This window comes from Petromyzon marinus, chromosome 73 (genome assembly GCF_048934315.1).
Source record: "Petromyzon marinus isolate PM22_M1 ecotype Great Lakes invasive population chromosome 73, UKy_Petmar_22M1.pri1.0, whole genome shotgun sequence".
Classification (NCBI taxonomy): Eukaryota; Metazoa; Chordata; class Hyperoartia; order Petromyzontiformes; family Petromyzontidae; genus Petromyzon; species Petromyzon marinus.
The window spans coordinates 2,913,172-2,974,119 of NC_133739.1; the positions used below are offsets into that span (position 1 = coordinate 2,913,172).

Here is a 60,948-nt window from a genome sequence, read left to right on the forward strand (position 1 = left end):
GGTGTGTGTAGATACTTGTGGTGTGTGTGTAGATACGTGTGATGTGTGTATAGATACGTGTGGTGTGTGTGTAGATACGTGTGGTGTGTGTGTAGATACGTGTGGTGTGTGTGTAGATACGTGTGGTATGTGTGTGTAGATACGTGTGGTGTGTGTGTAGATACGTATGGTGTGTGTGTAGATACGTGTGTATGTGTGTAGATACGTGTGGTGTATGTAGATACGTGTGGTGTGTGTGTAGATACGTGTGGTGTGTGTGTAGATACGTGTGGTTTGTGTATGTAGATACGTGTGGTGTGTGTGTGTAGATACGTGTGGTGTGTGTGTGTGTAGATACGTGTGGTGTGTGTGTGTAGATACGTGTGGTGTGTGTGTGTAGATACGTGTGGTGTGTGTGTGTAGATACGTGTGGTGTGTGTGTAGATACGTGTGGTGTGGGTAGATACGTGTGGTGTGTGTAGATACGTGTGGTGTGTGTGTAGATACGTGTGGTGTGTAAATACGTGTGGTGTGTGTGTGTAGATACGTGTGGTGTGTGTGTAGATACGTGTGGTGTGTGTGTGTACACACGTGTGTGTGTGTAGACACGTGTGGTGTGTGTGTAGATACGTGTGGTGTGTAAATACGCGTGGTGTGTGTGTGTAGATACGTGTGGTGTGTGTGTGTGTAGATACGTGTGGTTTGTGTGTGTAGACACGTGTGGTGTGTGTGTAGATACGTGTGGTGTGTGTAGATACGTGTGGTGTGTGTGTGTAGATACGTGTGGTGTGTGTGTGTAGATATGTGTGGTGTGTGTGTGTAGATACGTGTGTGTGTATGTAGATACGTGTGGTGTGTGTATAGATACGGGTGGTGTGTGTGTGTAGATACGTGTGGTGTGTGTAGATACGTGTGGTGTGTGTAGATACGTGTGGTGTGTGTAGATACGTGTGGTGTGTGTGTAGATACGTGTGGTGTGTGTGTAGATACGTGTGGTGTGTGTGTGTAGATACGTGTGGTGTGTGTGTAGATACGTGTGGTATGTGTGTAGATACGTGTGTGTGTGTAGACACGTGTGGTGTGTGTGTATAGATACGTGTGGTGTGTGTAGATACTTGTGGTGTGTGTAGATACTTGTGGTGTGTGTGTAGATACGTGTGGTGTGTATAGATACGTGTGTGTGTGTAGACACGTGTGGTGTGTTTGTGTATAGATACGTGTGGTGTGTGTAGATACTTGTGGTGTGTAGATACTTGTGGTGTGTGTGTAGATACGTGTGGTGTGTATAGATACGTGTGTGTAGATGCGTGTGGTGTGTGTGTGTAGATACGTGTGGTGTGTGTAGATACGTGTGGTGTGTGTGTAGATACGTGTGGTGTGTGTGTAGATACGTGTGGTGTGTGTGTAGATACGTGTGGTGTGTGTGTGTAAATACGTGTGGTGTGTGTGTAGATACGTGTGGTGTGTGTAGATACGTGTGGTGTGTGTGTGTAAATACGTGTGGTGTGTGTGTAGACACGTGTGGTGTGTGTGTAGATACGTGTGGTGTGTGTGTAGATACGTGTGGTGTGTGTAGATACGTGTGGTGTGTGTGTGTAAATACGTGTGGTGTGTGTGTAGACACGTGTGGTGTGTGTGTAGATACGTGTGGTGTGTGTGTAGATACGTGTGGTGTGTGTAGATCGAGCAGTGTGCGAGCGAGTGGCGTGTGACCCCCCTAGGTAGACTCGGGCGAAACAACACGAGTGTCACCACACGTTGAGGGTGGGCATCAGCGGGAAAGCGCAGAGGGAGACAAAGGCGGTCAGGCAAGGGTGGTGGAGGTGGGCTGAGCCAGCTAGAGGCAGTGAACAAGCTTCAGTGACCTACAGAGCACTTACAACCCCTTATCATTGTCTACCTCATTCACACCTGTCAACCCCTTATCAGTGTGTACCTCATTCACACCTGTCAACCCCTTATCAGTGACTACCTCATTCACACCTGTCAACCCCTTATCAGTGACTACCTCAGTCACACCTGTCAACCCCTTATCAGTGACTACCTCATTCACACCTGTCAACCCCTTATCAGTGACTACCTCAGTCACACCTGTCAACCCCTTTTCAGTGACTACCTCATTCACACCTGTCAACTCCTTATCAGTGACTACCTCATTCACACCTGTCAACCCCTTATCAGTGACTACCTCAGTCACACCTGTCAACCCCTTTTCAGTGACTACCTCATTCACACCTGTCAACCCCTTATCAGTGACTACCTCAGTCACACCTGTCAACCCCTTTTCAGTGACTACCTCATTCACACCTGTCAACCCCTTTTCAGTGACTACCTCATTCACACCTGTCAACCCCTTATCAGTGACTACCTCAGTCACACCTGTCAACCCCTTTTCAGTGACTACCTCATTCACACCTGTCAACTCCTTATCAGTGACTTCCTCATTCACACCTGTCAACTCCTTATCAGTGACTACCTCATTCACACCTGTCAACCCCTTATCAGTGACTACCTCATTCACACCTGTCAACTCCTTATCAGTGTCTACCTCATTCACACCTGTCAACCCCTTATCAGTGTCTACCTCATTCACAACTGTCAACTCCTTATCAGTGTCTACCTCATTCACACCTGTCAACCCCTTATCGGTGTCTACCTCATTCACACCTGTCAACCCCTTATCAGTGTCTACCTCATTCACACCTGTCAACCACTTATCAGTGTCTACCTCATTCACACCTGTCAACCCCTTATCAATGTTTACCTCATTCACACCTGTCAACCACTTATCAGTGTCTACCTCATTCACACCTGTCAACCCCTTATCAGTGTCTACCTCATTCACACCTGTCAACTCCTTATCAGTGACTACCTCATTCACACCTGTCAACCCCTTATCAGTGTCTACCTCATTCACACCTGTCAACTCCTTATCAGTGACTACCTCATTCACACCTGTCAACTCCTTATCAGTGTCTACCTCATTCACACCTGTCAACTCCTTATCAGTGACTACCTCATTCACACCTGTCAACTCCTTATCAGTGACTACCTCAGTCACACCTGTCAACCCCTTATCAGTGACTACCTCATTCACACCTGTCAACCCCTTATCAGTGACTACCTCAGTCACACCTGTCAACCCCTTATCAGTGACTACCTCATTCACACCTGTCAACCCCTTATCAGTGACTACCTCATTCACACCTGTCAACCCCTTATCAGTGTCTACCTCATTCACACCTGTCAACTCCTTATCAGTGACTTCCTCATTCACACCTGTCAACTCCTTATCAGTGACTTCCTCATTCACACCTGTCAACTCCTTATCAGTGACTTCCTCATTCACACCTGTCAACTCCTTATCAGTGACTACCTCATTCACACCTGTCAACCCCTTATCAGTGACTACCTCATTCACACCTGTCAACTCCTTATCAGTGTCTACCTCATTCACACCTGTCAACCCCTTATCAGTGTCTACCTCATTCACACCTGTCAACTCCTTATCAGTGTCTACCTCATTCACACCTGTCAACCCCTTATCGGTGTCTACCTCATTCACACCTGTCAACCCCTTATCAGTGTCTACCTCATTCACACCTGTCAACCACTTATCAGTGTCTACCTCATTCACACCTGTCAACCCCTTATCAATGTTTACCTCATTCACACCTGTCAACCACTTATCAGTGTCTACCTCATTCACACCTGTCAACCCCTTATCAGTGTCTACCTCATTCACACCTGTCAACTCCTTATCAGTGACTACCTCATTCACACCTGTCAACCCCTTATCAGTGTCTACCTCATTCACACCTGTCAACTCCTTATCAGTGACTACCTCATTCACACCTGTCAACTCCTTATCAGTGTCTACCTCATTCACACCTGTCAACTCCTTATCAGTGACTACCTCATTCACACCTGTCAACTCCTTATCAGTGTCTACCTCATTCACACCTGTCAACTCCTTATTAGTGTCTACCTCATTCACACCTGTCAACCCCTTATCAGTGTCTACCTCATTCACACCTGTCAATTCCTTATCAGTGTCTACCTCATTCACACCTGTCAACTCCTTATCAGTGTCTACCTCATTCACACCTGTCAACTCCTTATCAGTGTCTACGTCATTCACACCTGTCAACTCCTTATCAGTGACTACCTCATTCACACCTGTCAACTCCTTATCAGTGACTACCTCATTCACACCTGTCAACTCCTTATCAGTGTCTACCTCATTCACACCTGTCAACTCCTTATCAGTGACTACCTCATTCACACCTGTCAACTCCTTATCAGTGTCTACCTCATTCACACCTGTCAACTCCTTATCAGTGACTACCTCATTCACACCTGTCAACTCCTTATCAGTGACTACCTCATTCACACCTGTCAACTCCTTATCAGTGACTACCTCATTCACACCTGTCAACTCCTTATCAGTGACTACCTCATTCACACCTGTCAACCCCTTATCAGTGACTACCTCATTCACACCTGTCAACTCCTTATCAGTGACTACCTCATTCACACCTGTCAACCCCTTATCAGTGACTACCTCATTCACACCTGTCAACCCCTTATCAGTGACTACCTCATTCACACCTGTCAACTCCTTATCAGTGACTACCTCATTCACACCTGTCAACCCCTTATCAGTGTCTACATCATTCACACCTGTCAACCCCTTATCAGTGTCTACCTCATTCACACCTGTCAACCCTTTATCAGTGTCTACCTCATTCACACCTGTCAACCCCTTATCAGTGTCTACCTCATTCACACCTGTCAACCCCTTATCAGTGTCTACCTCATTCACACCTGTCAACTGCTTATCAGTGTCTACCTCATTCACACCTGTCAACTGCTTATCAGTGTCTACCTCATTCACACCTGTCAACTCCTTATCAGTGTCTACCTCATTCACACCTGTCAACTCCTTATCAGTGTCTACCTCATTCACACCTGTCAACTCCTTATCAGTGTCTACCTCATTCACACCTGTCAACTCCTTATCAGTGTCTACCTCATTCACACCTGTCAACTCCTTATCAGTGTCTACCTCATTCACACCTGTCAACTCCTTATCAGTGTCTACCTCATTCACACCTGTCAACCCCTTATCAGTGTCTACCTCATTCACACCTGTCAACTCCTTATCAGTGACTACCTCATTCACACCTGTCAACTCCATATCAGTGTCTACCTCATTCACACCTGTCAACTCCATATCAGTGTCTACCTCATTCACACCTGTCAACTCCTTATCAGTGACTACCTCCTTCACACCTGTCAACTCCTTATCAGTGTCTACCTCATTCACACCTGTCAACTCCTTATCAGTGTCTATCTCATTCACACCTGTCAACTCCTTATCAGTGTCTACCTCATTCACACCTGTCAACTCCTTATCAGTGACTACGTCATTCACACCTGTCAACCCCTTATCAATGTCTACCTCATTCACACCTGTCAACTCCTTATCAGTGTCTACGTCATTCACACCTGTCAACTCCTCATCAGTGTCTACGTTATTCACACCTGTCAACTCCTTATCAGTGTCTACGTCATTCACACCTGTCAACTCCTTATCAGTGTCTACGTTATTCACACCTGTCAACCCCTTATCAGTGACTACCTCATTCACACCTGTCAACTCCTTATCAGTGTCTACCTCATTCACACCTGTCAACTCCTTATCAGTGACTACCTCATTCACACCTGTCAACTCCTTATCAGTGTCTACCTCATTCACACCTGTCAACTCCTTATCAGTGACTACCTCATTCACACCTGTCAACTCCTTATCAGTGACTACCTCATTCACACCTGTCAACTCCTTATCAGTGACTACCTCATTCACACCTGTCAACTCCTTATCAGTGACTACCTCATTCACACCTGTCAACCCCTTATCAGTGACTACCTCATTCACACCTGTCAACCCCTTATCAGTGACTACCTCATTCACACCTGTCAACTCCTTATCAGTGACTACCTCATTCACACCTGTCAACCCCTTATCAGTGACTACCTCATTCACACCTGTCAACCCCTTATCAGTGACTACCTCATTCACACCTGTCAACCCCTTATCAGTGACTACCTCATTCACACCTGTCAACCCCTTATCAGTGACTACCTCATTCACACCTGTCAACCCCTTATCAGTGACTACCTCATTCACACCTGTCAACTCCTTATCAGTGACTACCTCATTCACACCTGTCAACCCCTTATCAGTGACTACCTCATTCACACCTGTCAACCCCTTATCAGTGTCTACCTCATTCACACCTGTCAACCCCTTATCAGTGACTACCTCATTCACACCTGTCAACTCCTTATCAGTGACTACCTCATTCACACCTGTCAACCCCTTATCAGTGTCTACCTCATTCACACCTGTCAACCCCTTATCAGTGTCTACCTCATTCACACCTGTCAACCCCTTATCAGTGTCTACCTCATTCACACCTGTCAACCCCTTATCAGTGTCTACCTCATTCACACCTGTCAACCCCTTATCAGTGTCTACCTCATTCACACCTGTCAACTGCTTATCAGTGTCTACCTCATTCACACCTGTCAACTGCTTATCAATGTCTACCTCATTCACACCTGTCAACTCCTTATCAGTGTCTACCTCATTCACACCTGTCAACTCCTTATCAGTGTCTACCTCATTCACACCTGTCAACTCCTTATCAGTGTCTACCTCATTCACACCTGTCAACTCCTTATCAGTGTCTACCTCATTCACACCTGTCAACTCCTTATCAGTGTCTACCTCATTCACACCTGTCAACTCCTTATCAGTGTCTACCTCATTCACACCTGTCAACCCCTTATCAGTGTCTACCTCATTCACACCTGTCAATTCCTTATCAGTGTCTACCTCATTCACACCTGTCAACTCCTTATCAGTGTCTACCTCATTTACACCTGTCAACCCCTTATCAGTGACTACCTCATTCACACCTGTCAACTCCTTATCAGTGACTACCTCATTCACACCTGTCAACTCCTTATCAGTGACTACCTCATTCACACCTGTCAACCCTTATCAGTGACTACCTCATTCACACCTGTCAACCCCTTATCAGTGACTACCTCATTCACACCTGTCAACTCCTTATCAGTGTCTACCTCATTCACACCTGTCAACCCTTATCAGTGACTACCTCATTCACACCTGTCAACTTCTTATCAGTGTCTACCTCATTCACACCTGTCAACTCCTTATCAGTGACTACCTCATTCACACCTGTCAACCCTTATCAGTGACTACCTCATTCACACCTGTCAACCCCTTATTAGTGACTACCTCATTCACACCTGTCAACTCCTTATAAGTGTCTACCTCATTCACACCTGTCAACCCTTATCAGTGACTACCTCATTCACACCTGTCAACCCCTTATCAGTGACTACCTCATTCACACCTGCCAACTGCTTTTCAGTGTCTGCCTCATTCACACCTGTCAACCCCTTATCAGTGACTACCTCATTGACACCTGTCAACTCCTTATCAGTGTCTACCTCATTCACACCTGTCAACCCTTATCAGTAACTACCTCATTCACACCTGTCAACCCCTTATCAATGTCTACCTCATTCACACCTGTCAACCCCTTATCAGTGTCTACCTCATTCACACCTGTCAACCCCTTATCAGTGTCTACCTCATTCACACCTGTCAACCCCTTATCAGTGTCTACCTCATTCACACCTGTCAACCCCTTATCAGTGTCTACCTCATTCACACCTGTCAACCCCTTATCAGTGTCTACCTCATTCACACCTGTCAACTGCTTATCAGTGTCTACCTCATTCACACCTGTCAACTGCTTATCAGTGTCTACCTCATTCACACCTGTCAACCCCTTATCAGTGACTACCTCATTCACACCTGTCAACTTCTTATCAGTGTCTGCCTCATTCACACCTGTCAACTCCTTATCAGTGTCTACCTCATTCACACCTGTCAACTGCTTATCAGTGTCTACCTCATTCACACCTGTCAACCCCTTATCAGTGACTACCTCATTCACACCTGTCAACTCCTTATCAGTGTCTACCTCATTCACACCTGTCAACCCTTATCAGTGACTACCTCATTCACACCTGTCAACCCCTTATCAATGTCTACCTCATTCACACCTGTCAACCCCTTATCAGTGTCTACCTCATTCACACCTGTCAACCCCTTATCAGTGTCTACCTCATTCACACCTGTCAACCCCTTATCAGTGTCTACCTCATTCACACCTGTCAACCCCTTATCAGTGTCTACCTCATTCACACCTGTCAACTGCTTATCAGTGTCTACCTCATTCACACCTGTCAACTGCTTATCAGTGTATACCTCATTCACACCTGTCAACTCCTTATCAGTGTCTACCTCATTCACACCTGTCAACTCCTTATCAGTGTCTACCTCATTCACACCTGTCAACTCCTTATCAGTGTCTACCTCATTCACACCTGTCAACTCCTTATCAGTGTCTACCTCATTCACACCTGTCAACTCCTTATCAGTGTCTACTTCATTCACACCTGTCAACCCCTTATCAGTGTCTACCTCATTCACACCTGTCAATTCCTTATCAGTGTCTACCTCATTCACACCTGTCAACTCCTTATCAGTGTCTACCTCATTCACACCTGTCAACTCCTTATCAGTGTCTACCTCATTCACACCTGTCAACCCCTTATCAGTGTCTACCTCATTCACACCTGTCAATTCCTTATCAGTGTCTACCTCATTCACACCTGTCAACTCCTTATCAGTGTCTACCTCATTCACACCTGTCAACTCCTTATCAGTGTCTACCTCATTCACACCTGTCAACTCCTTATCAGTGTCTACCTCATTTACACCTGTCAACCCCTTATCAGTGACTACCTCATTCACACCTGTCAACTCCTTATCAGTGACTACCTCATTCACACCTGTCAACTCCTTATCAGTGACTACCTCATTCACACCTGTCAACTGCTTATCAGTGTCTACCTCATTCACACCTGTCAACTGCTTATCAGTGTCTACCTCATTCACACCTGTCAACTCCTTATCAGTGTCTACCTCATTCACACCTGTCAACTCCTTATCAGTGACTACCTCATTCACACCTGTCAACCCTTATCAGTGACTACCTCATTCACACCTGTCAACCCCTTATTAGTGACTACCTCATTCACACCTGTCAACTCCTTATCAGTGTCTACCTCATTCACACCTGTCAACCCTTATCAGTGACTACCTCATTCACACCTGTCAACCCCTTATCAGTGACTACCTCATTCACACCTGTCAACTTCTTATCAGTGTCTGCCTCATTCACACCTGTCAACCCCTTATCAGTGACTACCTCATTCACACCTGTCAACTCCTTATCAGTGTCTACCTCATTCACACCTGCCAACCCTTATCAGTAACTACCTCATTCACACCTGTCAACCCCTTATCAATGTCTACCTCATTCACACCTGTCAACCCCTTATCAGTGTCTACCTCATTCACACCTGTCAACCCCTTATCAGTGTCTACCTCATTCACACCTGTCAACCCCTTATCAGTGTCTACCTCATTCACACCTGTCAACCCCTTATCAGTGTCTACCTCATTCACACCTGTCAACTGCTTATCAGTGTCTACCTCATTCACACCTGTCAACTGCTTATCAGTGTCTACCTCATTCACACCTGTCAACCCCTTATCAGTGACTACCTCATTCACACCTGTCAACCCCTTATCAGTGTCTACCTCATTCACACCTGTCAACCCCTTATCAGTGTCTACCTCATTCACACCTGTCAACCCCTTATCAGTGTCTACCTCATTCACACCTGTCAACCCCTTATCAGTGTCTACCTCATTCACACCTGTCAACTGCTTATCAGTGTCTACCTCATTCACACCTGTCAACTGCTTATCAGTGTCTACCTCATTCACACCTGTCAACCCCTTATCAGTGACTACCTCATTCACACCTGTCAACTTCTTATCAGTGTCTGCCTCATTCACACCTGTCAACCCCTTATCAGTGACTACCTCATTCACACCTGTCAACTCCTTATCAGTGTCTACCTCATTCACACCTGTCAACCCTTATCAGTGACTACCTCATTCACACCTGTCAACCCCTTATCAGTGTCTACCTCATTCACACCTGTCAACCCTTATCAGTGACTACCTCATTCACACCTGTCAACCCCTTATCAGTGTCTACCTCATTCACACCTGTCAACCCCTTATCAGTGTCTACCTCATTCACACCTGTCAACCCCTTATCAGTGTCTACCTCATTCACACCTGTCAACCCCTTATCAGTGTCTACCTCATTCACACCTGTCAACTGCTTATCAGTGTCTACCTCATTCACACCTGTCAACTCCTTATCAGTGTCTACCTCATTCACACCTGTCAACTCCTTATCAGTGTCTACCTCATTCACACCTGTCAACCCCTTATCAGTGTCTACCTCATTCACACCTGTCAACCCCTTATCAGTGTCTACCTCATTCACACCTGTCAACCCCTTATCAGTGTCTACCTCATTCACACCTGTCAACCCCTTATCAGTGTCTACCTCATTCACACCTGTCAACTGCTTATCAGTGTCTACCTCATTCACACCTGTCAACTCCTTATCAGTGTCTACCTCATTCACACCTGTCAACTCCTTATCAGTGTCTACCTCATTCACACCTGTCAACTCCTTATCAGTGTCTACCTCATTCACACCTGTCAACCCCTTATCAGTGTCTACCTCATTCACACCTGTCAACTCCTTATCAGTGTCTACCTCATTCACACCTGTCAACTCCTTATCAGTGTCTACCTCATTCACACCTGTCAACTCCTTATCAGTGTCTACCTCATTTACACCTGTCAACCCCTTATCAGTGACTACCTCATTCACACCTGTCAACTCCTTATCAGTGACTACCTCATTCACACCTGTCAACTCCTTATCAGTGACTACCTCATTCACACCTGTCAACCCTTATCAGTGACTACCTCATTCACACCTGTCAACCCCTTATCAGTGACTACCTCATTCACACCTGTCAACTCCTTATCAGTGTCTACCTCATTCACACCTGTCAACTCCTTATCAGTGACTACCTCATTCACACCTGTCAACCCTTATCAGTGACTACCTCATTCACACCTGTCAACCCCTTATTAGTGACTACCTCATTCACACCTGTCAACTCCTTATCAGTGTCTACCTCATTCACACCTGTCAACCCCTTATCAGTGTCTACCTCATTCACACCTGTCAATTCCTTATCAGTGTCTACCTCATTCACACCTGTCAACTCCTTATCAGTGTCTACCTCATTCACACCTGTCAACTCCTTATCAGTGTCTACCTCATTCACACCTGTCAACTCCTTATCAGTGTCTACCTCATTTACACCTGTCAACCCCTTATCAGTGACTACCTCATTCACACCTGTCAACTCCTTATCAGTGACTACCTCATTCACACCTGTCAACTCCTTATCAGTGACTACCTCATTCACACCTGTCAACTGCTTATCAGTGTCTACCTCATTCACACCTGTCAACTGCTTATCAGTGTCTACCTCATTCACACCTGTCAACTCCTTATCAGTGTCTACCTCATTCACACCTGTCAACTCCTTATCAGTGTCTACCTCATTCACACCTGTCAACTCCTTATCAGTGACTACCTCATTCACACCTGTCAACCCTTATCAGTGACTACCTCATTCACACCTGTCAACCCCTTATTAGTGACTACCTCATTCACACCTGTCAACTCCTTATCAGTGTCTACCTCATTCACACCTGTCAACCCTTATCAGTGACTACCTCATTCACACCTGTCAACCCCTTATCAGTGACTACCTCATTCACACCTGTCAACTTCTTATCAGTGTCTGCCTCATTCACACCTGTCAACCCCTTATCAGTGACTACCTCATTCACACCTGTCAACTCCTTATCAGTGTCTACCTCATTCACACCTGCCAACCCTTATCAGTAACTACCTCATTCACACCTGTCAACCCCTTATCAATGTCTACCTCATTCACACCTGTCAACCCCTTATCAGTGTCTACCTCATTCACACCTGTCAACCCCTTATCAGTGTCTACCTCATTCACACCTGTCAACCCCTTATCAGTGTCTACCTCATTCACACCTGTCAACCCCTTATCAGTGTCTACCTCATTCACACCTGTCAACTGCTTATCAGTGTCTACCTCATTCACACCTGTCAACTGCTTATCAGTGTCTACCTCATTCACACCTGTCAACCCCTTATCAGTGACTACCTCATTCACACCTGTCAACCCCTTATCAGTGTCTACCTCATTCACACCTGTCAACCCCTTATCAGTGTCTACCTCATTCACACCTGTCAACCCCTTATCAGTGTCTACCTCATTCACACCTGTCAACCCCTTATCAGTGTCTACCTCATTCACACCTGTCAACTGCTTATCAGTGTCTACCTCATTCACACCTGTCAACTGCTTATCAGTGTCTACCTCATTCACACCTGTCAACCCCTTATCAGTGACTACCTCATTCACACCTGTCAACTTCTTATCAGTGTCTGCCTCATTCACACCTGTCAACCCCTTATCAGTGACTACCTCATTCACACCTGTCAACTCCTTATCAGTGTCTACCTCATTCACACCTGTCAACCCTTATCAGTGACTACCTCATTCACACCTGTCAACCCCTTATCAGTGTCTACCTCATTCACACCTGTCAACCCTTATCAGTGACTACCTCATTCACACCTGTCAACCCCTTATCAATGTCTACCTCATTCACACCTGTCAACCCCTTATCAGTGTCTACCTCATTCACACCTGTCAACCCCTTATCAGTGTCTACCTCATTCACACCTGTCAACCCCTTATCAGTGTCTACCTCATTCACACCTGTCAACCCCTTATCAGTGTCTACCTCATTCACACCTGTCAACCCCTTATCAGTGTCTACCTCATTCACACCTGTCAACTGCTTATCAGTGTCTACCTCATTCACACCTGTCAACTGCTTATCAGTGTCTACCTCATTCACACCTGTCAACTCCTTATCAGTGTCTACCTCATTCACACCTGTCAACTCCTTATCAGTGTCTACCTCATTCACACCTGTCAACTCCTTATCAGTGTCTACCTCATTCACACCTGTCAACTCCTTATCAGTGTCTACCTCATTCACACCTGTCAACTCCTTATCAGTGTCTACCTCATTCACACCTGTCAACTCCTTATCAGTGTCTACCTCATTCACACCTGTCAACCCCTTATCAGTGTCTATCTCATTCACACCTGTCAACTCCTTATCAGTGTCTACCTCATTCACACCTGTCAACTCCTTATCAGTGTCTACCTCATTCACACCTGTCAACTCCTTATCAGTGTCTACCTCATTTACACCTGTCAACCCCTTATCAGTGACTACCTCATTCACACCTGTCAACTCCTTATCAGTGACTACCTCATTCACACCTGTCAACTCCTTATCAGTGACTACCTCATTCACACCTGTCAACCCTTATCAGTGACTACCTCATTCACACCTGTCAACCCCTTATCAGTGACTACCTCATTCACACCTGTCAACTCCTTATCAGTGTCTACCTCATTCACACCTGTCAACTCCTTATCAGTGACTACCTCATTCACACCTGTCAACCCCTTATCAGTGACTACCTCATTCACACCTGTCAACCCCTTATCAGTGACTACCTCATTCACACCTGTCAACCCCTTATTAGTGACTACCTCATTCACACCTGTCAACTCCTTATCAGTGTCTACCTCATTCACACCTGTCAACCCTTATCAGTGACTACCTCATTCACACCTGTCAACCCCTTATCAGTGACTACCTCATTCACACCTGTCAACTTCTTATCAGTGTCTGCCTCATTCACACCTGTCAACCCCTTATCAGTGACTACCTCATTCACACCTGTCAACTCCTTATCAGTGTCTACCTCATTCACACCTGTCAACCCTTATCAGTAACTACCTCATTCACACCTGTCAACCCCTTATCAATGTCTACCTCATTCACACCTGTCAACCCCTTATCAGTGTCTACCTCATTCACACCTGTCAACCCCTTATCAGTGTCTACCTCATTCACACCTGTCAACCCCTTATCAGTGTCTACCTCATTCACACCTGTCAACCCCTTATCAGTGTCTACCTCATTCACACCTGTCAACCCCTTATCAGTGTCTACCTCATTCACACCTGTCAACTGCTTATCAGTGTCTACCTCATTCACACCTGTCAACTGCTTATCAGTGTCTACCTCATTCACACCTGTCAACCCCTTATCAGTGACTACCTCATTCACACCTGTCAACTTCTTATCAGTGTCTGCCTCATTCACACCTGTCAACCCCTTATCAGTGACTACCTCATTCACACCTGTCAACTCCTTATCAGTGTCTACCTCATTCACACCTGTCAACCCTTATCAGTGACTACCTCATTCACACCTGTCAACCCCTTATCAATGTCTACCTCATTCACACCTGTCAACCCCTTATCAGTGTCTACCTCATTCACACCTGTCAACCCCTTATCAGCGTCTACCTCATTCACACCTGTCAACCCCTTATCAGTGTCTACCTCATTCACACCTGTCAACCCCTTATCAGTGTCTACCTCATTCACACCTGTCAACCCCTTATCAGTGTCTACCTCATTCACACCTGTCAACTGCTTATCAGTGTCTACCTCATTCACACCTGTCAACTGCTTATCAGTGTCTACCTCATTCACACCTGTCAACTCCTTATCAGTGTCTACCTCATTCACACCTGTCAACTCCTTATCAGTGTCTACCTCATTCACACCTGTCAACTCCTTATCAGTGTCTACCTCATTCACACCTGTCAACTCCTTATCAGTGTCTACCTCATTCACACCTGTCAACTCCTTATCAGTGTCTACCTCATTCACACCTGTCAACCCCTTATCAGTGTCTACCTCATTCACACCTGTCAATTCCTTATCAGTGTCTACCTCATTCACACCTGTCAACTCCTTATCAGTGTCTACCTCATTCACACCTGTCAACTCCTTATCAGTGTCTACCTCATTCACACCTGTCAACCCCTTATCAGTGTCTACCTCATTCACACCTGTCAACCCCTTATCAGTGTCTACCTCATTCACACCTGTCAACCCCTTATCAGTGTCTACCTCATTCACACCTGTCAACTGCTTATCAGTGTCTACCTCATTCACACCTGTCAACTCCTTATCAGTGTCTACCTCATTCACACCTGTCAACTCCTTATCAGTGTCTACCTCATTCACACCTGTCAACTCCTTATCAGTGTCTACCTCATTCACACCTGTCAACTCCTTATCAGTGTCTACCTCATTCACACCTGTCAACTCCTTATCAGTGTCTACCTCATTCACACCTGTCAACTCCTTATCAGTGTCTACCTCATTCACACCTGTCAATTCCTTATCAGTGTCTACCTCATTCACACCTGTCAACTCCTTATCAGTGTCTACCTCATTCACACCTGTCAACCCCTTATCAGTGTCTACCTCATTCACACCTGTCAATTCCTTATCAGTGTCTACCTCATTCACACCTGTCAACCCCTTATCAGTGTCTACCTCATTCACACCTGTCAACCACTTATCAGTGTCTACCTCATTCACACCTGTCAACCCCTTATCAGTGTCTACCTCATTCACACCTGTCAACCCCTTATCAGTGTCTACCTCATTCACACCTGTCAACTCCTTATCAGTGTCTACCTCATTCACACCTGTCAACTCCTTATCAGTGACTACCTCATTCACACCTGTCAACTCCTTATCAGTGACTACCTCATTCACACCTGTCAACCCTTATCAGTGACTACCTCATTCACACCTGTCAACCCCTTATCAGTGACTACCTCATTCACACCTGTCAACTCCTTATCAGTGTCTACCTCATTCACACCTGTCAACTCCTTATCAGTGACTACCTCATTCACACCTGTCAACCCTTATCAGTGACTACCTCATTCACACCTGTCAACTCCTTATCAGTGTCTACCTCATTCACACCTGTCAACCCTTATCAGTGACTACCTCATTCACACCTGTCAACCCCTTATCAGTGACTACCTCATTCACACCTGTCAACTTCTTATCAGTGTCTGCCTCATTCACACCTGTCAACCCCTTATCAGTGACTACCTCATTCACACCTGTCAACTCCTTATCAGTGTCTACCTCATTCACACCTGTCAACCCTTATCAGTAACTACCTCATTCACACCTGTCAACCCCTTATCAATGTCTACCTCATTCACACCTGTCAACCCCTTATCAGTGTCTACCTCATTCACACCTGTCAACCCCTTATCAGTGTCTACCTCATTCACACCTGTCAACCCCTTATCAGTGTCTACCTCATTCACACCTGTCAACCCCTTATCAGTGTCTACCTCATTCACACCTGTCAACCCCTTATCAGTGTCTACCTCATTCACACCTGTCAACTGCTTATCAGTGTCTACCTCATTCACACCTGTCAACTGCTTATCAGTGTCTACCTCATTCACACCTGTCAACCCCTTATCAGTGACTACCTCATTCACACCTGTCAACCCCTTATCAGTGTCTACCTCATTCACACCTGTCAACCCCTTATCAGTGTCTACCTCATTCACACCTGTCAACCCCTTATCAGTGTCTACCTCATTCACACCTGTCAACCCCTTATCAGTGTCTACCTCATTCACACCTGTCAACTGCTTATCAGTGTCTACCTCATTCACACCTGTCAACCCCTTATCAGTGTCTGCCTCATTCACACCTGTCAACCCCTTATCAGTGACTACCTCATTCACACCTGTCAACTCCTTATCAGTGTCTACCTCATTCACACCTGTCAACCCTTATCAGTGACTACCTCATTCACACCTGTCAACCCCTTATCAATGTCTACCTCATTCACACCTGTCAACCCCTTATCAGTGTCTACCTCATTCACACCTGTCAACCCCTTATCAGCGTCTACCTCATTCACACCTGTCAACCCCTTATCAGTGTCTACCTCATTCACACCTGTCAACCCCTTATCAGTGTCTACCTCATTCACACCTGTCAACCCCTTATCAGTGTCTACCTCATTCACACCTGTCAACTGCTTATCAGTGTCTACCTCATTCACACCTGTCAACTGCTTATCAGTGTCTACCTCATTCACACCTGTCAACTCCTTATCAGTGTCTACCTCATTCACACCTGTCAACTCCTTATCAGTGTCTACCTCATTCACACCTGTCAACTCCTTATCAGTGTCTACCTCATTCACACCTGTCAACTCCTTATCAGTGTCTACCTCATTCACACCTGTCAACCCCTTATCAGTGTCTACCTCATTCACACCTGTCAACTGCTTATCAGTGTCTACCTCATTCACACCTGTCAACTGCTTATCAGTGTCTACCTCATTCACACCTGTCAACTCCTTATCAGTGTCTACCTCATTCACACCTGTCAACTCCTTATCAGTGTCTACCTCATTCACACCTGTCAACTCCTTATCAGTGTCTACCTCATTCACACCTGTCAACTCCTTATCAGTGTCTACCTCATTCACACCTGTCAACCCCTTATCAGTGTCTACCTCATTCACACCTGTCAACCCCTTATCAGTGTCTACCTCATTCACACCTGTCAACCCCTTATCAGTGTCTACCTCATTCACACCTGTCAACTGCTTATCAGTGTCTACCTCATTCACACCTGTCAACTGCTTATCAGTGTCTACCTCATTCACACCTGTCAACCCCTTATCAGTGACTACCTCATTCACACCTGTCAACCCCTTATCAGTGTCTACCTCATTCACACCTGTCAACCCCTTATCAGTGTCTACCTCATTCACACCTGTCAACCCCTTATCAGTGTCTACCTCATTCACACCTGTCAACCCCTTATCAGTGTCTACCTCATTCACACCTGTCAACTGCTTATCAGTGTCTACCTCATTCACACCTGTCAACCCCTTATCAGTGTCTGCCTCATTCACACCTGTCAACCCCTTATCAGTGACTACCTCATTCACACCTGTCAACTCCTTATCAGTGTCTACCTCATTCACACCTGTCAACCCTTATCAGTGACTACCTCATTCACACCTGTCAACCCCTTATCAATGTCTACCTCATTCACACCTGTCAACCCCTTATCAGTGTCTACCTCATTCACACCTGTCAACCCCTTATCAGCGTCTACCTCATTCACACCTGTCAACCCCTTATCAGTGTCTACCTCATTCACACCTGTCAACCCCTTATCAGTGTCTACCTCATTCACACCTGTCAACCCCTTATCAGTGTCTACCTCATTCACACCTGTCAACTGCTTATCAGTGTCTACCTCATTCACACCTGTCAACTGCTTATCAGTGTCTACCTCATTCACACCTGTCAACTCCTTATCAGTGTCTACCTCATTCACACCTGTCAACTCCTTATCAGTGTCTACCTCATTCACACCTGTCAACTCCTTATCAGTGTCTACCTCATTCACACCTGTCAACTCCTTATCAGTGTCTACCTCATTCACACCTGTCAACCCCTTATCAGTGTCTACCTCATTCACACCTGTCAATTCCTTATCAGTGTCTACCTCATTCACACCTGTCAACTCCTTATCAGTGTCTACCTCATTCACACCTGTCAACTCCTTATCAGTGTCTACCTCATTCACACCTGTCAACCCCTTATCAGTGTCTACCTCATTCACACCTGTCAACCCCTTATCAGTGACTACCTCATTCACACCTGTCAACCCCTTATCAGTGTCTACCTCATTCACACCTGTCAACCCCTTATCAGTGTCTACCTCATTCACACCTGTCAACTCCTTATCAGTGTCTACCTCATTCACACCTGTCAACTCCTTATCAGTGTCTACCTCATTTACACCTGTCAACCCCTTATCAGTGACTACCTCATTCACACCTGTCAACTCCTTATCAGTGACTACCTCATTCACACCTGTCAACTCCTTATCAGTGACTACCTCATTCACACCTGTCAACTGCTTATCAGTGTCTACCTCATTCACACCTGTCAACTGCTTATCAGTGTCTACCTCATTCACACCTGTCAACTCCTTATCAGTGTCTACCTCATTCACACCTGTCAACTCCTTATCAGTGTCTACCTCATTCACACCTGTCAACTCCTTATCAGTGTCTACCTCATTCACACCTGTCAACTCCTTATCAGTGTCTACCTCATTCACACCTGTCAACTCCTTATCAGTGTCTACCTCATTCACACCTGTCAACTCCTTATCAGTGTCTACCTCATTCACACCTGTCAACCCCTTATCAGTGTCTACCTCATTCACACCTGTCAATTCCTTATCAGTGTCTACCTCATTCACACCTGTCAACTCCTTATCAGTGTCTACCTCATTCACACCTGTCAACCACTTATCAGTGACTACCTCATTCACACCTGTCAACTCCTTATCAGTGACTACCTCATTCACACCTGTCATCTCCTTATCAGTGACTACCTCATTTACACCTGTCAACCCCTTATCAGTGACTACCTCATTCACACCTGTCAACTCCTTATCAGTGACTACCTCATTCACACCTGTCAACTCCTTATCAGTGACTACCTCATTCACACCTGTCAACCCTTATCAGTGACTACCTCATTCACACCTGTCAACTCCTTATCAGTGTCTACCTCATTCACACCTGTCAACTCCTTATCAGTGACTACCTCATTCACACCTGTCAACTCCTTATCAGTGTCTACCTCATTCACACCTGTCAACCCTTATCAGTGACTACCTCATTGACACCTGTCAACTTCTTATCAGTGTCTACCTCATTCACACCTGTCAACTCCTTATCAGTGACTACCTCATTCACACCTGTCAACCCTTATCAGTGTCTACCTCATTCACACCTGTCAACCCTTATCAGTGTCTACCTCATTCACACCTGTCAACCCCTTATTAGTGACTACCTCATTCACACCTGTCAACTCCTTATCAGTGTCTACCTCATTCACACCTGTCAACCCTTATCAGTGACTACCTCATTCACACCTGTCAACCCCTTATCAGTGACTACCTCATTCACACCTGTCAACTTCTTATCAGTGTCTACCTCATTCACACCTGTCAACCCCTTATCAGTGACTACCTCATTCACACCTGTCAACTCCTTATCAGTGTCTACCTCATTCACACCTGCCAACCCTTATCAGTAACTACCTCATTCACACCTGTCAACTTCTTATCAGTGTCTACCTCATTCACACCTGTCAACCCCTTATCAGTGTCTACCTCATTCACACCTGTCAACCCCTTATCAGTGTCTACCTCATTCACACCTGTCAACCCCTTATCAGTGTCTACCTCATTCACACCTGTCAACTCCTTATCAGTGTCTACCTCATTCACACCTGTCAACCCCTTATCAATGTCTACCTCATTCACACCTGTCAACCCTTATCAGTGTCTACCTCATTCACACCTGTCAACCCCTTATCAGTGTCTACCTCATTCACACCTGTCAACCCCTTATCAGTGTCTACCTCATTCACACCTGTCAACCCCTTATCAGTGTCTACCTCATTCACACCTGTCAACCCCTTATCAGTGTCTACCTCATTCACACCTGTCAACCCCTTATCAATGTCTACCTCATTCACACCTGTCAACCCCTTATCAGTGTCTACCTCATTCACACCTGTCAACCCCTTATCAGTGACTACCTCATTCACACCTGTCAACCCCTTATCAGTGACTACCTCATTCACACCTGTCAACCCCTTATCATTGTCTACCTCATTCACACCTGTCAACCCCTTATCAGTGACTACCTCATTCACACCTGTCAACCCCTTATCAGTGACTACCTCATTCACACCTGTCAACCCCTTATCAGTGACTACCTCATTCACACCTGTCAACCCCTTATCAGTGACTACCTCATTCACACCTGTCAACCCCTTATCATTGTCTACCTCATTCACACCTGTCAATCCCTTATCATTGTCTACCTCATTCACACCTGTCAACTTCTTATCAGTGTCTACCTCATTCACACCTGTCAACTCCTTATCAGTGACTACCTCATTCACACCTGTCAACCCCTTATCAGTGTCTACCTCATTCACACCTGTCAACCCCTTATCAGTGACTACCTCATTCACACCTGTCAACTCCTTATCAGTGTCTACCTCATTCACACCTGTCAACCCTTATCAGTGACTACCTCATTCACACCTGTCAACCCCTTATCAATGTCTACCTCATTCACACCTGTCAACTTCTTATCAGTGTCTACCTCATTCACACCTGTCAACCCCTTATCAGTGTGTACCTCATTCACACCTGTCAACTCCTTATCAGTGACTACCTCATTCACACCTGTCAACCCTTATCAGTGACTACCTCATTCACACCTGTCAACCCCTTATCAGTGACTACCTCATTCACACCTGTCAACTCCTTATCAGTTTCTACCTCATTCACACCTGTCAACCCTTATCAGTGACTACCTCATTCACACCTGTGAACCCCTTATCAGTGACTACCTCATTCACACCTGTGAACTTCTTATCAGTGTCTACCTCATTCACACCTGTCAACCCCTTATCAGTGTACTACCTTGGTATAGACCAATTCAGACCGTATTGGTCACCCCGTCCCCCTTATAAATCCCTGTACAACACGATGGGTGAACTCTATGGGTTGATTAAAGCAGGAAAATTTGATGGCATCACGACAGCTTCAAGATCGTGGATGTTTCTCCTCCGGCGTGTCCGCCCCACCGCGTGTAGAATCGACGTCGCGCCTTCGGACTTTCCCGATGGACATTTGGCCTCTCTGAATGCCCAAATGATGGGGCCACTTTGTTGAGCGGCTCCCGTCCGCTGTGACCGGGTCGCTTCTGATCAATCAGCCAATAATAGCTCCATGGTGACGCTTTGTCTGGGAGAATGGGGACGGTTTTGTGTCTTCCTTGTCTGCGTCTGGGTCATCTGTTCACCTGACTTGTACTTTGCACCACTGTCGTGTTTGTGAGTGTCGTGTGTTGTGAGTGTCGTGTGTTGTGAGTCTCGTGTCTGTGAGTGTCGTGTGTGTGAGTGTCGTGTTTGTGAGAGTCGTGTTTGTGAGTGTCGTGTTTGTGAGTGACGTGTTTGTGAGTGACGTGTTTGTGAGTGACGTGTTTGTGAGTGTCGTGTTTGTGAGTGTTGTGTTTGTGAGTGTCGTGTTTATGAGTGTCGTGTGTTGTGAGTCTCGTGTTTGTGAGTGTCGTGTGTGTGAGTATCATGTTTGTGAGAGTCGTGTTTATGAGTGTCGTGTTTGTGAGAGTCGTGTTTGTGAGTGTCGTGTTTGTGAGTGTCGTGTTTGTGAGTGACGTGTTTGTGAGTGACGTGTTTGTGAGTGACGTGTTTGTGAGTGTCGTGTTTGTGAGTGTCGTGTTTGTGAGTGTCGTGTGTTGTGAGTCTCGTGTTTGTGAGTGTCGTGTTTGTGAGTGTCGTGTTTGTGAGTGACGTGTTTGTGAGTGACGTGTTTGTGAGTGACGTGTTTGTGAGTGTCGTGTTTGTGAGTGTCGTGTTTGTGAGTGTCGTGTTTGTGAGTGACGTGTTTGTGAGTGTCGTGTGTTGTGAGTGACGTGTTTGTGAGTGTCGTGTTTGTGAGTGTCGTGTTTGTGAGTGACGTGTTTGTGAGTGTCGTGTGTTGTGAGTGACGTGTTTGTGAGTGTCGTGTTTGTGAGTGTCGTGTTTGTGAGTGACGTGTTGGTGAGTGTCGTGTGTTCTGAGTGTCGTGTTTGTGAGTGTCGTGTTTGTGAGTGACGTGTTGGTGAGTGTCGTGTTTGTGAGTGTCGTGTTTGTTAGTGACGTGTTTGTGAGTGACGTGTTTGTGAGTCTCGTGTTTGTGAGTGTTGTGTTTGTGAGTGTCGTGTTTGTGAGTGTCGTTTTTGTGAGTGTCGTGTTTGTGAGTGTCGTGTTTGTGAGTGACGTGTTTGTGAGTGTCGTGTTTGTGAGTGTCGTGTTTGTGAGTCTCGTATTTGTGAGAGTCGTGTTTGTGAGTGTTGTTTTTGTGAGTGACGTGTTTGTGAGTCTCGTGTTTGTGAGTGTTGTGTTTGTGAGTTTCGTGTTTGTGAGTGACGTGTTTGTGAGTGACGTGTTTGTGAGTGTCGTGTTGGGAGTGTCGTGTTTGTGAGTCTCGTGTTTGTGAGTCTCGTGTTTGTGAGTGTTGTGTTTGTGAGTCTCGTGTTTGTGAGTGACGTGTTTGTGAGTGTCGTATTTGTGAGTGTCGTGTTTATGAGTGTCGTGTTTGTGAGTCTCGTGTTTGTGAGTGTCGTGTTTGTGAGTCTCGTGTTTGTGAGTGTCGTGTTTGTGAGTGACGTGTTTGTGCGTGACGTGTTTGTGAGTGTCGTGTTTGTGAGTGTCGTGTTTGTGAGTGTCGTGTTTGTGAGTGTCGTGTTTGTGAGTGTCGTGTTTGTGCGTGACGTGTTTGTGAGTGTCGTGTTTGAGAGTGTCGTGTTTGTGAGTCTCGTGTTTGTGAGTCTCGTGTTTGTGAGTGTCGTGTTTGTGAGTGTCGTGTTTGTGAGTGTAGTGTTTGTGAGTGTCGTGTTTGTGAGTCTCGTTTTTGTGAGTGGAGTGTTTGTGAGTATCGTGTTTGTGAGTGTCGTGTTTGTGAGTGTCGTGTTTGTGAGTGTCGTGTTTGTGAGTGTTGTGTTTGTTGAGTGTCGTGTTTGTGAGTGTCGTGTTTGTGAGTGTCGTGTTTGTGAGTGACGTGTTTGTGAGTGTTGTGTTTGTGAGTCTCGTGTTTGTTAGTGTCGTGTTGTGAATGTCGTGTTTGTGAGTGTCGTGTTTGTGAGTGTCGTGTTTGTGAGTGTCGTGTTTGTGAGTGTCGTGTTTGTGAGTGTCGTGTTTGTGAGTGTCGTGTTTGTGAGTGTCGTGTTTGTGAGTGTCGTGTTTGTGAGTGACGTGTTTGTGAGTGTCGTGTTTGTGAGTCTCGTGTTTGTGAGTGTCGTGTTTGTGAGTGACGTGTTTGTGCGTGACGTGTTTGTGAGTGTCGTGTTTGTGAGTGTCGTGTTTGTGAGTGTCGTGTTTGTGAGTGTCGTGTTTGTGAGTGTCGTGTTTGTGCGTGACGTGTTTGTGAGTGTCGTGTTTGTGAGTGTCGTGTTTGTGAGTGTCGTGTTTGTGAGTGTCGTGTTTGTGAGTGTCGTGTTTGTGCGTGACGTGTTTGTGAGTGTCGTGTTTGTGAGTGTCGTGTTTGAGAGTGTCGTGTTTGTGAGTCTCGTATTTGTGAGTCTCGTGTTTGTGAGTGTCGTGTTTGTGAGTGTCGTGTTTGTGAGTGTCGTGTTTGTGAGTGTCGTGTTTGTGAGTCTCGTTTTTGTGAGTGGAGTGTTTGTGAGTATCGTGTTTGTGAGTGTCGTGTTTGTGAGTGTCGTGTTTGTGAGTGTCGTGTTTGTGAGTGTTGTGTTTGTTGAGTGTCGTGTTTGTGAGTGTCGTGTTTGTGAGTGTCGTGTTTGTGAGTGACGTGTTTGTGAGTGTTGTGTTTGTGAGTCTCGTGTTTGTTAGTGTCGTGTTGTGAATGTCGTGTTTGTGAGTGTCGTGTTTGTGAGTGTCGTGTTTGTGAGTGTCGTGTTTGTGAGTCTCGTGTTTGTGAGTGTCGTGTTTGTGAGTGTCGTGTTTGTGAGTGTCGTGTTTGTGAGTCTCGTGTTTGTGAGTCTCGTGTTTGTGAGTGTCGTGTTTGTGAGTGTCGTGTTTGTGAGTGTCGTGTTTGTGAGTCTCGTGTTTGTGAGTATCATGTTTATGAGAGTCGTGTTTATGAGTGTCGTGTTTGTGAGAGTCGTGTTTGTGAGTGTCGTGTTTGTGAGTGTCGTGTTTGTGAGTGACGTGTTTGTGAGTGACGTGTTTGTGAGTAACGTGTTTGTGAGTGTCGTGTTTGTGAGTGTCGTGTTTGTGAGTGTCGTGTGTTGTGAGTCTCGTGTTTGTGAGTGTCGTGTTTGTGAGTGTCGTGTTTGTGAGTGACGTGTTTGTGAGTGACGTGTTTGTGAGTGACGTGTTTGTGAGTGTCGTGTTTGTGAGTGTCGTGTTTGTGAGTGTCGTGTTTGTGAGTGACGTGTTTGTGAGTGTCGTGTGTTGTGAGTGACGTGTTTGTGAGTGTCGTGTTTGTGAGTGTCGTGTGTGTGAGTATCATGTTTGTGAGAGTCGTGTTTATGAGTGTCGTGTTTGTGAGAGTCGTGTTTGTGAGTGTCGTGTTTGTGAGTGTCGTGTGTTGTGAGTGACGTGTTTGTGAGTGTCATGTTTGTGAGTGTCGTGTTTGTGAGTGACGTGTTGGTGAGTGTCGTGTGTTCTGAGTGTCGTGTTTGTGAGTGTCGTGTTTGTGAGTGACGTGTTGGTGAGTGTCGTGTTTGTGAGTGTCGTGTTTGTTAGTGACGTGTTTGTGAGTGACGTGTTTGTGAGTCTCGTGTTTGTGAGTGTTGTGTTTGTGAGTGTCGTGTTTGTGAGTGTCGTTTTTGTGAGTGTCGTGTTTGTGAGTGTCGTGTTTGTGAGTGTCGTTTTTGTGAGTGTCGTGTTTGTGAGTGTCGTGTTTGTGAGTGTCGTTTTTGTGAGTGACGTGTTTGTGAGTCTCGTGTTTGTGAGTGTTGTGTTTGTGAGTTTCGTGTTTGTGAGTGACGTGTTTGTGAGTGACGTGTTTGTGAGTGTCGTGTTGGGAGTGTCGTGTTTGTGAGTCTCGTGTTTGTGAGTCTCGTGTTTGTGAGTGTTGTGTTTGTGAGTCTCGTGTTTGTGAGTGACGTGTTTGTGAGTGTCGTATTTGTGAGTGTCGTGTTTATGAGTGTCGTGTTTGTGAGTCTCGTGTTTGTGAGTGTCGTGTTTGTGAGTCTCGTGTTTGTGAGTGTCGTGTTTGTGAGTGACGTGTTTGTGCGTGACGTGTTTGTGAGTGTCGTGTTTGTGAGTGTCGTGTTTGTGAGTGTCGTGTTTGTGAGTGTCGTGTTTGTGAGTGTCGTGTTTGTGCGTGACGTGTTTGTGAGTGTCGTGTTTGTGAGTGTCGTGTTTGAGAGTGTCGTGTTTGTGAGTCTCGTGTTTGTGAGTCTCGTGTTTGTGAGTGTCGTGTTTGTGAGTGTCGTGTTTGTGAGTGTCGTGTTTGTGAGTGTCGTGTTTGTGAGTCTCATTTTTGTGAGTGGAGTGTTTGTGAGTATCGTGTTTGTGAGTGTCGTGTTTGTGAGTGTCGTGTTTGTGAGTGTCGTGTTTGTGAGTGTTGTGTTTGTTGAGTGTCGTGTTTGTGAGTGTCGTGTTTGTGAGTGTCGTGTTTGTGAGTGACGTGTTTGTGAGTGTTGTGTTTGTGAGTCTCGTGTTTGTTAGTGTCGTGTTGTGAATGTCGTGTTTGTGAGTGTCGTGTTTGTGAGTGTCGTGTTTGTGAGTGTCGTGTTTGTGAGTCTCGTGTTTGTGAGTGTCGTGTTTGTGAGTGTCGTGTTTGTGAGTGTCGTGTTTGTGAGTGACGTGTTTGTGAGTGTTGTGTTTGTGAGTGTCGTGTTTGTGAGTCTCGTGTTTGTGAGTCTCGTGTTTGTGAGTGTCGTGTTTGTGAGTGTCGTGTTTGTGAGTGTCGTGTTTGTGAGTCTCGTGTTTGTGAGTGTCGTGTGTGTGAGTATCGTGTTTGTGAGAGTCGTGTTTATGAGTGTCGTGTTTGTGAGAGTCGTGTTTGTGAGTGTCGTGTTTGTGAGTGTCGTGTTTGTGAGTGACGTGTTTGTGAGTGACGTGTTTGTGAGTGACGTGTTTGTGAGTGTCGTGTTTGTGAGTGTCGTGTTTGTGAGTGTCGTGTGTTGTGAGTCTCGTGTTTGTGAGTGTCGTGTTTGTGAGTGTCGTGTTTGTGAGTGACGTGTTTGTGAGTGACGTGTTTGTGAGTGACGTGTTTGTGAGTGTCGTGTTTGTGAGTGTCGTGTTTGTGAGTGTCGTGTTTGTGAGTGACGTGTTTGTGAGTGTCGTGTGTTGTGAGTGACGTGTTTGTGAGTGTCGTGTTTGTGAGTGTCGTGTTTGTGAGTGACGTGTTTGTGAGTGTCGTGTGTTGTGAGTGACGTGTTTGTGAGTGTCGTGTTTGTGAGTGTCGTGTTGTGAGTGACGTGTTGGTGAGTGTCGTGTGTTCTGAGTGTCGTGTTTGTGAGTGTCGTGTTTGTGAGTGACGTGTTGGTGAGTGTCGTGTTTGTGAGTGTCGTGTTTGTTAGTGACGTGTTTGTGAGTGACGTGTTTGTGAGTCTCGTGTTTGTGAGTGTTGTGTTTGTGAGTGTCGTGTTTGTGAGTGTCGTTTTTGTGAGTGTCGTGTTTGTGAGTGTCGTGTTTGTGAGTGACGTGTTTGTGAGTGTCGTGTTTGTGAGTGTCGTGTTTGTGAGTCTCGTATTTGTGAGAGTCGTGTTTGTGAGTGTCGTTTTTGTGAGTGACGTGTTTGTGAGTCTCGTGTTTGTGAGTGTTGTGTTTGTGAGTTTCGTGTTTGTGAGTGACGTGTTTGTGAGTGACGTGTTTGTGAGTGTCGTGTTGGGAGTGTCGTGTTTGTGAGTCTCGTGTTTGTGAGTCTCGTGTTTGTGAGTGTTGTGTTTGTGAGTCTCGTGTTTGTGAGTGACGTGTTTGTGAGTGTCGTATTTGTGAGTGTCGTGTTTATGAGTGTCGTGTTTGTGAGTCTCGTGTTTGTGAGTGTCGTGTTTGTGAGTCTCGTGTTTGTGAGTGTCGTGTTTGTGAGTGACGTGTTTGTGCGTGACATGTTTGTGAGTGTCGTGTTTGTGAGTGTCGTGTTTGTGAGTGTCGTGTTTGTGAGTGTCGTGTTTGTGAGTGTCGTGTTTGTGCGTGACGTGTTTGTGAGTGTCGTGTTTGTGAGTGTCGTGTTTGAGAGTGTCGTGTTTGTGAGTCTCGTGTTTGTGAGTCTCGTGTTTGTGAGTGTCGTGTTTGTGAGTGTCGTGTTTGTGAGTGTCGTGTTTGTGAGTGTCGTGTTTGTGAGTCTCGTTTTTGTGAGTGGAGTGTTTGTGAGTATCGTGTTTGTGAGTGTCGTGTTTGTGAGTGTCGTGTTTGTGAGTGTCGTGTTTGTGAGTGTTGTGTTTGTTGAGTGTCGTGTTTGTGAGTGTCGTGTTTGTGAGTGTCGTGTTTGTGAGTGACGTGTTTGTGAGTGTTGTGTTTGTGAGTCTCGTGTTTGTTAGTGTCGTGTTGTGAATGTCGTGTTTGTGAGTGTCGTGTTTGTGAGTGTCGTGTTTGTGAGTGTCGTGTTTGTGAGTCTCGTGTTTGTGAGTGTCGTGTTTGTGAGTGTCGTGTTTGTGAGTGTCGTGTTTGTGAGTGACGTGTTTGTGAGTGTTGTGTTTGTGAGTGTCGTGTTTGTGAGTCTCGTGTTTGTGAGTCTCGTGTTTGTGAGTGTCGTGTTTGTGAGTGTCGTGTTTGTGAGTGTCGTGTTTGTGAGTCTCGTGTTTGTGAGTGTCGTGTTTGTGAGTGTCGTGTTTGTGAGTGTCGTTTTTGTGAGTGTCGTGTTTGTGAGTGTCGTGTTTGTGAGTGTCGTGTTTGTGAGTGTTGTGTTTGTGAGTGTCGTGTTTGTGAGTGTCCTGTTTGTGAGTGTCGTGTTTGTGAGTGACGTGTGTTGTGAGTGTCGTGTTTGTGAGTGTCGTGTTTGTGAGTGGCGTGTTTGTGACTGCCGTGTTTGTGAGTGACGTGTTTGTGAGTGTCGTGTTTGTGAGTGACGTGTTTGTGAGTGACGTGTTTGTGAGTGTCGTGTTTGTGAGTGACGTGTTTGTGAGTGACGTGTTTGTGAGAGTCGTGTTTGTGAGTGTCGTGTGTGTGAGTGTCGTGTGTGTGAGTATCGTGTGTGTGAGTGTCGTTTGTGTGAGTGACGTGTTTGTGAGTGTCGTGTTTGTGAGTGACGTGTTTGTGAGTGACGTGTTTGTGAGTGACGTGTTTGTGAGTGTCGTGTTTGTGAGTGTCGTGGTTGTGAGTGACGTGTTTGTGAGTGTCGTGTTTGTTAGTGACGTGTTTGTGAGTGTCGTGTTTGTGAGTGTCGTGTTTGTGAGTGTCGTGTTTGTGAGTGACGTGTTTGTGAGTCTCGTGTTTGTGAGTGTTGTGTTTGTGAGTGTCATGTTTGTGAGTGTCGTGTTTGTGAGTGTCGTGTTTGTGAGTGTCGTGTTTGTGAGTGACGTGTTTGTGAGTCTCGTGTTTGTGAGTGTTGTGTTTGTGAGTTTCGTGTTTGTGAGTGACGTGTTTGTGAGTGACGTGTTTGTGAGTGTCGTGTTGGGAGTGTCGTGTTTGTGAGTGACGTGTTTGTGAGTCTCGTGTTTGTGAGTGTCGTGTTTGTGAGTGTCGTGTTTGTGAGTGACATGTTTGTGAGTGACGTGTTTGTGAGTGACGTGTTTGTGAGTGTCGTGTTTGTGAGTCTCGTGTTTGTGAGTGACGTGTTTGTGAGTCTCGTTTTTGTGAGTGTTGTGTTTGTGAGTGACGTGTTTGTGAGTGTCGTGTTTGTGAGTCTCGTGTTTGTGAGTGTCGTGTTTGTGAGTGTCGTGTTTGTGAGTGTCGTGTTTGTTAGTGTCGTGTTTGTGAGTGACGTGTTTGTGAGTGACGTGTTTGTGAGTCTCGTGTTTGTGAGTGTTGTGTTTGTGAGTGTCGTTTTTGTGAGTGACGTGTTTGTGAGTGACTTGTTTGTGATTGTCGTGTTGGGAGTGTCGTGTTTGTGAGTGACGTGTTTGTGAGTCTCGTGTTTGTGAGTGTCGTGTTTGTGAGTGTCGTGTTTGTGAGTGACGTGTTTGTGAGTGACGTGTTTGTGAGTGACGTGTTTGTGAGTGTCGTGTTTGTGAGTCTCGTGTTTGTGAGTGACGTGTTTGTGAGTCTTGTTTTTGTGAGTGTTGTGTTTGTGAGTGACGTGTTTGTGAGTGTCGTGTTTGTGAGTCTCGTGTTTGTGAGTGTCGTGTTTGTGAGTGTCTTGTGTTGTGAGTGACGTGTTTGTGAGTGTCGTGTTTGTGAGTGTCGTGTTTGTTAGTGTCGTGTTTGTGAGTGACGTGTTTGTGAGTGTCATGTTTGTGAGTGACATGTTTCTGAGTGTCGTGTTTGTGAGTGACGTGTTTGTGAGTGTCGTGTTTGTGAGTGTCATGTTTGTGAGTGTCGTGTTTGTGAGTGACGTGTTTGTGAGTGTCGTGTTTGTGAGTGTCGTGTTTGTGAGTGACGTGTTTGTGACTGTCGTGTTTGTGACTGTCGTGTTTGTGAGTCTCGTGTTTGTGAGTGACGTGTTTGTGAGTGTCGTGTTTGTGAGTGACATGTTTGTGAGTGTCGTGTTTGTGAGTGTCGTGTTTGTGAGTGACATGTTTGTGAGTGTCGTGTTTGTGAGTGTCGTGTTTGTGAGTGACATGTTTGTGAGTGTCGTGTTTGTGAGTGTCGTGTTTGTGAGTGTCGTGTTTGTGACTGTCGTGTTTGTGACTGTCGTGTTTGTGAGTCTCGTGTTTGTGAGTGACGTGTTTGTGAGTGTCGTGTTTGTGAGTGATGTGTTTGTGAGTGTCGTATTTGTGAGTGTCGTGTTTGTTAGTGTCGTGTTTGCTGTCGTTTTGGGGAGCGCTACTTTAGCGGTGAGTGAGCAGCGCTACGAACCTGGAGGCCCGGGTTCAATTCCCGCTCACGGCCAACACCAGTGACGATTATCTGAACCGGTGCTGGGCCTCCCCGAAACATCGCCACTGGGGAGACAGACGGCTGGCGGTGGTGTTGGCCACCCACCCCCTCGTGTGCTGTAGGCGCCTGCATAGGCGCTCGCTAACATCAGTTCGATTCCGACCCTGATGAAATGTCAACTACCTCGCCCGGTATACAGGAGTTTGTGGGTTCGATCCCGACGCTGATGAGATGTTCACCACCTCGCATGGTATGCAGGACGTGGGTTCGATTCCAACCGTAACTATGGGTAGTGTTGAGTCTACGGCCAGTGTTGAGTGTATGCGCAGTGGTGTCTATGGGCAGTGTAGAGTATATGCGCAGTGTTGAGTCTATGGACAATGATGAGTCTACAGGCAGTGTTGAGTCTGTAGTGCTGTGCTAAGTCTATGGGTAGCAGTGTTGAGTCTCTGGGTGGCAGTATTGAGTCTGTGGGTGGCAGTGCTGAGTCTATGGGTGGCAGTGTTGAGTCTATGGGTGGCAGTGTTGAGTCTATGGGTGGCAGTGTTGAGTCTGTGGGTGGCAGTGTTGAGTCTGTGGGTAGCAGTGTTGAGTCTGTGGGTGGCAGTGTTGAGTCTGTGGGTGGCAGTGCTGAGTCTATGGGTAGCAGTGCTGAGTCTATGGTAGCAGTGTTGAGTCTATGGGTAGCAGTGTTGAGTCTATGGGTGGCAGTGTTGGGTCTGTGGGTGGCAGTGTTGAGTCTATGGGTAGCAGTGTTGAGTCTGTGGGTGGCAGTGTTGAGTCTGTGGGTGGCAGTGCTGAGTCTATGGGTAGCAGTGCTGAGTCTGTGGTGCAGTGCTGAGTCTATGGGTAGCAGTGTTGAGTCTATGGGTGGCAGTGTTGAGTCTATGGGTAGCAGTGTTGAGTCTCTGGGTGGCAGTGTTAAGTCTGTGGTGCAGTGCTGAGTCTATGGGTAGCAGTGTTGAGTCTATGGGTGGCAGTGTTGAGTCTATGGGTAGCAGTGCTGTGTCTATGGGTAGCAGTGCTGAGTCTATGGGCAGTGTTGAGTCTATAGGTAGCAGTGTTGAGTCTATGGGTAGCAGTGTTGAGTCTGTGGTAGCAGTGTTGAGTCTATGGGTAGCAGTGTTGAGTCTGTGAGTGGCAGTGTTGAGTCTGTGGTAGCAGTGTTGAGTCTGTGGGTGGCAGTGTTGAGTCTATGGGTAGCAGTGTTGAGTCTGTGGGTGGCAGTGTTGAGTCTATGGGTAGCAGTGTTGAGTCTGTGGTTGCAGTGTTGAGTCTATCGGTAGCAGTGTTGAGTCTATGGTTCTGTGCTGAGTCTGTGGGTAGCAGTGTTGAGTCTATGGGTGGCAGTGTTGAGTCTGTGGGTGGCAGTGTTGAGTCTATGGGTGGCAGTGTTGAGTCTGTGGGTGGCAGTGTTGAGTCTGTGGGTGGCAGTGTTGAGTCTGTGGGTGGCAGTGCTGAGTCTATGGGTGGCAGTGCTGAGTCTATGGGTGGCAGTGTTGAGTCTATGGGTGGCAGTGTTGAGTCTATGGGTAGCAGTGTTGAGTCTATGGGTGGCAGTGCTGAGTCTATGGGTGGCAGTGCTGAGTCTATGGGTGGCAGTGCTGAGTCTATGGGTGGCAGTGCTGAGTCTATGAGTGGCAGTGCTGAGTCTATGGGTGGCAGTGCTGAGTCTGTGGGTGGCAGTGTTGAGTCTATGGGTAGCAGTGTTGAGTCTATGGGTGGCAGTGTTGAGTCTGTGGGTGGCAGTGCTGAGTCTATGGGCCCTTGCGACACGTTGCTGTTTACCCAACGCGACAGACGAAGAAGAAGATAACAACAACAACGACAACAACAACAACGACAACAACAACAACTCTCGATCGAGTCACTTTCGGGGGCACGTGTGGCGATGACGTCACTCCATTTTCCTCACGCGTCACCGCTGTGACGTCAGCACCACGTCACGCCCAAGGGTTGACGCTCGAGCCTCGACGGGAGGAGGATTACAAATCTTCAGTCGATCATCGATTATCGACCATCGATTATATTAGCGATAATCGATTATCGAACATCGATTATCGTTCATCGATTAAAAAAAACGACAAACATAGCATTTTCTTTAATAATAATGTAACTGTAATGTTATATGGCATTATCTTTAATTATGTAACTATAATGTTATATGGCATTGTATTTAATAATGTCACTATAATGTTATATGGCATTGTATTTAATAATTATGTCACTATAATGTTATAGTGCACTATCAGAGCCACGTTTGTCTGCATGTTCACCACAAGTCCCCTGCGTGGTGAACGCAGTAACCTGATGATTCATTGCTAAAGGTTTTCTATATTGTGTTTGAACAACTTAACACAATTCATGTTCTTTGGTTCTTTCGGTAAAGTCACATAGAATGAGAATAAAATAATAAATTAATAAAATAAAATAACACAATAAAATTCTCACGACGTTTCGGCCACAACACAAGCGGCCTTCATCAGGTGAAGGGACGAGACTGTCTGGAGGACAGCGCTGGAGCGAACACAGCCAAGCTCAGACCGCGACCTTTAAGCTGTGTGAGAAGAAACAGAGCGCCTTGACAAAGGAATTAGCGTCGAATTTAGCATTGAAATGGCTGAGTGATTAGCTTATGACTGGTCACAGAAATGGCTATGTTAAAGTCAAAGCCTACACATCCACAGAGGCACCTAGTACAAATCAAACAGGAGAATTTAGCATTGAAATAACTGAGGGATTAGCTTGTGACTGGTCATAGAAATAGTTATGTTAAAGTCAAAGCCTACACATTCACAGAGGCACCTAGTACAAATCAAACAGGAGAATTTAGCATTAAAATAACTGAGGGATTAGCTTGTGACTGGTCATAGAAATAGTTACGTTACAGTCAAAGCCTACACATCCACAGAGGCACCTAGTACAAATCAAAAGGAGAATTTAGCATTGAAATAGCTGAGTGATTAGCTTGTGACTGTTCACAGAAATGGCTATGCTAAAGTCAAAGCCTACACATCCACAGAGGCACCTAGTACAAATCAAACAGGAGAATTTAGCATTGAAATAACTGAGGGATTAGCTTGTGACTGGTCATAGAAATAGCTATGTTAAAGTCAAAGCCTACACATCTACAGAGGCACCTAGTACAAATGAAACAGGATAATTTAGCATTGAAATAGCTGAGTGATTAGCTTGTGACTGGTCACAGAAATGGCTATGTTAAAGTCAAAGCCTACACATACACAGAGGCATCTAGTATAAATCAAACAGGAGAATTTAGCATTGAAATAACTGAGGGATTAGCTTGTGACTGGTCATAGAAATAGCTATGTTAAAGTCAAAGCCTACACATCCACAGAGGCACCTAGTACAAATCAACAGGATAATTTAGCATTGAAATAGCTGAGTGATTAGCTTGTGCCTGGTCACAGAAATGGCTATGTTAAAGTCAAAGCCTACACATCCACAGAGGCATCTAGTATAAATCAAACAGGAGAATTTAGCATTTAAATAACTGAGGGATTAGCTTGTGACTGGTCATAGAAATAGCTATGTTAAAGCCAAAGCCTACACATCTACAGAGGCACCTAGTACACATCAAACAGGATAATTTAGCATTGAAATAGCTGAGTGATTAGCTTGTGACTGGTCACAGAAATGGCTATGTTAAAGTCAAAGCCTACACATCCACAGAGGCACCTAGTATAAATCAAACAGGAGAATTTAGCATTGAAATAACTGAGGGATTAGCTTGTGACTGGTCATAGAAATAGCTATGTTAAAGTCAAAGCCTACACATCCACAGAGGCACCTAGTACAAATCAAACAGGATAATTTAGCATTGAAATAGCTGAGGGATTAGCTTGTGACTGGTCATAGAAATAGCTGTGTTAAAGTCAAAGCCTACACATCTACAGAGGCACCTAGTACAAATCAAACAGGACAATTTAGCATTGAAATAGCTGAGGGATTAGCTTGTGACTGGTCATAGAAATAGCTATGTTAAAGTCAAAGCCTACACATCTGAACAGGCACCTAGTACATGGACGCCAAAGGGGCTGCCACAACTCGACTATCATATAGTAAACCGATCTAAATTACATCAATATTATAAATGTACTCAATATATTCTTCAATGAGCTGAGCTATTAACAGTAACTGGGTATACACTACACTATATAATGAATACTACATAGTAAACCAATAAAAAACTAAAATATAAACTACCTCAATGTTATAAATAAACTCTATATATTCTCCAATCAGCTAAGCTACCAACAATAAGTCGTTATATATCACAATGCTATATGGCGAAAAAATGGGTGGATTCTTACCCTCAACTTTAGCACCACGGATAGCTACGAGCCCCGTTGACACGGACGAGTTCATCCATGGCCGGATGAATTCCTGTTGTTTTATCGCCACAAAGGGTAAACATCCAGATTCTTATATCTTTTATAACTCAAACTGATCGACATTCAGTCTCTCCCCCCGCAAAGCATATTTGCGGCGACTACTTTTTGTTTAATACGACTTTTAAACGATAAACAACTACTACTCATCACAATGACACACGTAGTAGAAGAGGCAAGGTAATATATTTTAATGTGTCTATAATATACATTTCGTTTTCACACCGATGGTTGTGCCGCTTTGACGCGCGTTGGGTTACTGAGCATCCTCTGTTCAGGTCTTGTACCACACTACGATCCACCAGTAGTTGTACCTACTACTGGTACCCACTACTACTAGTAGTAATACCTACTGCTAGTAGTACTTACTAGTACCTACTACTAACACCACGCCCGGCCGCCTTTGTCTCCCTACTAAAAGTAGTACCTACTACGAGTAGTAGGTTCAATCTTGATTTGAAGCTTTCGTGACTGCAGGAATCCAAACTCTTTGGTTATTTTGGTGAAGTCATCACGTAGGTAAACAAATACTAGATCACGACGTTTCGATCGCAACACAAGCAATCATCATCAGGTGAGACAACCACAGCAAGTAAACTCCTACCTCAGCAGTTCTCTTGCTGTGGTTGTCTCACCTGATGACGATTGCTTGTGTTGCAATCTAAACGTCGTGATCTATTACTTTTTATACCTACGTCACTTTACCGAAATAACCAAAGAGTACGAGTAGATTGTTTGCCACGATACTACGAGTAGTAGTAGGATCTGTACCATTCTACGATCCACCATCCCATCTCTTTGCTTCGATGCGAGTATTTTTCACTGACGTTCTGCTTTTCAGGGACGCATCCTGGAAGTAAATCGGGGTATGACCTGCCTGTGTGCCTGTGTGTGTGTGCCTGTGTGTGTGTGTGCCTGTGTGTGCCTGTGTGTGTGCCTGTGTGTGTGCCTGTGTGCCTGTGTGTGTGTGCCTGTGTGCCTGTGTGTGTGCCTGTATGTGCTTGTGTGTGTGCCTGTGTGTGTGTGTCTGTGTGCCTGTGTGCGTGCCTGTGTGTGCCTGTGTGTGCCTGTGTGCGGCAAAACAACCCCCTACCTCCTCGCGGTGCCAGACGGGCAACGCTGTCGTGGACAGAGCAATTTTAAGAAGGGGGACGGCACAGACTGTAACAACTACAGGGGCATCTCACTCCTCAGTGTGCCGGGAAAGGTGCTGGCAAGGATTATTCAACATCACCTTGCCAGGCACGCTGAGGAGAGGCTTGCAGAGCCCCAATGTGGTTTCAGGAAAGGGTGGTCCTGCACAGATGCCATATTTTCTGTCCGTCTGCTACAGCAGAGGTGTAGGGAATTCCAACAAGACCTACATCTCTGCTTTATTGACCTGGTCAAGGCCCATTATACCATCAGTAGGCCTGGGCTCTGGGTTGTTCTTCGTGCTTTTGCTCATGATGGTGAGCGGGCCCGGGTAAAACTACGTGGTTGGGAGTCAGAGCCATTCCCTGTACACCGTGGGGTGCGACAGGGATGTCCTCTGGCTCCCACATTATTTAACATCTATTTTGACCACGTAGTTCGTGAAGCCTTCAATAGATGTACTGGAGGAATCTCCATTTGGTACAGATATAATGGGAGGCTGATCGATGCCCGGGTGCGGTCAAGGGATGGCCCCTAATTGCTCAACCACGTTATGGATGCCGATGATTTGGTAATAGCTGCTCATTCAGAGGAGGAGTTGGAGACGCTGCTGCTGAGACTGCAGCATGCCACTAAGAGATGGGGCCTTACCATCAGCCCCACCAAAACTGAGCACCTGCCTGGGTATTTTGTACCATCGGACACTCCACCCCCACAACTCCCAATCGGTGATGGGGCAGTTGTGGAGAGAGTGGAGAGTTTCCCATACCTGGGCAGTGTGCTTATGACCGTCTCCAGTTTAACAGCAGAGGTCTCACTCCGAATCAGTCGAGCGGCAATATCTTTTCATCGGTTGCGTAACGCTGTGTGGAAGCCACCTGGTCTGTCGCTCCGCACTAAGCTTCAGGTCATCTCGGCCACGGTCATTCCCTCCCTTCTCTACGCTTGCAAAACGTGGACCCCCTTAATGGAGCATCTTCGCCGGTTGGAAACATTTAAGCTGGCCTGCCTACGATCCATCCTGGGTTTAACCAGGCTGGATTGTGTGAGGAGCTCACAAATCCTTGAAAGATCTGGGCAAGGTACCATCGGTGAGGTCCTCCGGTAGGCAAGGCTGCGTTGGCTGGGCCATGTAGCCCGCATGCCCAGCCACCGCATGCCAAAACAGCTTTTGTTCGGCCGGATCGAGGGGGCTAAACGGGCGCGGCACGGGCTGGAGAAGAGATGGAGTGATGTGGTACAGGAGGACGTGGAGCTGAGTGGACTTGCCGATGACTGGTACCAGCGGTGTCAAGATCGGCCTCTGTGGAGGAGGCTCGTGAAGGACGCTACGGGGCAGTTGGAGGCAGTCGCCCTCCAACAACAACGGAGGGCGGAGGAGCGACGCTCAAAACAACGAACGGAGCGCCGGGTGGCTAAAGCACAGCAGGTTGGCACAGTAGGGGGCACAGGTGGTGCACCAGCCAGTCATCTCAGTCAGTCGACCCGCGGCACCTGGGTCTGCCCCGTGACCTCCTGCCCGCGGGCGTTTGACACTAAACGTGGCCTCAAGGTGCAAATGGCCTGGCACAAGCGTCGTGGTGACGTGGCCGCCACTTAGTGGCGAATGGCGGTTGTTGTTGCCTGTGTGCCTGTTTGTGTGCCTGTGTGTGTGTGCCTGTGTGCCTGTGTGTGTGCCTGTGTGTGCCTGTATGTGTGTGCCTGTGTGTGTGTGCCTGTGTGCCTGTGTGTCTGTGTGTGTGCCTGTGTGTGTGTGCCTGTGTGTGCCTGTGTGCGGCATCACAACCCCCTACCTCCTCGCGGTGCCGGACGGGCAACGCTGTCGTGGACAGTGCTATGGGGGGGAAAACCAGTTCCTTTTGGCTTCTCCCGTCATGGAGTCTGTGACCACCACAGTGGCTAAATGGGGGCTCTGGACAGGTGCAAAGGGCTGGTAACCCCTCCACCTTCAATTAATTACCACTAAACCACGACTAAAATATCTAACTAATAAGCTTGTGCCGGAGGCCCCGGGGGGACATGCATCTATGATGTCTCCTGGCCAAACCCCAATTGGCGGAGCCAGGAGATTGAATCTTTACCCTTGGGGCTCCTCCAGAAACAACGAAAAGCCACTACGGATGGCCACGTGGAATGTTCGAACGCTCACTGCGGAGGAGAGGCTGTCACTTTTCTGTCGGGAGCTGGACTGGTACCGCCTGGATATCTGTGGCATTCAGGAGGTCCGGTGGACCGGCTCTGGCTCCTGCCACCATGAGGGGTGGACAGTCCTCTACTCGGGGCAGCAGACTGCCAAACAACAGGGTGTGGCTCTCCTTCTGAACAAAAGAATGAAGGGGGCGTGGAAGCGTGGCGGTGAGGTGTGGGAAGCTGTAAGCCCTAGGCTACTTTGGGCTCGCCTTCACATGAACCGGAGGCGAAGAGTGGTGGTCGTGGTTACTTATGCCCCCACCGAAGACGAACATCCGTGGAGGGATGCAGGCAAGGCCGATGAGTCAGATGCATTCTATGACCTCCTGGCACAGGTGCTGGCTAAAGTGCCCCCTCAGGATAGAGTCATCTTGTTGGGTGACTTCAATGCCCGAGTTGGTCATGATGCTGGCACCTGGTCAGGAGTGATTGGGGGCCAGATCAGCTCAATAACAACGGTAGGAGGCTTTTAGATTTTTGTGCAGCCCATGGGCTCATAATTACCAATACGTTGTTACGGCATCGGCGCATCCACACAACATCATGGATGCATGCCGGGTCCAAGCCAGAACATCTGCTGGACTACATAGTGACGGACGAGCCTGTCCTTGACACCAGGACCTACCGTGGAGCTGATCTGCCCTCTGACGATCGACTAGTCATCTGTAAGATGCATCTGCAGTTATTTCACTCCGGTGGTGGGTGTACACCCAGGACCCCATTCCCACCTAAGGTGGCCTGGTCTCAGCTAGCTGATGAAAGTTACAAGTGATAATTTAATCATCGCTTGCTGCTGGGGTTGGCATCGTCCCCCACTCCTCCTCATGTCGAGGGTAAATGGTCGAGGTTTAGGACTGTGACTCATGCAGCTGCAATGGCTGCTTTGGGTACGCGGTTCAGACCTCCCCAGAGACCCTTGCTGACAGAAGATGTGTTTAGGATGGTTGAGAAAAAGCGACAGGCCCACTCTAATCGTCTACAGAAACCCACGTCAGGGAATTAGGAGGCTTACCGCAGCCTTCGCTCGGAGGTTAGGAGAGTCGTAAGGCACTGCAAGGATGGGTGGTGGTCTCGGGTTTCTGAGGCCCGTTATCACAAATCCCTATTTAACTCCATCAAATAAGTAACCTGCAGTGCCACACCTATTACCATCATTAGGGGAAAACATGGCAATCCAATCTCCGACCCCCAGGAACAGGTTTGCAGATTTGCTGAGCATTTCTGTGAGGTCCTGGGGGAGGGGAAATCCCTCAACCAGGAAAAGATCGTGGCACAAAGTGGGGATGACCCTGCTAAGGCTGCGGTGCGTCAAATATTGGAGGAGGACATCACCCTCTGTGAATGGCTGGTTGAGGTGCCATCTGTTGAGGAAGTACTGAAGGCAATCCGGAGTCTGAGACCAGGAAAGGCACCGGGCAGAGATGATCTACCAAGCAAAATGCTAAGGGAGGGTGGCGTTTGTGAGCAGACTGCCCTACATGACATCATAACAACAGTCTGGACAACTGGACGGGTTCCGCAGGATTGGAAGGATGTCCTGGTGGGCCCCCTCTTTAAGAAGGGGGACTGCACAGACTGTAACAACTACCGAGACATCTCACTCCTCAGTGTGCCGGGAAAGGTCCTGGCAAAGATTATTCAATATCACCTTGCTAGGCACGCTGAGGAGAGGCTTGCGGAGCCCTAATGCGGTTTCAGGGAAGGGCGGTCCTGCACAGATGCCATATTTTCTGTCCGTCTGCTACAGCAGAGGTGTTGGGAATTCCTACAAAACCTACATCTCTGCTTTATTGACCTGGTCAAGGCCTATGATACCATCAGTAGGCCTGGCCTCTGGGTTGTTCTTCGGGCTTTTGGAGTCCCTGACCCTCTGCTCACGATCATTAAGGAGCTTCATGATGGTGAGCTGGCCCAGGTAAAACTACGTGGCCGGGAGTCAGAGGAATTTCCTGTACACCTTGGGGTGCGACAGGGATGTCCTCTGGCTCCCACATTATGTAACTTCTATTTTGACCACGTGGTTCGTGAAGCCATTATCTCTGTACCATTTGGTACAGATATAATGGGAGGCTGATCGATGCCCCGGTGCGGTCAAGGGATGGCTACCTATTGCTCAACCATGTTATGTATGCCGATGATTTGGTAATTGCTGCTCATTCAGAGGAGGAGTTGGAGATGCTGCTGCTGAAACTGGAGCGTGTCACTAAGAGGTGGGGCCTTACCATCAGCCCCACCAAAACTAAGCACCTGCCTGGGTATTTTGTACCATCGGACACTCCATCCCCACAACTCCCAATCGGTGATGGGGCAGTTGTGGAGAGAGTGGAGAGTTTCTCATACCTCGGCAGTGTGCTCATGACCGGCTCCGGTTAAACAGCAGAGGTCTCACTCCTAATCAGTCGAGCGGCAATATATTTTCATCGGTTGTGTAACGCTGTGTGTAAGCTACCTGGTCTGTCGCTCCGCATGAAGCTTCAGGTCTTCTCGGCCACGGTCATTCCCTCCCTTCTCTACGCTTGCGAAACGTGGACCCCCCTAATGGAGCATCTTCGCCAGTTAGAAAAATTTAGGCTGGCCTGACTACGCTCTATCCTGGGTTTAACCAGGCTGGATTGTGTGAGGAGCTCACAAATCCTTGAAAAATCTGGGCAAAGTCCCATCGGTGAGCTCCTCCGGCAGGCAAGGCTGCGTTGGCTGGGTCATGTAGCCCGCATGCCCAGCCACCGCATGCCTAAACAGCTTTCGTTGGGCCGGATTGAGGGGGCTAAGCGGGCGCGGCATGGGCTAGAGAAGAGATGGAGTGATGTGCTACAGGAGGACGTGGAGCTGAGTGGACTTGCCGATGACTGGTACCAGCGGTGTAAAGATCGGCCTCTGTGGAGGAGGCTCGTGAAAGACGCTACTGGGCAGTTGGAGGCAGTCGCCCTCCAACAATGGAGGGCGGAGGAGCGATGCTCACAACAACGAGCGGAGCCCCGCGTCAGCCAGCCATCTCGGTCATCTCAGTCAGTCGACCCGTGGCACCTGGGTCTGCCCCGTGACCTCCTGCCAGCGGGCGTTTGACACTTCACGTGGCCTTAAGGTACACATGGCCTGGCACAAGCGTCGTGGTGACGTCATCACCACTTAGTGGCAAATGGCGGTTGTTGTTGTGTGCCTGTGCCTTTGTGTGTGTGCCTGTGTGAGTGTGTGTGCCTGTGAGAAGTGGTAGTGTAGTTGTTAGCGCTACGCTGCGCTACAAACCTGGCGACCCGAGTTCGATTCCCGCTCACGGCCGACACCAGCAGTGACGTTGATCTGAACCTGTTCTGGGCCTCTCCTAGGTCGACTCAGTCTTAATGAGTACCTGCTGCTGTGCTTAAAAAATGTCGCCATTCGGGAGGCAAAGGCTGCCGGGCGTGGTGCTGGCCTCCATAGGTGCTCGCAAACAGCACTTGCCCCAACAATCTGTTAAGGCTATACAGAGGATCTTTGTCTTTGTGTATGAGTGTGTGTGCCTGTGTGCGTTTGCGTTTCTGCGTCTTTGCGACTGTTGTTCACCGGAGCCAGGAGGCTGAACGCACCAATTCGTCAATCCGTCCGTCTATCTCTCCGGCAAAATCATCGTTCGCCCGTCTGTTGAATGTCTCTGTCCGCGTGTCTCTGTCCGCGTGTCTCTGTCCGCGTGTCTCTGTCCGCGTGTCTCTGTCCGCGTGTCTCTGTCCGCGTGTCTCTGTCCGCGTGTCCATCCGTCCGTCGACCTTCCCCTCATTTAATCCGCTAAATCAAATCAATTCGCGCAACCTTCCGGCCCCTCTAATATCCTCACCACCACCACCACCGTCATTACCACCGGCATTTCCCTCCGCTTCCTCCTCCTCCTACTGCCCATCCTCCTCCTCCCTCCCTCCTCCTCCCCCTCCTCCCCTTTCCTCTTCCTGCCCCCTCCTCCTACTGCCCCTCCTCCTCCTCCTCCTCCCGCCCCGCCTCCCCGCTCACAGGGGGAACACCATGAATGCGGTGAAGGCGGCGTGCACGTGCTCGGCCGCGTACAGCGCCGCCGCCTCCTCCGAGGGGATCTGCAGCCAGAGGCGGTCGCCCGCCACCAGAGGCAGGGCCACGGCTCCCGACGCGTGGTCAACCATCCCTCCTCTTCCTCCGCCGCTGCCGTTCCCTCCGCCGTTGCCGCCGTTCCCTCCGCCGTTGTTGCCTCCGCCGCCGTCACCAACCCCGTCCCCGCCGTCCGCTCCGCCGACGCCGGCAGCTCCGTCGCCGCCGCCGCCATCTCCGTCGTCGTACGTGAAGAGCACCGGCTCGCCGTTGCGGAAGAGCGCCACCCAGGCGCGGCTGCCCCGCACGTGGAAGCTGTAGGAGACGTAGTAGAGGCCGCCGATGTGGCACGTGAACACGCCGCTCGCCACGTCGTAGGCGCCCTCGCCGTTGTAGAAGACCTCGTCGAAGACTATCGGACTCCCCGCCGGTGGGTACGCCTCCGACAGGCGGACGGAGAACGCCGACCGGGCCGGCTGCTGCTGCTGTGGCGGTATCTGCTGGTGCTGCTGCTGCTGCTGGTGCTGCTGCTGGTGCTGCTGCTGAGTGTGAAACTGGACCTGCATCTGCTGCTGCTGCTGTTGCTGCTGCTGCTGCTGCATCTGCTGCTGCTGCTGCTGATCGGGGAAGGGAGCAAAGGGCAGGACGGGAACCTTGACGGCGCTCATGTAGTGGTGGTGGTGGACGTGGTGCTCCTTGACGCCCACCGTTTTCTTCGCCACCTTGGCCAGAATGGGGAACTTCATGCCGGCGGGGCCGGGCGGCGAGTCGGGAGGGCCGCGGGAGGTGGCAGGCTCCAGCCGGTAGGCCACGCCGCCTCCGAGCGCCGGGCCCGGATCGGCCTCCCCGTTGAACCCCCCGCCCGGTCGGAGTGGCATCGTTCGCCCCTGGAGGTCGCCCAGGAGCTCGTGGCCGCCGGGCGGCGGCTGGTAGGTCGCGGGCGGCCCCGGGGGGCCGGGCGGCCCGGGCGGACCGGGGGCACCGACGGGGGCTCCGTCCTGCCGGCCGCACTCGCACACCCCCTGCGGTCCCTGCGGCCCCGGGGAGCCCGCGTGCCCCTTGCTTCCGGGCCACCCTTTGGGGCCGCGTTCGCCCTGGGGTCCGCCGGGGCCCGCGGGGCCCTTGGGACCCGTGAGGCCCTTGTGTCCGGCGTCCCCCTTGGGGCCCGGCCTACCGGCCTCGCCGGCGGGGCCCCGATCGCCGGGCGCGCCGTCCCCGCCCGGAGCTCCGACGGGCCCCCCGTCGCCAGGCGGTCCGGGTAGGCCCGGGGCCCCCCGTTCTCCGGTGAGGCCGTCCACCCCAGGCAACCCCGGGGGCCCGTTGAGCCCCGGCTCCCCCTTGGGCCCCACGTGGCCCTCGGGGCCCTTCAGGCCGGGCGGCCCGGACTCGCCACGGTCGCCCTTCGCACCGGGCGGGAGCCTGCCAGGCAGGCCCGGTTTCCCCCGGAGGCCCTGACTGCCCTTCTCTCCCGGCCGCCCCGGGGTGCCGTCCCTCCCCGGGCTGCCCATCCCAGGGAGCCCTAGGGGCCCCGGCAGGCCGGGCTGCCCCGGGGGCCCGCGGTTTCCCTGCTCCCCCTTCACGCCGGGCTGGCCCTCGTGCCCCTTGGCCCCATCGACGCCGTCTCTTCCCGGGACCCCGATTCCCGGGGCCCCCTCCACGCCGGGGGGCCCCTGCAGCCCTGGCACGCCTGGGGACCCCTCCACGCCCTCTCCCTTGTCCCCCTTGGGCCCCGGCAGGCCCTGGTGGCCCTTCGGGCCGGGGGTGCCGGCACGTCCCGGAGCTCCGTCTGGACCTTTGGGGCCGGCTACACCGGGAGGACCAACGAGACCCGGATGTCCTTGGGTCCCCAGTGAGGGGAGGCCGGGGGTCCCAGGGGCCCCTGGGGGACCCGTGGGGCCTGGAGGGCCGGCCTGGCCGACTCCTGGGAGGCCTGGGAGGCCTGGCTTTCCGGGGGGGCCTTTTAAACCCCGGGGGCCTGGCTGGAGAACGACCGGAACTTCTGTGGAGGGAGGAGAGCAGAGGGGTGGTGGTGGTGGTGGTGTTAAGGGTTGTTGGTGGTGGTGGTGGTGATGGTTGTGCTGCTGGTGGTGGTGATGAAAATCTTAGCTTATCCAAATGGTGATCATGGTGATGGTGGTTGTAGTGGTGGTGTTCGTGGTTGTGGTGGTGGTGATAGTGATAGTAGTGGTGATGGTGGTGATGATAGTAAAAATGCAATTTGTAACGTGCGCAAATTTGCGGACGTAACGGCCGCAACTCAGAGGCGTGGAGCCAAGCTCAGAGTCACTCGGATGCGTGGCTGTGGAGGCGATGCTGCAAATGTGCAGAGGGATGGCGTTCCAGACTGTTGGGGCAGCCACCGAGAAGCGGCGCATCGCCTTGACCGTCCTGAATCTTGGTATCAAGAGGAGGTCGTGTGAAGGCATCTTCCGTGTGCTGTGCCGGTGCTAACAGTGATAATGATAGTAGTGGTGGCGATGGTGGCGATGATAGTGGCGATAGTAGTGGTGATGGTGGTGATAGTGATAATGATGGAAGTGGTGATGGTGACAGTGGTGGTGACATTGACGACACTGTTGTTGCTGCTGATGCTGATGATGCTTCATCGCTCCCACGATGCCGCATCACCGATCGCATTCGTTCTCACCGATCCACTTGTCCTTGAGTTTACCCTTCGGTGGGAGGGCGCCCAGAGGTGGGTGGGGGCCCAGCCCGCCCACCCCCACTGCCCCCACCGCCCCTGCCCGACCCCCCCCCACCCCTGCGTATGTCGCCTGCTTCACGAACGTCTGGGGGGACCTCCCCCCCGCAACCGAGAACTGCGACTGGACGCCCGCGGACAGCACGGGACTGGAGGCGTCCGGGTAGTAGCTGGGGCTCGCGGACGCCACCAGGAAGGCGGCGATGGCGGCCAACTGGAGCGCTGCTGGCGGCGGCGGCATCGCGACCTGAGGGGCAACGACGGAGAGGTTTTGGGTCGGCGCGCGACCACCGGCGACGATGACCTGCGACTACAGAGGCAAATGCCTCACCGGTGCAACCGAGCCATGCCAAGCCAGCCATGGTGCGGATGGCTGCCACGGTGGCGAGATGTGAACTACCTCGCGTGGTATACAGGAGGTCGTGGGTTCGATCCCGAGCCTGACACCGATACATTTGTAGTTTGCGTGTCTCTCTCTCTCTCTCTCTCCCCCACGGTTATGTGGATTTGTCTCCAGGTCCTCCAGTTTTTCCCTCGGCATTTAGAATCAATGTCACACGTTTAGAGTGTTTCGCTGCTGCTATCAGTTTCCAGGAGAGAGCTGTGGATGGTTGGGCCCCGTCTAAAAATAGCAGTTTTTACCGAAAGAAAACGCATGCTGACGCCTATCTGAATGCAGAGTCACACCATAACCCCGCACAGAAATGTTCTCTTATCAAGATGCTCATTCACCGAGCTAAGAAACTGTCAGATGGTGACAGTCTGAGAAGTGAAATTCAACATGTTAAAGAAGCGCTGCAAATGAACGGTTACAATGATACACAAATCAACAAGGCATTGAATGCCAAAATCAAGTCAAATAACACGAGCGTTGAAACTGCCCAAGTAATTAAAACAATCAAAACACCGTACATTGCGGGAGTAACTGATAAACTAGCCAGATGTTTGGAAAAACAAAACATCCGAGTCAGATTTGGTACGGTACATAAAATACAAAAATAAATATCTGGTACAAAAGATGTATTATTGATGCTATCAACACTGCACGTGTGGCAAATGTTATGTTGGGCAAACAGGACGAATGATCAGCACGAGACTAAAAGAACATCAGAAAAATATTAAATTCTCCCAAATACAACTGTCAGCAGTAGCAGAACACGCGTGCCAACAAGGACACTCAATTGATTTTAATAATGTTGAAGTTCTGTGCAAAACTAGCTACTACTGGCCAAGACTAATTAGAGAATCTATCGAAATTGAAAGAAATAAAAATAATTTTAACCGTTTGGATAGCTACCGCCTTAGTGCTGCGTGGAAGCGAATCATGAACTAATAAATTGTTTAAATGCATGCCTACAAAGGGCAGCATACTTCAATAGGGATTACCGTGGGTACGGCTATTTTAATAAACACAATATACTTGAAGGACAAGATCCAAGGGCTCGCATAATGTGCATGCATAATGTGTACATTGATTCAGTAACCCACTTTGCGTAATAGCGCAGAAGCATGATCACCACATCTACGCCTCTATATAAGGAACGAAACAGGTTGACTTCTCCACAAATCTAACTGTCACCTGACGAAACTACCTGTAATTACTGGCGAAACGTCGTACTCAGATTGTAAATGGTGTGGCTTGGCTCTCCAACAAACCAGTGTGCTGTACTAGAATACTACACTATACAATACACTACTATACAATACACTATACACTACACTACTATACACTACTATACACTACACTACTATACACTACACTACTATACAATACACTACACTACTATACACTACACTACTATACACTACTATATACACTACACTATACACTACACTATACACTACTATACACTACACTACTATACACTACACTACTATACACTACACTACTATACACTACACTACTATACACTACACTACTATACACTACACTATACACTACACTACTATACACTACACTACTATACACTACACTACTATACACTACTATACTATACACTACACTACTATACACTACACTAGTATACACTACACTAGTATACACTACACTACTATACACTACACTACTATACACTACACTACTATACACTACGCTATACACTACTATACACTACACTACTACACACTACTATACACTACACTACTATACACTACTATACTATACACTACTATACACTACACTATACACTACACTATACACTACACTACTATACACTACACTACTATACACTACACTACTATACACTACACTATACAATACACTATACACTACACCACTATACACTACACTACTATACACTACACTACTATACACTACACTATACAATACACTATACACTACACTACTATACTATACACTACACTACTATACACTACTATACTATACACTACACTACTATACACTACACTACTATACACTACACTATACACTACACTATACACTACTATACACTACACTACTATACACTACACTACTATACACTACACTACTATACACGACACTATTATACACTACACTATACACTACACTACTATACACTACACTACTATACACTACTATACACTACACTATACACTACACTATACACGACACTATACACTACAATATACACTAGTGCTGTACGAGTGACGAATTGACACGTTCTGTTTACGTGACAACCCTTACTAGTTGGCTGTGTCGGGTGGTGGCGGGTTTTAACGACACATTTAGATATTTACGTGATCTAACCCAAAAAACACCTTTATTATGGATGATATTGTTCGCGAAAGCCTACTTGTTAAACCCTCTATGATTAATTTATATGATTTGAGCCGTAATATTTTCTCTGGCATCGTACGAGTATGTTTATTTTTACCATGTTATGTACTGTATGTATTTTGAACTTCTTTCGCACCGTACGTTGCAGTGCCCTTGAACTTTGTGATGTGGAAGGCGCTCTGTAGATAAGGATTGTTAAAAAAATCGATGAATTATATCATTAACCTTACGTGCAACGTTAGACTCTGCGCAGTACCTGTTAGTGTATGGGCAGCATTGAGTCTATGGGCAGTGTTAGTCTACGGGTAGTGTTGAGTCTATGGGCAGTGCTGAATCTGGGCAGTGTTGAGTCAATGGGTAGTGCTGAGTCTATGGTACAGTGTTGATTCTACGGGCAGTGTTGAGTCTATGGGCAGTGTTGAGTCTACGGGTAGTGTTGAGTCTATGGGCAGTGCTGAATCTGGGCAGTGTTGAGTCAATGGGCAGTGCTGAGTCTATGGGCAGTGTTGATTCTACGGGCAGTGTTGAGTCTATGGACAATGTTAGTCTATGTGTAATGCTAGTCTATGTGTATAGGCAATGTTGAGTGTATGGGCAGTGTTGAGGCTATGGGTGGCAGTATTGAGTCTATGGGCAGTGTTGAGTCAATGGGCAGTGTTGAGCCAATAGGCAGTGTTGAGTCGATGGGCAGTGTTGGTGTATGGGCAGTGCTGAGGCTATGGGTGGGAGTATTGAGTCTATGGGCAGTGTTGAGTCTATGGGCAGTGCTGAGTCTACAGGCAGTGTTGAGTCTATGGGCAGTGTTGAGTCTATGGGCAGTGCTAAGTCTACAGGCAGTATTGAGTCTTTGGGCAGTGCTGAGTCTATGGGCAGTGTTGAGTCCATGGGCAGTCCTGAGTCTATGGGCAGTGTTGAGTCTATGGGCAGTGTTGAGTCTACGGGTAGTGTTGAGTCTACGTGCCGTGTTGAGTCTATGGGCAGTGTTGAGTCTGGGCAGTGTTGAGTCTACGGGTAGTGTTGAGTCTATGGGCAGTGTTGAGTCTGGGCAGTGTTGAGTCTACGGGTAGTGCTGAGTCTATGGGCAGTGCTGAGTCTACAGGCAGTGTTGAGTCTTTGGGCAGTGCTGAGTCTATGGGCAGTGTTGAGTTGTTGAGATCATGGGCAGTGCTGAGTCTATGGACAGTGTTGAGTCTATGGGCAGTGTTGAGTCTATGGGCAGTGTTGAGTCTATGGGCAGTGCTGAGTCTATGAGTGGCAGTGTTAAGTCAATGGGTTGCAGTGTTGAGTCTATGGGTGGCAGTGTTGAGTCTACGGCAGTGTTGAGTCTATGGGTGGCAGTGTTGAGTCAATGGACAGTGTTGAGTCTATGGGCAGTGTTGAGTCTATGAGCAGTGTTGAGTCTATGGGCAGTGTTGAGTCTATGGGCAGTGTTGAGTCTATGGGCAGTGCTGAGTCTATGAGTGGCAGTGTTAAGTCAATGGGTTGCAGTGTTGAGTCTATGGGTGGCAGTGTTGAGTCTACGGCAGTGTTGAGTCTATGGGTGGCAGTGTTGAGTCAATGGGCAGTGTTGAGTCTATGGGTAGCAGTTTTGAGTCCACGGGCAGTGTTGAGTCTATGGCAGTGTTGAGTCTATGGGGAGTGCTGAGTCTACAGTGTTGAGTCTTTGGGCAGTGCTGAGTCTATGGGCAGTGTTGATTCTACGGGCAGTGTTGAGTCTATGGACAATGTGAGTCGATGTGTAATACTAGTCTATGTGTATAGGCAATGTTGAGTGTATGGGCAGTGTTGAGGCTATGGGTGGCAGTATTGAGTCTACGGGCAGTGTTGAGTCAATGGGCAGTGTTGAGTCAATCGGCAGTGTTGAGTCGATGGGCAGTGTTGAGTCAATGGGCAGTGTTGAGTCTATGGGCAGTGTTGAGTCTATGGGCAGTGTTGAGTCTACGGGTGGCAGTGTTGAGTCAATGGGTGGCAGTGTTGAGTCTACGGGCAGTGTTGATTCTACAGGAAGTGTTGAGTCAATGGGTGTCAGTGTTAAGTCTATGGGTAGCAGTGTTGAGTCTATGGGTTGCGGTGTTTAGTTTTACGGGCAGTGTGTTGAGTCTATGGCAGTGTTGAGTCTATGGGTGGCAGTGTTGAGTCTATGGCAGTGTTGAGTCTATGGCAGTGTTGAGTCTATAGGTGGCAGTGTTTAGTCTATGGCAGTCTCGACTTAAAGCTTTCGTGACTGCATGAATTCTTGGGTCTTTCGGTGAAGTCACGTAGATAGGTTCAAAGAAAATTACCAAAAATAACAAAAAACTACGACGTTTCGATCACAACACAAGCAATTTCTCGTTATTTTCTTTGAACCTATCTACGTGACTTTATCGAAAGACCCAATAATATCTATGGGCAGTGTTGAGTCTATGGGTGGTAGCATTGAGTATATGGGCAGTGTTGATTATATAGTAGTGTTTAGTCTATGGGCAGTGTTGAGTCTATGGGCATTGTTAGTCTATGGGCAGTGTTGAGTCTATGGGCAGTGTTAGTCTATGGGCAGTGTTGAGTCTATGGGCAGTGTTAGTCTATGGGAAGTGTTTAGTCTATGGGCAGTGTTGAGTCTATGGGCAGTGTTGAGTCTATGGGGAGTGTTGAGTCTATGGGCAGTCTTGATTTGAAGCTTTCGTGACTGCAGGAATTACTCTTTGTTTTTTTTCGGTAAAGTCACGTATGAATAAGAAATAATAAAATAACATAATAGCGTACGATGTTTCAGTTGCAAAACAAGCAGCCATCATCAGGTACAGAAGAGCTAAATTTACAAGAGAGGGGAAACACATAACCTCATATGTATATACAGACACCCAAGTAGGGGGAACTAACACAGATACAGCAGGGGACACAGAGAGAGAAGCATACCAGACAAACAGGGTTTAGCAACATTTTGGAAACCATATAAAGCAACACAGACGGTCGGTCAAAACACAATTAACGCATAGTCCGGTTGATCACGCTATTTCAAAGATTGCTAAATTGCAAGTTAAGTATGAAACTCAAAATACAGACCGCGCACACACACAGAGACATCCAAGTAGAGCGAACCAGCACACAGTGAAGTCGCCTTAAATAGGCAGAGAAGGTAAGGCTGAGAGACAATGGGACAAAATTAACATGAGGTATGCATGGAGCAAAGGGGGCGCAGCAGCATCCACTCGGAAGCAACAAGGCCCACACACAGGCAGAGACTGCACGCGCCCCACTTTGCTCCATGCATACCTCATGCTAATTGTGTCCCATTGTCTTTCAGCCTTACCTTCTCTGCCTATTTAAGGCGACTTCACTGTGTGCTGGTTCGCTCTACTTGGATGTCTCTGTGTGTGTGCGGTCTGTATTTTGAGTTTCATACTTAACTTGCAATTTAGCAATCTTTGAAATAACGTGATCAACCGGACTATGCGTTAATTGTGTTTTGACCGACGGTCTGTGTTGCTTTATATGGTTTCCAAAATTTTGCTAAACCCTGTTTGTCTGGTATGCTTCTCTCTCTGTGTCCCCTGTTGTATCTGTGTTAGTTCCCCCTACTTGGGTGTCTGTGTATACATCTGAGGTTATGTGTTTCCCCTCTCTCGTAAATTTAGCTCTTCTGTACCTGATGATGGCTGCTTGTGTTGCAACCAAAACGTCGTACGCTATTATGTTATTTTATTATTTCTTATTTATACGTGACTTTACCGAAAAAAACAAAGAGTCTATGAGCAGTGTTGAGTCTATGGGCAGTGTTGAGTCTATGGGAAGTGTTGAGTCTATGGGAAGTGTTGAGTCTATGGTGCAGTGTTGAGTCTATGGGCAGTGTTGAGTCTCTATGGGCAGTGTTGAGTCTCTGGGCAGGGGTGGGGAACCTTTTTTCCGCCAAGGGCCATTTTGATATTTATATAACATCATTCGCGGGCCATACAAAATTTTCAACTTAAAAATTTGCCTGTTATATTTGGTCAAATATTTAAATAACTCGCACCTAATGTGATGGCTGGAACTGCTGCTCTTTGGCGAGGCGTGTGATGTTCGCTGATATTGATGATGTTGCTACAAGCAACTGCTTTTCCAGGTTTGCTCCTTGATTTATTGAATTTCGAGTCCCACTTGTGGTTGCCTTGGCAGGGCCACACCAAATGATTTCGCGGGCCTCATACGGCCCGCGGGCCGGACGTTCCCCACCCCTGGTCTATGGGCAGTGCTGAGTCGATGGGTGGCAGTGGGGAATGGCCAATTTAAATTGGCCCTGCCCCCACGGCACTGCTCACCACAGCGTTACCGTCTGGCACCATCGAGGAAGTAGGAGGTTATTTCTCATCGTCTATAGAATCCCACATCATAGAATGAGGAGGCTTACCGCAGCCTTCGCTCGGAGGTTTTGAGAGCCGTGAGGCGCTGCAAGGATGGGTGGTGGTCGCGGGTTACTGAGGAGATGGAGTCTGCCTAAGTGGCCCGCGATCACTAATCAATCTTTAATTCCATCAAAAAAGTAACCTGCCGCACCACACCTATTACCACCATTAGGGGAAAGAACGGTGATCCAATCGTCGACCCCCAGGAACAGGTTTGCAGATTTGCTGAGCATTTCTGTGAGGTCCTGGGGAAGGGGAAATCTCACGTCCAGGAAAACATCGTGGCACAAAGTGGGGATCACCCTGCTGAGGCTGCGGTGCCTCAGTTATCGGAGGAAGAAGTCACCCCCTGTGAGTGGCTGGCTGAGGTACCATATATTGAGGAAGTACTGAAGGCGATCCGGAGTCTGAGACCAGGAAAGGCAGCGGGCAGAGATGATCTCCAAAGCGAAATGCTGAGGGAGGGTGGCATTTGTGCACAGACTCCCATACATGACATCATAACAACAGTGTGGACCACTGGACGGGTTCTGCAGGATTGAAAGGATGCCCTGGTGGTCCCCAAGACTGTAACAACTACAGGGGCATCTCACTCCTCAATGTGCCGGGAAGGTCCTGCCAATTATTATTCAACATCGCCTTTCAGGACACGCTGAGTAGAGGCTTGCGGAGCCCCAATGTGGTTTCAGGAAAGGGCGGTCCTGCACAGATGCCATATTTTCTGTCCGCCTGTTACAGCAGAGGTGTAGGGAATTCCAACAAGACCTACATCTCTGCTTTAATGACATGGCCAAGGCCTATGATACTATCAGCAGGCCTGGGCTCTGGGTTGTTGTTCGTGCTTTCAGAGTCCCTGACTCTGCTCACGATCATTAAGTACCTTTATGATGGTGAGCAGGCCCTGGTAAAACTACGTGGCTGGGAGTCGAAGCCATTCCCTGTTCACCTTGGCGTGCGACAGGTATGTCATCTGGCTCCCACATTATTGAACATCTATTTCGACCACGTAGTTCGTGAAGTCTTCGATTGCTGTACTGGAGGAATTTCCATCTGGCACAGATACAATGAGAGGCTCATCGATGCCCGGGTGCCGTCAAGGGATGGCTCCCTATTGCTCAAGTATGTTATGTATGCCGATTATCTGGTAATTGCTGCTCAATCAGAGGAGGAGTTGGAGGCGCTGCTGCTGAAACTGGAGCGTGCCACTAAGAGGTGGGTCTTACCATCAGCCCCACCAAAACGAAGCACCTGCCTGGGTATTTTGTACCATCGGACACTCCACCCCCACAACTCCCAATCGGTGATGGGGCAGTTGTGGAGAGAGTGGAGAGTTTCCCATACCTGGGCAGTGTGCTCATGAGCAGCTCCGTTTTGACACCAGAGGTCTCACTCCGAATCAGTCGAGCAGCAATATCTTTTCATTGGTTGCATAACGCTGTGTGGAAGCTACTTGGTCTGTCGCTCCATACAAAGCTTCAGGTCTTCTCGCCACAGTTATGCCCTCCCTTCTCTACGCTTGTGAAACGTGGACCCCCCAAATGGAACATCTTCGCCGGTTTGAAACATTCAGGGTAGGCTGCCTACAATCCATCCTGGGGTTTAACCTGCAGGCTGGATTGTGTGAGGAGCTGACAAGTTCTTGAAAGATCTGGACAAAGTCCAATCGGTGAGCTCCTCCGGCAGGCAAGGTTGCGTTGGTTGGGTCATGTAGCCCGCATGCCCAGCCACCGCATGGCGAAATAGCTTTTGTTCGGCCAAATCGAGGGGGCTAAACGGGCGCGGCACGGGCTAGAGAAGAGATGGAGTGATGTGGTACAGGAGGACGTGGAGCTTAGTGGACTTGCCGATGACTGGTACCAGCGGTGTCAAGATAAATCGGCCTCTGTGGAGGAGGCTCGTGAAGGACGCTACTGGCCAGTTGGAGGCAGTCGCCCTCCAACAACAATAGAGGGTGGAGGAGCGACGCTCACAACAAGGAGCGGACCGCCGGGTGGCTAAAGCATAGCAAGTTGGCACAGTAGGAGGCACAGGTGGTGCATCGGCCACTCATCTTAGTCAGTCGACCCGTGGCACCTGGGTCTGCCCCGTGACCTCCTGCCAATGGGCGTTCGACACTTCACGTGGCCTCAAGGTGCACATGGCCTGGCACAAGCGCCATTGTGACGTCACCGCCACTTAGTGGTGAATGGCGGTTGTTGTATATGTGTGCATTTCTCTGTAACTCTTATATAAGTGTGTAATTGTGTGTATGTATGGGTGTATGTGTGCATTTCTCTGCAACTCTTATATAAGTGTGGGTGTATGGGTGCACGTGTGCATTTCTATGTAACTCTGTATACATGTTTATGTGTGTGTTCACGTGTGCGTACACCTGTGTGTGTATGTGTGTGGGGGGGGGGGGGGTGTTTCATTCGCACACTGGCAGTACACTCGCCGTTCATATTTGGCTAAATGGAAATGTCAACACGGCACAACCAGAACCAATATTTGTCCCGGTGTCGGCTCCCGGCGCGAGACAGGGCGAGCGGTTCTACGCATTTCTGTTTGGGTTGTGAGCGCAACCCCGCCGGATCGATCCCAGGCCAAGAATAACATCGAACTAAAAACTTAAAAACCTTTCTGAGTTCACAAGTTATTATCGGCACCCGTTCAGCTGCTGCATGACTCATTGGTTTTTTCGGTAAAGTCACGTGTGTAGAAATACCATAAAATACCATAAAATATGACCAAATTATACCATAGAATTATATTAAAATATAATTTTACGGTATTTCTACATACGTGACTTTACCGAAAAAACCAATGAGTAATTGATGCAGTCACGAAAGCTTTCATTCTGCTGCATGACTCTTTAATCAGAAGCGACCGTTGCCACGGCAGCTCAACCAAGTGGCTGATATCATCATCATCATGTAGATATTGATAAACGTGTTTTTCTACACGCTCGGAGAGAGACCCATAGACACCCAGAAAGACATAGAGACCCACACAGACATAGACAGACCCACAGAAACCCACACAGACCCATACATCAAACTAAAAAGTTTTTTTTCACCAGTTGTAAAGGCACCCACTGAGCTGCTGTGTAGATATTTTCATCATCGTCATCGCTACACGCATAGACACCAAAATAGACCCACACAGACCCACAGAGCCCCACACTAAAACTAAACTAAGTTGATGTCACCAGGTATAAGACCCCACTGAGCTGCGGTGTAGATATTTTCATCATCGTCATCGCTACACGCATAGACACCAAAATAGACCCACAGAGACCCACAGAGACCCACACAGACCCACAGAGCCCCACACTAAAACTAAACTAAGTTGATGTCACCAGGTGTAAGACCCCACTGAGCTGCGGTGTAGATATTTATCAGAAGCGAGCTGGGCCATCATTAATGACAGCAGCTCAACCACGTGACTGATATCATTATCATCACGTGACTGATATAATCATCACCACGTGGACATTCGTATCAGCAGCCAAAGACTCTAAACTTGTGGTGACGTTGATTCTAAATGTTGAGGGAAAACCCGGAGGACCCGGAGAGAAAAATCCATACAGCGACCACCACGGGGAGAGAGACGCAGACTCCAAATACGCAGCAGCATCGCCAGGATCAGGATCGAACCCACGATCTCCTGCATACCATGCGAGGTAGTTGACATCTCATTAGGGTCGGGATCGAACCCCCGACCTCCTGCATACCAGGCGAGGTAGTTGACATCTCATTAGGGTCAGGATCGAACCCACGACCTCCTGCATACCAGGCGGGGTAGTTGACATCTCATTAGTGTCAGGATCGAACCCACGACCTCCTGCATACCAGGCGAGGTAGTTGACATCTCATTAGGGTCAGGATCGAACCCACGACCTCCTGCATACCAGGCGAGGTAGTTGACATCTCATTAGTGTCGGGATCAAACCCACGACCTCCTGCATACCTGGCGAGGTAGTTGACATCTCATTAGTGTCAGGATCGAACCCACGACCTCCTGCATACCAGGCGAGGTAGTTGACATCTCATTAGGGTCAGGATCGAACCCACGACCTCCTGCATACCAGGCGAGGTAGTTGACATCTCCGCACCCAGGAGCCTACTGCAAGCAGTTGGGCGAATTATATTTGAGCCGGGTTCCTGGACCGACCTGCACCTGACACATTTTGGTGAAGTATGGTCAAACTCTCCCTTCCAACAACGCCTCATCTTGTATTTTCTGATTGTGCAGTAGGAGTATGTGTCTATATATATACTGGGGGAGACAAAGGCGGCCGGGCGTGGTGCTGGCCACCCACCCCCTCGTGTGCCACAGTGCCGGTAGCCTTCATAGGCGCTGCTCGCGAACAGCACTTGCCCCAACAGTCTCCACAGGCTAAACGGGGGATCTGTGTCTTCTATGTGTATCTGTGAGTGTCTTTGTATGTATCTGAGATTGTGTGTATCTGTCTGTATGGATGTTTGAAAGATTGAGTGGTGTTCACCGGTTGCTGAGGAGATGGAATCTGCCTCAGTAGCCCGCGATCACAAATCACCCTGTAACTCCATCACAAAAGTAACTTGCAGCGCCACACCGATCATCCTTAGGGGAAAGAATGGTGATCCGATCTCCGACCCCTCAGGAACAGGTCAGCAGATTTTCTGAGCATTTCTGTGAAGTCTCGGGGGAGAAGAAATCCCTCAGCCCGGAAAACATAATGGGGCAAAGTGGGGATGACCCTGCTGAGGCTGCGGTGCCTCAAATATTGGAGAGAGAAGTCACCCCCTGTGAGTGGCTGGCTGAGGTGCCATCTGTTGAGGAAGTACAGAAGGCGATCCAGAGTCTGAGACCAGGAAAGGCACCGGGCTGAGATGATCTCCCAAGCGAAATGCTGAGGGAGGGTGGCGTTTGTGCACAGACTGCCCTACATGACATCATAACAACGGTCTGGACCACTGGACAGGTTCTGCAGGATTGGAAGGATGCCCTGGTGGACCCCCTCTTTAAGAAGGGGGACCACACAGACTGTAACAACTACAGGGGCATCTAACTCCTCAGTGTGCCGGCAAAGGTCCTGGCAAGGATTATTCAACATCGCCTTGCCAGGCACGTTGAGGAGAGGCTTGCGGAGCCCCAATGTGGTTGCAGGAAAGGGCGGTCCTGCACAGATGCCATATTTTGTGTCCATGTGCTACAGCAGAGGTGTAGGGAATTCCAACAGGACCTACATCTCTGCTTTATTGACCTGGTCAAGGCCTATGATACCATTAATAGGCCTGGACTTTGGGTTGTTCTTCGTGCTTTCGGAGTCCCAGACTCTGCTCACGATCATTAAGGACCTTCATGATGGTGAGCGGGCCCGGGTAAAACTACGTGGCCAGGAGTCAAAGCCATTCCCTGTTCACCTTGGGATGCGACAGGGATGTCCTCTGGCTCCCACATTATGTAACATCATCTTCGACCACGTAGTTCGTGAGGCCTTCAATCGCTGTCCCGGAGGAATTTACATCTGGTACAGATACAATGGGAGGCTGATCGATGCCCAGGTGTGGTCAAGGGATGGCTTTCTATTGGTTCAACATGGTACGTATGCCGATGATCTGGTAATTGCTGCTCACTCAGAGGAGAAGTTGGAAGCGCTGCTGCTAAACCTGGAGCTTGCCACTCAGAGGTGGGGACTTACCATCAGCCCCACCAAAACTAAGCACCTGTCTGGGTATTTTGTACCATCGGACACTCCACCCCCACAACTCCCAATTGGTGATCGGGCAGTTGTGGAGAGAGTGGAGAGTTTCCCATACCTGGGCAGTGTGCTTATGACCGGCTCCAGTTTAACAGCAGAGGTCTCACTCCGAATCAGTCGAGCGGCAATATCTTTTCATCGGTTGTGTAACGCTGTGTGGAAGCTACCTGGTCTGTCGCTCCGCACTAAGCTTCAGGTTTTCTCGGCCGCAGTCATTCCCTCTCTTCTCTACGCTTGCGAAACGTGGACCCCCCTAATAGAACATCTTCGCTGGTTTGAAACATTTAGGCTGGCCTGCCTACGATCCATCCTGGGTTTAACCTGCAGGTTGGATTGTGTGAGGAGCTCACAAATCCTTGAAAGATCTGGACCAAGTCCCATCGGTGAGCTCCTCCGGCAGGCAAGGCTGCGTTGGTTGGGTCATGTAGCCCGCATGCCCAGCCACCGCATGCCTAAACAGCTTTTGTTCGGCCGGATCGAGGGGGCTAAACGGGCGCGACACGGGCTAGAGAAGAGATGGAGTGATGTTGTACAAGAGGACGTGGAGCTGAGTGGACTTGCCGATGACTTGTACCAGCGGTGTCAAGATCCGCCCTCCAACAACAACGGAGGGCGGAGGAGCGACGTTCACAACAACGAGCGGAGCGCCGGGTGGCTAAAACACAGCAGGTTGGCACAGTTGGGGGCACAGGTGGTGCATCAGCTGGTCATCTCAGTCATCTTAGTCAGTCGACCCGTGGAACCTGGGTCTGCCCTGTGACCTCCTGCCAGCGGGCGTGCACGTAGCCTGGCACAAGCGTCGTGGTGACGTCCCCGCCACTTAGTGGCGAATGGCGGTTGTTGTTGTTGTACGTGTGTGTATGTATTTGCGTGTGTATCTGTGTGTGTATCTGTGTGTGTATCTGTGTGTATGTATCTGTGTGCGTATCTGTGTGCGTATCTGCGTGTATGTATCTGTGTGTGTATGTATCTGTGTGTATGTATCTGTGTGTATCTGTGTGTGTATGTATCTGTATGCGTATCTGCGTGTATGTATCTGTGTGTATCTGTGTGTGTATCTGTGTGTACGTATCTGTGTGTGTATGTATCTATGTGTGTATGTATCTGTGTGTATTTGCGCGTGTATCTGTGTATGTATCTGTGTGTGTATCTGTGTGTGTCTGTGTGTATGTATCTGTGTGTATGTATCTGTGTGCGTATCTGCGTGTATGCATCTGTGTGTGTATGTATCTGTGTGTATCTGTGTGTGTATGTATCTGTGTGTATCTGTGTGCATGTATCTGTGTGCGTATCTGTGTGTGTATCTGTGTGTACGTATCTGTGTGTGTATGTATCTATGTGTGTATGTATCTGTGTGTGTATTTGTGTATGTATCTGTGTGTATCTGTGTGTGTATCTGTGTGTGTATGTATCTGTGTGTATGTATCTGTGTGTGTATCTGTGTGTGTATCTGTGTGTATGTATCTGTGTGTATGTATCTGTGTATGTATCTGTGTGTGTATCTGTGTGTGTATCTGTGTATGTATCTGTGTGTGTATCTGTGTGTGTGTATCTGTGTGTATGTATCTGTGCCTGCATCTGTGTGTGTATGTATCTGTGTGTGTATCTGTGTGTGTATCTGTGTGTGTGTATCTGTGTGTGTATCTGTGTGTATGTATCTGTGTGTGTATCTGTGTGTATGTATCTGTGTGTGTATCTGTGTATGTATCTGTGTGTATGTATCTGTGTGTGTATCTGTGTGTGTGTATCTGTGTATGTATCTGTGTGTATGTATCTGTGTGTGTATCTGTGTGTATGTATCTGTGTGTGTATATCTGTGTGTGGATGTATCTGTGTGTGTATGTAAATGTGTGTGTACGTATCTGTGTGTGTATGTAAATGTGTGTGTACGTATCTGTGTGTGTATCTGTGTGTGTATGTATCTGTCTGTGTATCTGTGTGTGTGTATCTGTGTGTATGTATCTGTGTGTGTATCTGTGTGTGTATGTATCTGTGTGTGTATCTGTGTGTGTGTATCTGTGTGTGTATGTATCTGTGTGTGTATCTGTGTGTGTGTGTATCTGTGTGTGTATGTATCTGTGTGTATGTATCTGTGTGTATCTGTGTGTATGTATCTGTGTGTATGTATCTGTGTGTGTATCTGTGTGTGTATCTGTGTGTATGTATCTGTGTGTATCTGTGTGTATGTATCTGTGTGTATGTATCTGTGTATGTATCTGTGTGTGTATCTGTGTGTATGTATCTGTGTGTATGTATCTGTGTGTATGTATCTGTGTATGTATCTGTGTATGTATCTGTGTATGTATCTGTCTGTGTATCTGTGTGTGTATCTGTGTGTGTATGTATCGGTGTGTGTATCTGTGTGTATCTGTGTGTGTATCCACGTGTGCATCTCTGTATCTGTGCCTGCATCTGTGCGTATCTGCGAGCGAGTGAGCGAGTGACCTTTAGAGTGACCTCTCCCTTTGAGTCTGAACATCTCGCGAGCCTCCACGCAGAATCTGCCCGCTCCTGGAATTCACTTCCCGAAAACAACGGCGTAGCTGTCCGCCTCTGGGACCCGACTCGGCCCCGTCACGGCAACGCCGAGTGTGCACATTCCTATGCCGAGGTGGGCAACCACCGCTCCGCGCTCTGCCTGCGATTGGCGTGGTTTGGCTTTGGTGCGATGCGAAAGAAGTTCAACACACACAGAGACAAAGCTAGACAAAGATCCCCCGTGTAGCCTTAACAGACTGTAGGGGAAAGTGCTGTTAGCGAGCACCTATGAAGGCCGGAACGGTACACGAGGGGGTGGGTGGCCAGCACCACGCCCGACCGCCTTTGTCTCCCCAGTGGCGATGTTTACACACCGCACCAGGTACTCATTTGAGGCTGAGTCGACCTAGGGGAGGCCCGGGACCGGTTCAGATAATCGTCACTGGTGTTGGCCGTGAGCGGGAATCGAACCCGGGTCGCCAGGTTCATAGCGCAGCGTAGCGCTAA

The 60,948-nt window shown here is 48.3% G+C and overlaps 1 protein-coding gene across 1 annotated transcript; it reads right to left on the reverse strand.

The window, feature by feature from the left end:
* Window positions 1-35,238: 35,238 nt before the first annotated feature.
* On the reverse strand, window positions 35,239-45,159 carry LOC116958160 (uncharacterized; the record flags this gene model as incomplete). The annotated part of the gene is made up of 2 exons (XM_032980658.2): window positions 35,239-44,414; window positions 45,063-45,159. Coding segments are annotated over 2 exons (2,151 nt in total), but the record flags the coding sequence as incomplete, so codon positions are not given.
* Between the last annotated feature and the right edge of the window lie 15,789 nt (window positions 45,160-60,948).